The 72,089-nt window shown below is 37.6% G+C and overlaps 1 protein-coding gene across 1 annotated transcript; it reads right to left on the reverse strand.

Annotated features, from left to right (window-relative positions):
• Positions 1–35,653: 35,653 nt before the first annotated feature.
• On the reverse strand, positions 35,654–44,242 carry LOC149234251 (formate dehydrogenase 1, mitochondrial-like). The gene is made up of 3 exons (XM_089461134.1): positions 44,172–44,242; positions 37,623–37,832; positions 35,654–36,031 (listed from the first exon to the last, which is right to left on the reverse strand). Exons 2-3 carry the CDS (start codon positions 37,788–37,790, stop codon positions 35,834–35,836), a joined length of 366 nt encoding a protein of 121 aa, XP_089317260.1. The 5' UTR covers positions 37,791–37,832; positions 44,172–44,242; the 3' UTR covers positions 35,654–35,833.
• Between the last annotated feature and the right edge of the window lie 27,847 nt (positions 44,243–72,089).

Genomic DNA, 72,089 nt, shown 5'->3' on the forward strand with positions numbered 1-72,089 from the left:
CAGTCAAAGACCCATGATATTGATCGATGTTGAGTACAAGGTCACCTATAGATGATGGAAATAGGGCTAGGGTGTGACTGTAGACCTACTCTCAGAGAAATTTGTCGAGGTCGATAAGAGAAGATCCGCTAGTAAGAAGTCAATGGACACCTTCTTAACTAGCACAAGAAAAGGACCACATAGCTGATATTATACTGAACATAACTCTGACAGATCGGGTATGGACAACTGAAAATGAGTCAAGAGACAACAGAGAAAGGCTGACTCAGGTTTAATTCCCTTGAACAAATGCATGACTCAAATGTGACTCTATGGCAGCATATGATAACCTTGTATAAGTTTTTCATTCAGGAGGCATAAGGAAACTGTCCATATGATTAGAAGAGATAACCACCTAGAGGATTATTGACTCAATGACAAGTTTATGGCTCTCTTACATCAAACTAAAACCCATACCAATGGAGGAAAGACTTGCTTTGAGTGATTTGTTTAAGCACGACACAACTGAATCTTGCTGCCATCAATTATGGAAGTAAAGTCTCGTTATCGCACTTTTTTGCAATATATATATATTTGTTTGTCAAACTTAAAAATATTGGAAAAGAATAAAAGAATTCCTATGGTACAATGGAAAGAAAAAGTGTCTAAATATACATGTGCTAGTTCTTGGGAGTGGAACATTCGTATGCTCAATGCAAGGTGACGAAATTGGTCAATGACACTCAAAGGAATATTCTTTCCACGGGCATAAGGTGTCAAGTTGGAGAGGCTAAGTGATTGCAAGGTTGATTTTTCAGAAAGACATGGTCAAAAAGTGGCTTATACACAAGTCCAAGTGAAGCCGACTTAAGTCCAAAAGGTACAAATAGTCAACATGCAATGTAGTAGTAAAACTCAACATTTGGGAGCCTCTAGGGTATAAATCCAAAAAGATGGAGAAGAATAAGGAGAATGAAGCTTCATCACAAAAGGTCATGGTGGGACTAAAGAGGACTCCCAAGCATACTCAACCTTTGTAGCATGGGCAACATATGCTAGCAAGGATCTAACTAGGAAGCTCATGTAAAGGATGGCTCTACCATCATTTCATGATTTTATAAGTCAGCAAGTGAAAATGGTTTAACAATAATAACACAATGGGGTCAACCATATGGCAACATATCTCAATACGGAGGCTAGAATCCATAATGCAATGGAAAAAGTGATCTTCCCTAACCTATATGCCAGTGACAAAAATGATACCTGCCATGATTGGTCAACGATTATGGAATCGAAGTGGTAAAAAATGTCTCAAAGTCTCCAATTTAACCTAAAAAATAACTTATCCCAACACTCAAAGCCAAAAGGTCACAAGGTTTATAAAATAAGTCATAAGCTTTGGAAAAGTGGGTTTTTTAAAGTTTTTGAAATTACTACTTATAAATAGACCTTTTGATTTACCAAGCCTCATTTGTATTTTAGACAATTGAGTGCAAGAGCTTTGGAGAAAAACCTGACAATCACAATCCACCAAATTTCTCAGCTAGAACATCTAATCTTCTAGGTAGTCTCATAATTCGATTTCTCAATGAAATTTTGTGTAGTTCAATTATTTTTCAATAATTTACCGTAAGAAATTTATTTTTGGATTTTTTCTCTACGCGTATGCGGGTTGGGTATATTGAAGTCACATATTTGGAATCAGTATATGTGATTGTGTATGAACTGAAACCACGTGCGTGCAGTCAAAGATTTTCAATCACAGATTTTAATGGATGAAAATGCTTGAAACTGCAGGATGACAATTACTTGGAAGGAAAGAGAGAATAGTATAGTAGATAATGAATTTATGAATGATCAATTAGCACTCAATGAGGATGGATTGTCGAAGTTTTTAAAAATTCCAAATATGAAAACCAATACAAGGTTGCTGGAAATGCTCGTCAACTACTAGGATCCAAAAGAAGATGCATTCATGATTGACCATATTCCCCTAGGTATCGAAGTAGAAGACATATACTTCATTACTAGACATTCCTGGAGAGGAGAGCCAGTGAATTTGCAAGGGAAGGCTCGAGGAAGCCTTAGTGTCGATGATTACATTCGTATTTATTGCCCCGAAAACCATGAGAAGGTAGGGACACAGATCCCAATCAATAATGTGGAAAGTCTACCCCTAAGGATTCTCCTTTTTACCATTGTGAGGGTAGCAAGATCAACCTCATTTCACCAAGCTTCTCGTGTTACAATGAGCTTAGCAGTAGATTTCCTTACCACATTTTTTGACTGGTGCATAACCCTTCTAACCAACATGAAAAAATAACTTACTTCCATCAAGAAGAGTAATACCAAACATTTTGGGTATGGTACTATTCTTTGTACTTTCTTCTTTGAGAGACTACCAGGACTTTGACCCAAAGTGATTTCCACCATCAGAAACCCAAGAATCCACGGATAAGTAGATGGGATGATTTAATGAAGAGACTATGGGGTGGTGAGGTCCCTAGAAGAACATTTGATGATGAGTTCTTCCTTTGGTGGGAAGAAAAGGTCATTTCCATCGAGGACTGCCCCTATGCAGGCATGGATTTTAGAGTGGATCTAGATTTAGTGCTTCCACCCGACACTACATGGGTTGCCATTGGTAAAATTGTTATTATGTTTTTAATGTTATTTGATCTTTTTGGATTTCAAAATTATGAATTGAAATTATTTTTCATGAGATAAAAATTCTTACAAAATTGTTTGATTATGATACGGAGGTGGGACTGGTAAGACCTGAGGGTCTACCTAGGCATAAGCAATGTGGAAGAGACACAAAGAGTGTCACAACTGGGACTGAAAGAGTTCTTCATGCCCTACAGAGGAACTTGGAGAGATTGACTCACCAGGTACTGATGGCAGCAATAGAGGATCTACCAGAGGAAATGCAGAGACATGTGGTAGGAGTACCACAAGATTGGGTGCAAATTTTACGACAGGTGCCTACCGCCGTCATCTTCTTCCGAGATTCATATCCAGGGTAGGGCCCACATATATAGATTAGAGATTTCTTGATCTTTCTGATAGACATGATTGGCATTAAGCTATAATTGTGTAGGATATTTTGTCCTGATTTTGAACATATAACTTCTATCTATAGACAAACGGTTTCATGATGTGACAACCATATATATATATATCTATATATATATATATATCTATATATATATATATATATATATATATATATATATATATATATATATATATCTATATATATATATATATATATATATATATATATATATATATATATATATATATATATATATATATATATATATCTATATATATGATTTTTTATTATTTTTATTTTAATGTGATGAATTATTAATATGCCAATCTAATGCTTGATTAGCTATGTAACAAGCAAATGAATTTTCTGATCGTGGAATATGAATAAATGTGATAAATTTAATGATATTTGTAATAAACACACTCTCAGAAATTGGCGATATAAATAAGGATCTCTCACACGATAGATGTTGTTTAACTGAGACACCACCATTTGTGAATCCAAGTATACTACTAACAAATCAATACCGAGAGATATTGCTTTAGATAGTAAGCTAACAACAACAGTATATTCGGCAACATTGTTTGAAGAAGGGACGATACATATGCCTCTTGAAACCAAAAACTGACTAAATGGATAGTAAATCAACCAAGCCAGTGAATCAAAATTTCGAGTATGTCGACTAACACCATCGGTGAACCCTAGATATACTGGATCATCCATCGATACCTACCAAAGCAGATCAAAAATATCGATATCACTATGAAACTTATAGAGAGATACGCACAAATATATACAATATCTACAAGACCAAGCAAATTCTAGGCAAAAGCCTAGGCATAATAATTTCTAATATAGAGCCCATTCCTTGGCTTCGCTAGCTCATTTCCATCAAAATCAACTAATTTGTAAGATCCTTTCCTCGAGACCTTTTTAATGATAAAATTACCGTACCACATGGGTTTGAACTTACCCACCTCTAAGGCGTCTTGATGCAGGAGCATCCGGACACCTCAATGAAAGAAAATTAGAGAAAGAGGATAGGTGGACAACCACATGGACAGCCAGGCCAACCACAACTGAATTCTGTTCAAGGAACTAATTTTAGTTAAAAAAATCAGTTAGGACTGAATGTATGTATAAAGAACTTCAAGATTCCTGAGTGAATCAAGAGGAAAAGAGGAGAGAAACCTATGCGTAAGAGAGCGGGCAAAAATGTAGTCGCGGGAGAGTTCTTGACTAACGCTGAGATGCGTTAGATTGTAATCTGAATTTGTTTATAATGAAAATGTGTCATGGTGAATCTCTGTTGGTGTATTTGTTTTTATTTTATTTGTCAAGATTTTTCCGGCAATGTTGTGATTGACAGCGAGGGCGCCGACATGAATTCCAACTAATAAACCAGAGGCAAACGCTAGCAATCCCCAATAATAATCTTGTGAATCTTCACTATCTTCCTACTGACCTTCAAAATCAATTTCGATGTGAGATCGCTGGTAGACTGTGAGCGAATGTCGGCACGAGCAAATCAAAACGAGAGGCGGAGGCGGAACCCGTCGAGAACAAGTTTCGCTGCAGGAGGAACGACGGGAAGCAATGGCGATGCCCTGCCCGTGTGATGCCCGGGCGTTGCCTCTGCCAGAAGCACCATTTGCAGCAGCTGTTGCGGGCACAGCAGGCGTTGGCGGGCACTAAGAGTTCTAAGAGTGTGGATGAGGGTTCCGAGAGCGACCCTGGCCAGAATTTCGGCTTTGATCCGTTACGGGATGAACATTCAAGCATCTGTCCAAACCATGATGAAGATTCTGGGATCAGCCCATGCCAGAATGAGGAACCGTGCCATGATGGGGGATTCCAGGTCGAAGAAGGAAAGTTTTTCACAAATGAAAAAGAAAGTTCCTTGAAGAATTCCGGAGTGAATCCCAGGGAAGTTCCAGTGCAGAGATTGAAGCCAAGGATCTTGAGGATGCTGATAAAGCTGAAGAACGATGACAATGTCATCAGGGGTTGTCACCTGGTCTTGGTTAAAATGAAGCAAGAGACATCAGAATGCAGTGGTGGAATGGCTTCGTGGGCCCATAACCCACAGGTCCCAGGATCGAGCTAGTAAAAATACTGAAAACGGAGACATCCCAGAATTCGTTTTCATCAAGTGGTATCAGAGCGGGAAAGATTTCTTGCGGAGAGGAGTTTTTTTTGGCATGCGAAGAAAGGAGGTACAAAGAAAAAGAGGTATAGTTTGTTGAAGATTTGTAAGCTTGTAGTTTTTTTTAATTTATTTTGTGAAGGTGAGGAGATTGCAGCAAACCTAGAGCAGGAGTGCTCAATGGGTTCGAGAGGAGAGAACCGCAGAGATGCCGAGAGGACTAAGCTCAGGAGCGAAGCTTGGTAGGGCATCTGGTAGCAAGGAAGACTTGCTATTGCAGAGGTTTGGTTGCAGCTCACAGAAGGCAGTTCCACTGACGAAGTGAAACAGTGGATAGAATTGCGAATTGTGAAGGAAACAGTGGATAGAATTGCGAATTGTGAAGGAAACGCATATGACCAGGAGGTCATAATTTTGTACCTCAGGAGCATATGACCAGGAGGTCATAATTTTTTGTACCTCGGGAGTCTGATGCAGGAGCATCCGGACACCTCAATGAAAGAAAATTAGAGAAAGAGGACAGGTGGACAACCACATGGACAGCCAGGCCAACCACAACTGAATTCTGTTCAAGGAACTAATTTTAGTTAAAAAAATCAGTTAGGACTGAATGTATGTATAAAGAACTTCAAGATTCCTGAGTGAATCAAGAGGAAAAGAGGAGAGAAACCTGTGCGTAAGAGAGAGGGCAAAAATGTAGTCGCGGGAGAGTTCTTGACTAACGCTGAGATGCGTTAGATTGTAATCCGAATTTGTTTATAATGAAAATGTGTCATGGTGAATCTCTGTTGGTGTATTTGTTTTTATTTTATTTGTCAAGATTTTTCCGGCAATGTTGTGATTGACAGCGAGGGCGCCGGCATGAATTCCAACTAATAAACCAGAGGCAAACGCTAGCGATCCCCAATAATAATCTTGTGAATCTTCACTATCTTCCTACTGACCTTCAAAATCAATTTCGATGTGAGATCGCTGGTAGACTGTGAGCGAATGTCGGCACGAGCAAATCAAAACGAGAGGTGGAGGCGGAACCCGTCGAGAACGAGTTTCGCTGCAGGAGGAACGACGGGAAGCAATGGTGATGCCCTGCCCGTGTGATGCCCGGGCGTTGCCTCTGCCAGAAGCACCATTTGCAGTAGCTGTTGCGGGCGCAGCAGGCGTTGGCGGGCACTAAGAGTTCTAAGAGTGTGGATGAGGGTTCCGAGAGCGACCCTGGCCAGAATTTCGGCTTTGATCCGTTACGGGATGAACATTCAAGCATCTGTCCAAACCATGATGAAGATTCTGGGATCAGCCCATGCCAGAATGAGGAACCGTGCCATGATGGGGGATTCCAGGTCGAAGAAGGAAAGTTTTTCACAAATGAAAAAGAAAGTGCCTTGAAGAATTCCGGAGTGAATCCCGGGGAAGTTCCAGTGCAGAGATTGAAGCCAAGGATCTTGAGGATGCTGATAAAGCTGAAGAACGATGACAATGTCATCAGGGGTTGTCACCTGGTCTTGGTTAAAATGAAGCAAGAGACATCAGAATGCAGTGGTGGAATGGCTTCGTGGGCCCATAACCCACAGGTCCCAAGATCGAGCGCGTAACAATTCTGAAAATGAAGATCACCAGACTTCGTTTTCATCACGTCTTTATCTTGGTCATAGACAAGGATAAGATCACCTTCAGAGAAAACCCTAGGACACACAAACTTATCATACTAGATGTTCACTCTCTTTTTATGAGCTTCGTTAATTATGGCTGAATCTTGACTCTTCTCGTCAAGACGTTCCAAATAAATGTGGTGTTCTTCAAGACTAGAAGTGTCTGGAAGAAGTTCTACAAATAATTTAAGAGAAGGAATTTCACATTCCACAGGGAAGAGGAATTTCACATTCCATAGGGAATATTGATTCCAAACCTTAAACTAGTTGAAAATGAGTGAAACCCATAGCGGTCTTAACCGACATCCGATATGCCCAAAGTGCACGATATAACATGATATGCCAATTGGATTGAGATTTATTAACTGTCCTTTGCAGGATAACTTTGAGGGAATTATTCATGATTTCCACCTCACCATTGGCCTAAGCATAGTAAGGAGATGAGTGCTCCTGCCAGATACCCAACTTGACAGCCAATTAACCATCATCTTGTTCTATAAATGACTACCATGATCAGTGACAATCTCATTTGGAATACAAAAATGAGAAATGACTTGGTTCAATAAAAATAGGGTTGTTGTTTCACCATCATTCACAAAAGTAGGCATAACTTTGGCCCACTTGTAAAGTAGTCCACCTCTACAATAATATACTTATGACCCTTTGTTGAAGGCAGGTGACAAGTTGTAGAATCATTACCCCACTTTGTGATGGACCGACGATAATGACAGGAAAGAGTGTGGTTGGATGAGCGCGCATTTTTCAAGTATAAACCTGACAAGGATGGCATTTTTTGACAGCTTCAACATAATCTTTGAAAATCAAAAGCCAAAAATAACCTGCATGCAAATTTTTTTGGGTTGTATCAAGCCCATATAGATGACCACCACAAGCTCCATTGTGGCAATAATTCAACATTGGCTCAACTTCTTCTAAGGTTAATAAGCGTCTAAGAATTGAATCAACCCCGCAATGATATAAAGTGTTGCTGATAATAACATAACCTTTAGCTAAGTGATGCAATTTTCTTCGCTCATCCTTTGAAAAAGTGAGAGGAAAATTTGAAGTCTGAAGATATATTATAATATCTCCATACCAAGGATATTGTGAAGAAATAAGGAAAAGATGTTCATTAGGGAATGATTCCTCATAAACCATTTGTTCTTCACAAGGCAACTATGAGATCAATTCTGCAAATACTAAAGATTTCTTAGATTTGGATGACAAGAGCTTGAGTTTGAATTCTTGTAAAATAACAATCCATTTGTTATATTTGTCTCCAATCACTCGCCTACTGAGAACAAACTGAAATGTGTTGACAGCAGCTAAGAAAAGAGCTTTTCTAAGAAGAATATAGTGTCAAAGTCACTAGACATCATGAACATCTACCAAAGCTAATTTCACTTCTAGAGAGTATCGTAATTCAAGACCTACCAAGCCTCAACTCAGATAATAAATCACATGCTCATTGGAGAGAGTCGTCTTCCTGAACCATAACCATACTGATGGTTGATTCTGCCGCAATGACATATAAGAGGAAATCCCTGCAATAATTGGGTGGACTTACCAAAGGAACATAGGTCAATGCTTTTTTCAAAGAATCGAATAAGCATTGAGAAAAATTGTCCCATGGAAATGAAACTCCTTTTTTCAGCAATCTCTTAAATCCCTTTGTGATCTCAGCATAATTGATGATAAATCTCCTCAGGAAATTGGCTTTTCCTTAGAGACTTTGAAGTTGACGAATGGTAGATGAGGGAGGTAACTGAGTATTGCCTCAAAATTTTAAAGCATCTACACGAATCCCTTCATTAGACACTATGAATTCCAATAACCGATAGGATGTGACAACGAAAACACATTTATTCAGATTCAACTAGATTTTATAATGATGACATCGCTCAAATTGAAGATGATGAGGAATATCCATTCTCTTTCGAGAAGGAGTAGCTAGGTCATCCAAATAAGCTTTCATGATATGTTTGATTTCATGGAAAGTGTAGGACATGGCCTGTTGAAAAGTTGCTCCAACATTTTTAAGGCCAAAAGACATATTTTTGTATGCAAAGGTAGCCCAGGAGTAGATAAATATGTCTTATGCTAATCTTCAAGACAAATATTAATTTGATTATAACCTAAGAAACCATCCCTGAATTATAAAATCTCATTTTCTGCATATTCATTGACAATCTAATCAATAAAAGGTGTGGGGAAATTACCTTTTGGACAAGCCTTATTTAAATCCCTAAAGTCTATGCATACGTGGATCGTTCCTTGATTTTTATCAATCGGGACTAGATTTGAGACCCACTCAATCAACGGAATGGGGTATATGAACCCTGCCTTAAGAATCTTCTCAACCTCAGCTTTGATCATTGCCACTTTCCTAGGGTTTACCAGCCGAATATTTTTCCACATAAGCTTTGCATTCACGTAAGTCATGATCTCATGTTGGACTATTGATGGATCAATTCCATGCATTTCCTCATAAGACTAAGCAAACACATCAAAAACATATTTGAAAAGATCAATATAAATTTGAATTTCTTTAGGGGATCACTCGGATCCGACAAAAACATTCTCTATTATATTGGGATTCCTTGGGATGTTCACCAGAACTATTTCTGAAATGATAGACATGTTAGCTTCGGAAAACATTTGTGTTAGAGCCAAAGGGTTTAAAATTGTGTGAACACCAAGAATTGATGAAAGGCTAGACAAACTTGATTCTAGTTCATGCAAGTCTGGGAGAAAATAAGACCGATGATGAAAACCATCACACAATATTTTTATACCCATCATTGATTCTAGGATTTCTTCCTCAGATGGTAGAACAGTACCAAGGAATTCCATAGAAGAAGTAGAGTCAAGAGTCAAAGCCAAAGCCACATCTCCATCCAAATCCTCTGGTGAAAGAGGAGTAGGATTGGAATCTATAGTATTATCTATAAATTGATAAGAAATTTCAGCTGCAGACATGGAATATGTCATTCCACCCACTTTCCCTTCCTCTAATGTGGTGGTAAAGAGGGCAAGGGCCAAGGATCCAAAAAATAATGAGTTTTGAATAACTCTCTTTGAGAAGGGGCCTTATATGATGAAATGGCATTTATTCAAGCAATAGGAGAAGGAAGATCAAAAATACCCATCAATGAGGAATATATTCTGACTCCTAAATTCTCAACAGGTTGCTCGGCATTCTTCAACAAGGGAATGGTAGAATCAGATGATGCATTAGATTCCTTCAAATAATAATCCATCTAATTAGCAATAATAATTCTCCCTTCATGGGGAAAGCATATGATGCGAAATAATGATGATACAATGGCATCCATTTCATAAATCCATTTTCGTCAAAATATAAGATTATAATCCAATTTGCATCGACTATTTCCACCTCGATATTGACCACCTTGCCCCCAACACAGACGGGAAAGGGTAGAATAATTCCATGCAACCTATGAGAATTACCATCAAATGCAGTCAAGAGAGTAAGTGAAGGAATAAATTAAGGATATCTTATAGCTTTCCAACATGCAATTGACATGACACATGTGGAAGCTCCCTCATCAACTACAGTTCGAAAGATATTGGTCTTTCGATATGTAGATTTAATCTGGAAAGCCATGTGATGAGGTAGTCTCTTCTTAATATTTGACATGTCAAATGTAATAATAAGAGAGTTTTTTGGATCTATTGCCTCCATTGTAGTGAGAAGCAGACTCCTTTGTGATGGACATGACTGGAGTACCTCTAACTCAAACATTGCACAAGGACTTTGAGACAGATCTTCAATAATGGAGTAGTTTTGGGTAGCCTTGGCATTGGGGTTGATCGTCGAATGTTTTGGAGAGCCTTTTGGCATCTGAGGTATAGGCTCAACTGTGGGCCTCTCAATATGGAGTGGCTCTGGAACATCGGGAGTGGCCTTAGCCTTAGAGGATTTTGGTTCACCATAATCATGTGATCTTGTAGCAACATCAACATGAGAACTCATCATGTATACATTCGATGGATTTCCCCTTCCTTGTTATCCCTTATAGGGGTTTCAATATTAGCATTCGCACCAACAAAAATTTGTTGCCATTAGGGAAAAGGGTTAGTTATAACAACCTGGGAGATAGAAGAACCTTGTTGCACTAACAAGCGTTGAGCATCCTGAATCTTAGGGAAAAGATGAGTTAAATGGTCTTCATTGCACAATTTTCAAGGAAACTTAACTTTCTTTTTGGACTCCTTTTTACCCTCCCCAGTATTATTACTGGGTTTGTTTGCATTACCCTTCCCATCCTTATCTTTCTTCTTACCACGTCCCTTTTTCTTCCGACCGGATTTTTTATTTTCTTTGGGTTAGAAGTTTGGATAATGTTAATAGTTGATGATTCATAAGGCATAGTCACTAACGACGATGCTTGAATTGAAGAATCTATTTGTAAAGAAAATTGTTGTAATTGACTTAATAGGTTAGCCGTGCTATTATCAATCGATCTGACTATCCCATCGGCATGGGGACCTAGCATTGGTTTGGTTAAATCTATCTTTGATCGAGGAGAATCAAGCAAAATCTTTTCAAGAATCCCACACTTAAAATATATAAGTTCTAATTGTTGGGCTGTAAAGATAGCCTGTTCTTCGGTGAATACCCTGGAGAGTGATACATCCTTAGAAATTTATGGTTGTAGATATTTTAAAAACCATTCGATAAGGAATTCATTAGGAATGTAATCTTTGATGAACCTCCTCCTTCTTCGTCATTCCTGAATATGGTCAGAAATGTGAGTTTCCTTATCTTATTGGAAACTAGCCAATACATTAGAGGATTTTTGAGGTCTAAAATGGGCCTCCTACGGAAATTATAAAATAATAGTAGAAATAATAAAATAATATTAGATTACATCATCAAACTGAGGGAAAAAATTAAAAAACTATTTTTCAACTCGTATTTTTAACTTATCTCCTTATGGATTTATTCAAAGTTTGAGCAGGAACACTCGTTGGATGAAAAATATGATTCCTCATCCAAGGAGTACCCTTGTTGAATACTTTTGATGGACCCTACTATACGAAAAATGAGAAATACATGAATGAGCTCCTCGTGTAGCAGGGTCCATCGAAAGTATCCAACATGGGTACTCCTTGGGTGAGGAATTAAATTTTGCATCCAGCGAGTACTCTCACATGAAATTTGAGTAAAACTTTAGGGAGATAAGTTGAAAATACAAGTTGAAAAAGTAGTTTTATTATTTTATTATTTTTTAATCTTTTTACTTTTTTACTCCAAAAATTGTGAATCATCCCCGATGGTTGACAACATCATCTTGAATCCTATTGGTTCTTATAAGGTTTATTTTTATTGTACATTTTTCTTAGGAGGCCCATTTTAGACCTCAAAATTCCTCTAATGGCTCAGTTCCAACATCATATTGAACGGGAAACTAAAAATGGTCCAAAAAAATAGTAACCAATTCACCAAATGAGGCAAAGGTACCCCCACTAAGCTCTATACCACTTAGTAGCATTTCCAGTTAAGGTGTGTTAGAACAATCTCAACCATATTGAATCATCAATTAGGGATTTATATGAACACCATAAATGGAATGTTGTTATATGGTCAGCTGAATACTCCCCAGACTTTCCTTTGAATTTTGGAATATCCGATGGAAGTTTGGAGGGAATTATAGTCCAAGCCAAATTATATCGGATCAGATTATTTTTCAATTTTGAGAGATCTCATAAATTTAGGGTTGCCAGGAATGGTAGGTGCAGAGGAGCTTGAGAACTCTACCCACCACGAGTAGGATTCCCAACATTTTGAAAAGAATATCCTGGATTTGTAGAGGCATGATGTTGCTAAAGATTGTTCATAGAAGAAACCAAACCATAAGGAAAACTTTATGGTCCAGAAAAATTCAGAGTTTGACCACATCCTGTCGAAAGGTTACCATAACTAAGAAAATTTCCCACAAGCGAAGTATTAAAAGAAGAGGAGAGCCCTTGGTAAGGGTTCCATGCATTGGTGAAGGGAGAATAAAACTAAAAGGTACTTACGGAGGAGTAAGACATGTTCCATGTTGAACAAAAGAAAACCGATTCTCCACTCCTAAACCACTAAAAGAAGGGTTAGTTCATCCTTGAAAAGGATTACAACCTTGACTTTGAGCGGAGAAATGGATTGATCCTAAAAGAAGGGTTAGAATGAGGTATATGATCACTTCCAAAAGGAAAACCATGGAAATATATTGAACCACTAGCCATAGAAATCATAGTTGTGGGAACAACAGATGAGACGGTTAGAGGAAATGAGGGAATTGCACTAGAAGGCATCCCAAAGGGCAAGGAACCCATGTGGGAAGCAAAATCTTGGGTGCCCCCACTCAAGATGTAATGGAGGCAGAGACAAATATTTCAGTAGTAGGAGTGATATTAGATATAGAAATATTACCTCCTCCTCAAACTAAAAGAGAAGTATGCACACTAGTAGCACTCATATCCGAATTTGTGCTCCCATCAGTGGCCTTCAATGGAAAAGGACAATAAATACTAGGGCTTTCCAGCCTATGATTCGAGGTCCCAATGTATAATAGAATGTATGGATAATTGGGAGGAAGAGGTGAAGGAGTCATAGGGGACCTAGGAATCTCTTCAACCTCAACTTCATCTTCCAAATGGAAGAGAACCCTAGAAGGGAATGGAGTGTTCCTCTCCAAATCATGACTTACACTAGGTCCACCCTGTGAACTATAGCCTGAAGTGGAGGATCAATCTTCGATGCATTCATTGATACTGATTGAAAATTACCCACTGAATTTCTCCTACACCTTCTAGAAGAAGGCTCGACACTTGTAGGTGAGAGCCCACGAAGCATCCTGGACCGATGAACTGGTCGATCACCCACTTTTAATTATTAAGAGAACTTATAAAGACTCAAAAAAATATAAATCTATGGCAATCTAAGAGAAAAGATCACTTACTGAAGTGTCACTGAAGATACAATCAATCAAGAAGCTTCCAAGTATTTCTACTTCAGGTGATTAGGACTGGACACCAAAATATAAGAAAGCAGACTAAAGGACCTTTCAAAGATAGTTTGGGACTATTACAGCCCAAGCCTACCAGCAAAGGTAACAAAAATAGTTAAACTGACCCCCAGACAAAAGCCTTTTCCAGTGCAAGTACCCAAGCTTCACAAGGGCACCCTCCAGAAGTACTATTGAGAGTGATACAACATCTGCCTTAGGTACCATGGTTATTCCCCTCTGCAGTCACCGATGTGGTCCCTAGGAATGGAAAATATGGTCACTAGTTCTATCAAAAGCTAGGCAAAATAGTCTTTGGTTGGGATCTAACAAGTAGGAGAGGGGGTATCCCTCTTCCCTCCTTTCACTGGTCCTCGTGCTTAACTCCTACAAGAGAAGAGCTTTCCCAGACAACTTAACGACACTAGATTTCACTTTTTTAATAAAATTCTATGTTCAAATTTAGAGTGGCCTTGGAGAGTTAGCTCTCCACACACCTATTCCAAGGACCTAAATGACCTAGGCTAGTTGATGTAACTATGACAAATTAAAAAAAATAGTTCATTTTAATTTTAGCTCTTTATTTTAATGGATATTCTTAAGTCAAGGGAAAAATGGAAGTGCAACTTATGATGTTATTGACGCAAAAATAAATCAATAGAAAACCTAGCTACATGCATATGCAACTCTTTTTTCTTTGATGAAAGAGATTTCTACAAGGTTCTACGAACAAACTACGAAAGAAAAAATTATCTTTTCTTTTTCAAAACACATGCTCACACACTCAAAATCTACAAAAAGGCTAAAAATTATTACAATGAAACTATCCTAATGCAAATTAAAGATGCTTAATGCAAGATTCTAAGGATTGCTCGCAAATGTGTTTCTCAAAGAGATCAAGAGGCCAAAACTTGACAAAAAGGAGGAACAAATTCAATCACAATTTTTTTCCAAAGTCAAGAAAATTCAACCTAATGAAGGCACTTCACACTTGCTCTAATATAACAAGAAGACAAAAAACAAAACCAAAAAGAGAAAGAAAGGATAGAAAAAGATGTTTCTATCCTTTTTTTTTTAAGGGCACAAAGATTTCTTGAGAAAACAAAAACTACTAAAGACTTCAAGATCAAAATTCAAGCACAAAGAACCTCAAATTTCATAAGACATACGAATCATTAACATGATAAGACTTAAAGTGAAAGGAGGTTGAAAACTCAAACAAACTGATCTGAACAACACCATAAAAACTCCAACAAACAAGAAATATTCCAAGAAGACCAAGAAAAACTTTTCAAGATTTCAAGGACTTTCTCAAAAACCAAGAAAAAACTAAATACGTCAACTTTCAAGAAATCAAGGCAAAGCAGTGTAAAGGATGAATTATAAGTGAATTGAGACCAACTCCCTATTCCAAAATCTCAGAACAGCCAAGAACTTCTCTAAGAAGCCTTGAACCTGTTGTGGCCATCAACAACCCCCCTTTTTATTGAGTGTTATTCCTAATACTAAATAAGAGGGGACCCTTAGGTAAAATCTAAAAATTAAAAATAGTGTTTAAATTTCCTTTTTGAATAAAATTACCATCATAAGCTTAGGAAAGCCTCTTAAAAAATCCAAAAAAGTTAAGTTTTATGATAAGGTAAGATAAAATCTTTCCTTAGGAAATATCGCATCGCATAAGATAGCAGGACGCCACGATACAAGCAATTCCAACATTTGCGAGATCGCAATATGCGATAATAAACAAATATCGCATCGCATTCAGCACAATTTACATGAAACACTTTAAAATTTGCCGATATGTAATGACGCCGATCGCAAGATCGCGTATCACAGAAAATAGGTTAACAAAGATTGTCACCATAACGTTTCTGCGATTTGTGATATTGCGACGTTGCGATATTGCGATTTCGCGATGCAGCAATAATCCTATAATGCGATGTCATGTGCGAGTTGTGATTTTGCAATGTTGCGATTTGCGATGTTGCGATTTTGCGATGTTGCGATCTACGATTTTGTGAAGCAAATCGCAAAATCGTGTCATCGCCAATCTTTCAGGCGTGTTATTCAAGAAAAGTATTTTCCCTAAGCTGACACAGAATTATGTGCTTTAATGCTAATAAATGAGGTAGTTTCCAGTTTTAATGGATTATGGGTGCGTGTTGATCGAAACAATGATTTCACGTAAGGTGGTATGCTTGATTTGTCTTTGGCATTTAAAACTTTTCCCATCACCCTTCCTTGTCATTCATTTTCACTTGTGAATTGTAGGAACAGAGAACAGAGGCCGATACAAAGCATTATGCAGGTTGAAATGGGAAAGAAAGGAAAAGCCTTGAGCTCAGAAGAAAATGAAATGGTGCCCTTATATACAGACACGGCCTGTTACAGAGATGCCGGAATAGCTATGTGGGAAGGCATGTATAATCTGCTTGAAGAGGAAAATCCTAGGGTAATGGAAGTAGTTGCTAGCACGGGCTCAAATGGTTCTTCTGAAGCATCCCTTTCAGAGCTAGCCTGCTCATTCTTACATCAGATAGTGTCACACGGAATCTGTCAAGGGTGCGGACACGACTGACCTTCCTAGAAGTCTAAGACATTCTAATGACAAACAAGACAAAATGGAGTGATCTTTCTCTAAATACACCTTTTACAACATGAAAACTACAAGTGTTTAGGCTTACCTTATTCCAAAACGCTGTTGTTGAAGTCCGTTCTTGACGATCCGGATGAGCTCCTCCTTCAAGTCAATTCCTGCAACCACAAACAATCAAACAATTACCAAGCACTTGCATTTCATATAATAAAACATATATTCAACATGCAGACCAAGGAACACATGAAATAACTCATTAACACAAGCTATTGAGAAAAATAAACCAGTTTGTATTAATAACGAAACAAAGAAACTCTTACAACCTGGCCTTCGTGTTGTGCAAGTTCCTCCCAGGGTCCATCAAGGGTTTTCCTCTACTTTGACAAAACTCACCCTCTCCCAAGTAGAATCAAGTGAAGACAATCTCTCCTCACAAAGGCTCTAATGGAAGACCTAAATCCTGCAGCATTTACCCAAAGAAAATGTATAGCTCCAACCTCCCCTCCTTCTGGCTCAATGCCTTTATTTATAGTGCTGTAAAGAGGTTATTCAGGTCCACCATCAATGGGATAATCCCCCTCTTTGGGTGGGATAGCTCCCTTATTGATGGGATAAGTTCCCCCTTAATAGAGATACATGAACCAACTGGAGGCGCATCCATTTCATCAAACCAACCTCTAGAAAGTTCTAGAAGTAACCACAAGTAACTTTTTTAAGATGAAACTTGCGCATTTTGCCTTTTACAGAAGGACGCACCTGTCCTTTGACATACAGAGCGTCCAAAGACGCAGACTTTGTGAACATTGTGAGCGTCCCCGCAGGTAAGGCTCGAGAGAACCTGCGACCCCAGAGATAAACACATTTTTTACAAGACTTTCTCTCTTCTTTGAGTTTGAGATGGATAGCAGAGGCATAAGACTTGCCTAAAAAGGGTAGTATGACTGTTGATTTGAGCCATACTAACTGTAAGTAGTCATGGTGACATTTTTTAGTGTAACAGATTGCCCCCTAAAGTGTGAAGCCTGGAATAGATTAGGGTTTTGTAATATCTAGGAAGGGTGAAGCGCTTTATCATTTCAAGGATTGTCTTGTGGATGACCTGGTTGGAACCTGCAATTTTCAACACAAAATACATGGATAAGATTATATCATCACTGAGGTAGGCATTCCCATACTCAGATTTAAAACTTTAACTAATGGACTAACTATTCTGATACAGGAATGATCTTGCAGTACATCATTTTTATAGACTTTTGTAGACACAGTATGGACGTAGCCATCTGTTTATGATTAGTCTACATAGATAATGAATACAAAACTCCTCGCAGCCTGGATGGTAGAAACTAGATCCAGGGTCTTCACTTCTACTTCCCGAATTGGTACGATTCTAGCCATGTGATTAAATGATTTGATGTCGAACATGTTAGAAACCACTTGATTACCAGTCGATGATGTAAACTGTTAACAAGTGTGAGAGAGACCACCAGTAATGTCAATGGTTCTCAAAGTACCAAGCACAACCCGTGAAATGTGAATAGATGTTTTGATGTCGAACACTTCACGGAATCCTTTGATCGAAAGTCAATGATGTAAACTGACGTCAAAGGCGAGAAACCTGCCATTGATGCATGCAGACTTCAAGGTACTGTCGATTCCTAAGTCATCTTTCTAGATAATGTGTCGATGTCGATAGAAAGCGACCCGTTGCAGGCAAGCCCGCAACACGAAATCATTGTTCAAGTTGAAGAAATGTTGCTGTAAAGACTGACTCAGGGATGGTCAAATGGATGACAAGTATTTTGCAGATGAAAGTTTTGCTTGCAGACCTCTTGAACACATAACGACATGACAGATGGCTTGGTGACGAATAACTCAAAGTTAATCCCTGGAACCCGGTTAAAGACTTTCAAAGTGGTTTGATCAACTGTGAGGTAAAAGATTTCCCAACCCAGGTGAATGAAAAAGTGTCGTAAAAAGCGATCAAGGACACGTCGTTTTATTTCCAGTATCGAGTTTGAAACGACAAAAACCCGGCAATCTTTTCCTGTTTTTACGGTCAGAAAAGGGCTATAAGGGGACCGTCTTTTAATTCCGTTTTAACGAGTGTAAAAGAAACGCTCGGCAATCTTTTCATGTTTTAAGAGTCTGAAAAGGGCTTAAAAGAGAACTCCAAGGTTTCACTTTTTCGTAAGTTTTAACGAGTTCGAAAAAGGGATAAAAATGTACTCATGGTTTTCACTTTTTCGTAAGTTTTAATGAGTTCGAAAAAGAGATAAAAATGCACTCATATGGCCGACTTTCAATTTAATTTACGAGCAGGAAAAGACGGAAAGAACTCGGCATTTTCATTTGTTTCACGAGAATGAAAGATAGCAAAATAATCTCGGTATTTTCATGAGTTTAACGAGTCTTGAAAATAACTGAAATTGACTCGAGATAGGTTTCATTTTTACAAAAGCTTGAAACAGAGAAAAACTATGCTTCAAAGTAGTTTCATTTTTTCACAAGCTCGAAACAGAGAGAAAACTGTGCTTGATGCCCCCTAAGCATGATTGCTAGAGCGCATGCCCCCCCAGCTTCATTTCATTCAACCAGTTGGATGAAATGAAGGTTCATGAACGAGATCATTTGAAAGACTCGACCTAAAACTGTAAGAAAATTATGCAAAAACTGAAATAACTAACCTAAACATACAACCTAACATCTATGAGGTCTAGTCAAACTCTCGACTCAATTAGAGGAGGATTTGTTTCATTTTTTAACGAGCTTGACACAGGAAAAGAACTATGCTCGGATTCGGTTTCATGTTTACACAAGCTTGAAACGAAAAACTATGCTTGTTACAAGTTCACATGCCCCCGGCATAATGATGCAAATCAAGGTACATGCCCCCCAAGCTTCATTGCATTCAATGAGGTGGATGGAATGAAGCTTTACTTTCAAAATCTTGGAAAGACTCGTGGGAGTTGTTTCATTTTTTAGTGAGCTTGACACAAGACGAGGAACTATGCTCATAACTACTTTCTACAATCTACCTAACAAAAACTATACTCTAAAAAACCTTGATTCATTTTTTAATGAGCTTGACACAAGACAAGGAACTGTGCTCTAAAAACCTTGATTCATTTTTTAACGAGCTTGACACAAGACAAAGAACTATGCTCATGACTACTCTCTACAATCTACCTACTTAACCTACCCTTGTTTCATTTTTTAACGAGCTTGACACAAGACAAGGAACTATGCTCAAAAAGTTCGCATGCCCCCAGCATAATGATGCGAAATGAGGTACATGCCCCCCAGGCTGCATTGCATTCAACCGGCTGGATGAAATGAAGGTTTATTTTCAATATTTAACTTGAAAAGGGAGTTGTTTCATTTTTAAAGAGGTTGACACAAGAAAAGAACTATCCTCATACCTGATTCATTTTTTAACGAGGTTGACTCAGTAACAGGAACTATCCTCAAACCTGATTCATTTTTTAATGAGGTTGACTCAGTAACAGGAACTGTCCTCAAACCTGACTTTCTACAATCTACCTACATATCCTAAAATCTAGCTGATTCATTTTTTAATGAGGTTGACTCAGTAAAAGAACTGTCCTCATGCTAGCCTATTTCATTTTTTAACGAGGTTGATACAGGAAAAAACTATCCTCGTAACTCCTTGTTTCATTTTTTAATGAGCTTGACACAAGACAAGGAACTATGCTCATGACTTCCAGTTTCATTTTTTAACGAGGTTGAGACTAGAAGAAACTATCCTCACAACGTCTAGTTTCATTTTTTAACGAGGTTGAGACGGAAAAAACTATCCTCGCACTAGCCTGTTTCATTTTTTAACGAGGTTGATACAGGAAAAAACTATCCTCGTACTCACTGATTCATTTTTTAACGAGGTTGACACAGTAAAAGGAACTTTCCTCGTACACACTGAGCATGGCTTCTAACTGGAAGAAAGACATGTCAATGGACACACCTTGATCATGGCTTCCAAGAGATCTTCATCAGAAGGAAGAACAGTTCTTTGGAAGGAACACATGTCAAGGGACTCAAAAGGGATAAGAACATCGTGTTCAAGTAATCCCATAGAGTTTTCCATGTCAATTACCGGATTTAAATCAACAGTGAGAGGCTCACTTACATTGGTAACTGAAAACATGGGATCAGTTGCCACATAATTAACCCGTGGCAGGGTAGATACCACTTTAGAATCAGGAATAGTTAGGGGTGTCATATTATTGGTAGTTGAAACAAGACTAGGGAACGAAAGCTGGTCTACAGTCACAATACTGCCATTGTGAGGGAAAGACATCACGCGAAAGAGTGTCGATACGACAGCTTTCATTGCATAAACATAGTCCCGCCCAAGGAGTAAATTGAAATCCAAGGGACCTCGAACTACCATGAGATCAATACAGACAGTTTTACCTTCCAAGGTAATAGAAAACTTAGGAAGGATCCCTAAAGGTTCACTAATGGTTCTGTTAAAAGCTTTCAGATTCTGCGTAATAGGTGCAAGCTGAGGGGAACCCAAAGCTTTCCAAACAGTTGAGGATAAAATACTAACAGAAGCACCTTCATCTACTTGAGTACGATGTATGTCCCTACCACCCGCCTTGACAATGATTTGGAAGGGGATGGAGGAAGGAAGACGAGGTTCTGTCAGTCTATTCCAATCAAAGGAAAAGACCTCAGTGCTTGGAGGGGGTTCTGTAGAAACAGGTGAAATGCCCCCCGGCATAGAAGAATCTGATGTAACAAGAAGAACATCAGCGGTATGAAATTTACTCTCGAAAGGGAGAGTGTGATCGACCGAATGTGAAATTGAATCGACCACTTGATCAACTAATGGATCATCAACCTGAGTGACATGAGTTTCACTCTCCAATGGGAGAGTGTGACCGACTGTATTTGAATTTGAATCAATCACTCCGTCAGTTGACGGTAGGTTGGGAGAAAGTTTACGGTAACCAGTTGGAAATTCTTGCTGTGGAACAGTAAGGTTTTCCAATAATGTTGAGGCTTCATCCATGTGAGGGCAAATGTGAGTTTGATGACTCCCTTTGCATAACTTACAAGGAAACCTAACTTTACCTTTTTTCCCAGGAACCTGACTATCACTGGTTGATGGATCAACGGAAAGTTGATGGGATTTTTCTGACCATACTTCCAAGACCTTTGGAATTCCAGGACAATTGACAAGGAAGTGGTCACCCTTACAAAGCCTGCAAGGGTATTTGGGTTTACGGTGCATGTCGGAATTTTCCTCAACACAACTAACACTTACAGCCATGGTTGGTTGGTTGACTTCTTTCTTATCTTGCTTCTTCTTCTTTTTCTTCTTCTTCTTAGCCTCCTGGTTACTAGCATCAAGGCTTTTACCAGGCGAAGAGGAAGAAATGGAGGAAGAAAAATTAGGCGAAGAAGGTAAAGGGTCAACAGAAGGTTGGTCATGTTGAGATGGTGAACTCTTTTGAGGTGAAGCATCCGGTTGAGGTGGAACAATTGGAGTACTTTGGGCCAACGAAGTTGAAAATAACCATATTGGTAAACCTATTGTAAATCCAGGTAATGACAAAGTAGCCATATAAGGAGGACCAACATTTCCAAAGTAAGGGAAAGTACTAGGATTCTCATTAGGAGGGGTCCCTAGGTTGATAAATTCCGGAACATTTGCCATTATATTCAACTTCAGTGAATTTTATTAACAATTTAAAACTAAAATTAACAATTCACAATTCACACTTAACAACTAAAATTCACAATTCACACCTATGGTCTCTAAAAGTAAAAACAAACAAATTAACACGCGCTATCAAATCTAAGAGTCAAACCACACACAAACAGTAACTTTCCGGACCGAAAACACTAGTTGGTGATGAAATCCAACATCGCAGAATTCAGTACAGAAATGGCGGGTGGAACAGTTACCCCGGCAACCTGCTTAATGAATAGACCGGACCAAGTTCCTCCACTTTAACCGTCTCGAAGTGAAGTGAACCCCCCGGAAAATCCAAGTGAGTATAACCGACGTCTGCTCCAGGTACAGTGGGACCTTCCCTCCACCGTCACCTCGGTAGAACCCTAAAGATTATGGTCACTAAGGTCACCAACAGTGACAAATACACCTGGGGGAACAGTCTAAACTCCGACAGCACGCAAGGGCAGAGTAGCAAGCTCAATCCCCTTACCGGCTCCTTGACAACAATCCAAGGTTTACCGATAAGTGACCCCTGGCTCCTCGACAATGGTTAATCCGAGGTTTACCGTTTGTAATACGTACTGTCTGGCGTCGTTCCCAACGAGGGGGGAATGATCCCCTCACTGGTTCGGACACGAGCTCGTGCTTCTCCTTTAAGAGGAGCTTTCCCAGAGTGCAATTGAAACAATTGGATTTATTCTACTCAAGATAAACTATCTGTTTGGTTTTGTAGTCTTGGAGAGTTAAGTACTCACCTACTCCAAGACCCTAGCCTAAGCTATGTTGGTGTTTCAGAGCCCTAGAAATGTAAAAATTACTAGATGAATTTTAATTAAGCGCTGTGTTATTAAGGCTGTTATTACTCAAATGGGTAAATGGAGATGAAACCAATGGTGTTATGACCCGACTCAACTGAATGCAATCGAATATGATAATGCAATCCTTTCAATTCGATGAATCCTAACTAGAGTAAGGAGAGAGTTTCCATTCACTTCCAACAATGCAAAAAATTGATCATTAAGAGAAAATTTAACAAATTCTCTAATGCACTAATTTCATCAAGAAAAACTAATGCAAATCAATTCCAAACCAACTTTTATTTTTATTTTTGTGTAAATTCAAATCAAAGAAAGCTGATCTAAATCTACGATCGATTTTTCAGAATGTAAACTATGCAATGGTAATCGAAGCACAATTCACTTGAAAAGTATGCAAATGTAATCTATGCACATTTTTCATTCATATTCTGAAAGGGAGAATTCTAATTATGCAAATGTGATCTATGCAAGAGAATTCTCAAACACAAGATGATTCTAATGTAATCTAAGAACCAATCAAGTGCAAGTCGAGAAAATTGGGTGAGAGTTCCAAAGATCAAAACATAAAAACACTCAAAGGCGATTAACACTCATACACAATTTAGCCCCCCCCGGCGAATGAGGGGGAAATTTTTTTGCAAAAACAAAAGCAAAAAGATGCAAAATTGTGAAAAGACTGAGAGAAACCTCCAAGTAATGACCAAAGGAAATCAAATTAAGAATTTCTCAAAAAAGAGACTCAAAACACCCAATTGATGAAAGCTAAGAGCAGGAACAAGCTTAGGTGAAGATTCTGGACAAGGGACTAATGAATCTGGGCAGAAAAAACTAAGAAAAAACAAAATCTAAGAGCAAAAAAGGCAAAAAATGGAATTTTCTCAAATTTTGGCAGGGGACGCAGGCAACCCGTTAGCACAGGTGCGGGCCCGCTCTGTGCACACAGCAAAAGTGCGTCCAGGGACGCACTGTGCAGCACTCAGAGGGTGCGTCCTACTGAAAAACTCAAGAAAACCCAAAATAAAACTAATCCTAAGCTAACCCACCCAGAGACAAGGTCACAGAGCCAAAACCAGAAAAATAAACCAATTTTCTCAAAGCAAAGTTCATACAAAAGAAAAGACTCTTCTCATTAATGGATTCCCCAGCGGAGTCGCCAATTTGTCACACGGAATCTGTCAAGGGTGCGGACACGACTGACCTTCCTAGAAGTCTAAGACGTTCTAATGACAAACAAGACAAAATGGAGTGATCTTTCTCTAAATACACCTTTTACAACATGAAAACTACAAGTGTTTAGGCTTACCTTATTCCAAAACGCTGTTGTTGAAGTCCGTTCTTGACGATCCGGATGAGCTCCTCCTTCAAGTCAATTCCTGCAACCACAAACAATCAAACAATTACCAAGCACTTGCATTTCATATAATAAAACATATATTCAACATGCAGACCAAGGAACACATGAAATAACTCATTAACACAAGCTATTGAGAAAAATAAACCAGTTTGTATTAATAACGAAACAAAGAAACTCTTACAACCTGGCCTTGGTGTTGTGCAAGTTCCTCCCAGGGTCCATCAAGGGTTTTCCTCTACTTTGACAAAGCTCACCCTCTCCCAAGTAGAATCTAGTGAAGACAATCTCTCCTCACAAAGGCTCTAATGGAAGACCTAAATCCTGCAGCATTTACCCAAAGAAAATGTATAGCTCCAACCTCCCCTCCTTCTGGCTCAATGCCTTTATTTATAGTGCTGTAAAGAGGTTATTCAGGTCCACCATCAATGGGATAATCCCCCTCTTTGGGTGGGATAGCTCCCTTATTGATGGGATAAGTTCCCCCTTAATAGAGATACATGAACCAACTGGAGGCGCATCCATTTCATCAAACCAACCTCTAGAAAGTTCTAGAAGTAACCACAAGTAACTTTTTTAAGATGAAACTTGCGCATTTTGCCTTTTACAGAAGGACGCACCTGTCCTTTGACATACAGAGCGTCCAAAGACGCAGACTTTGTGAACATTGTGAGCGTCCCCGCAGGTAAGGCTCGAGAGAACCTGCGACCCCAGAGATAAACACATTTTTTACAAGACTTTCTCTCTTCTTTGAGTTTGAGATGGATAGCAAAGGCATAAGACTTGCCTAAAAAGGGTAGTATGACTGTTGATTTGAGCCATACTAACTGTAAGTAGTCATGGTGACATTTTTTAGTGTAACAGATAGCAGCAAGGCCAAAAATCCTCCCATACATGGACATGGTCAAATGGATATTAGACAGCACAGAAATCAAAAATAGACAGTTCAAAGTTCAGGGTCAAGGACTCATCGGTTCATTCGTTGCACAGGATTTAAAGCTCATGTATCATCTGCTTGAGCCACAGGAAACTTATAACAAGCAGTTTATGGAGAAATTTGTAAGGGAAAATCGGGACCTGGCAGAAACCACCAAAGATTGGTCTAGGAGGGACGAACCGTTGAAGAAAGATAAACACGGTATGTACAGTATTGGTTCTCTTACCTCCCCATATTGCTTTGTTGCTACCATGCTCTATAGATTGTTCGGAATGCCAGATATCAACAAATTTTCATCAGAATGGCTACCTTTATTAGATGCCACCACAAATGCCACTATTGTAGATTGGGCCAAAATCTTGTCTGATAACCTAGTCACGGCCATTGTCAGTTACAAGTCTAAAAGAGTTGTGGCTCAGAGAATTTATCCTCCTTTTTACCTATCTGCATATGTAATGGATGCGATATGTTTTGTTTCTAAATTTCCTATTATGGGTTGGAAGTGGACAACTCAAGACCCCTTACCCATCCACGTCTATCATAAAGAATTGTGGGGTTCTCAGTTCACTCCATACTTCTACTAGATTTGTCATGGAATTATGCTACCCTTGTACAGAATGTTATATGATAAAGACCCTCCGAGATGCTCGCCTGAAGCAGAAGTAGACATCCTCACTGTCACAAGATGGTTTGGAGATGAATTGTTTACTTATGTCAGGGTATTTGGAAGTACTGCTCCCCCTCATGTCCTACCTTTGTATATCCCTGATAAACTCTTGGCTTGAGAGATTGCCTATCAAACTTGTGGGGAAGGTGGTCTAACCAAAGATTTAAAGGACAAAAAGAAGGCTATATGGCCACAGTTTCCTGTAACCTGTGGGGCCTTTTTGCTTTTTGATGTAGGTCACACATTCACATAAGTAAATAATATAATGTGTCTACAATTATTCAAATTTTCAAGAAGACCATTTGACCCTAATGAGGTTGCCCAGAATTTCACCACTGCAGTCAAGATAAAGGTGTTCTCTGCAGAAAAGGATTCATTCGATGATATATTCCAGCAGAAGAGCACGCTTGAAGAAATTATGCATGCAACCCAATTGCAATTCTCTCCAGAAGAATTTCAAAAGTTCAAAATATACAGGGAGAGAAGGTTAGCCAGTATTCCTTTAGAAAAACTACGCATAAAACCCGCAAGAGAACCAACTCCAAGTGTTAGTCTTAGTGGGAGTTCAAGCACTAATGGATCTAAATCCAAGTCAGAAAAAGAAATGTTTGAACATTCTAAAAGATCCAGAAATGAACAGGATAAGAGCGAAGGGTCAGTAAAGGATATTGCCCAGTGAATGGAACTTCTACACCAACAGGTTATTGCCTCCCCGCAAAGAGATCCTCCCCCTCTCATCATTCATGCACCGCCAGTCATAATTGAGCTAGACAAAAAATGGGAAACCTTCAATGACTTCATCAATCTTGAAGGACAAACCATAAAAATATCTATGAGCAACGCACATGTATCAAAAGAAGTAGTCACAACAACAGTCAGCATGTCTCAGATATGGAGCATATTCTTATTGCCCCATCCTCTCAGCTTATACTGAAAATAGAAGAAATTCCTCCCCTTGATTTTTTTTATAGCCCACAGCACAAAGTAGTAGTAAGAAGATAGAGGAAGAAATGGAAATTGGAAAATGTACTTCCTCAAGACGCAGAACAATTAGATGTCTTGTGGCAAGATCCCACTAGCAATCCTACCGAGATTCTCACCAAACTATCTCAGATCGCAGGAGCATATGCCTCTGCGACTATTGATAAAGCATCTGAGGTACAACAATTGCTAAAAGAAAGGGAAGACCAAATACAAGTGTTACGGCAACAATTGCAACAAGCTAACGCCAACAATGAAGCACAAAAACAACTTGAGAGGTTGCAGCAGGACTTCCAGCAAATGCAGATAGGATATCAGAAAAGTTTGGATGAGAAAGGAAAGCAGTTATAGGATCTACAGGAGATGCACAAGGACAATCCTAAACTTACAGAATTTATCACGGAGGCCGTTTCCTTGAATGAACAACTACTACAGTAGCAAGAAGCGTTGGGCAAAAAGATATCACCGTGGAGCTATTATTGTGAAATCAGTGATAAAACCACTAATCAAGTGGTAGATTTACAAAGTGGCTATGATCTAATTGATAAACGGGTGAATGAATATTTGGCTTGGCAAGAAAAAGACGAGGGAAAAAGGGCAGGTGCACCAAGGATCAATGAAAACCACAAAGAAATGCTCTTTAACAAATGGGACGAGCAAATCAGGGAGGCGGAGCAAGCACAGAAGGAGCAGCCATGGCAGCAAGCAGTATTATTGATTGTGTAAATGAAAATTTACACAGGGCAAATTTGATCGCAGAGACCACTCCAGGATATTTACCTAATGCACAGAAACTATAGGCAGATTGGAAACAGAGAGCTCAAGAAAAGGCACAAGCAATCCAAGGGTTAACCAGGTTGAACTGGGATTATTACTGGGCTTACTTGGTTAAGCCACATAGCCAATGGATGACTGCTAAGTGTATCATCAATTCGGCCGAAAATATGGCGCCAGCATTTGTCGATTATGTTTACTTAGCTCAGTTAAAAGCGGAAGTCAGCCAGCCGACTCTGCTCAAACAGATGTTGCATGCGTGCGATTTCAAGGACCAAATACAGAAGTAGTTTAATGTTAGATTTAATTTTAGCTTTAATTTTGTTTTATTTTCCTGAAAAGAGGACGGTCATTTAAACCGCATCCTATATTTTTGTAATAATTTTTTTTTACAATTATTTTAGTAGTATTTAAACCCCTCTCATGCATTTAGAGAGGGGTCCTTAAATTTATCAAAAACTTATCCCCAGAACATGCACTTCTGTACCCTCTGACGAGGTTTTAATGAATGAAGGGAACAAGATTTATTAATGTTTGTATTTGATATCTGCTACTAATGTTGCACTTTTGTACTCTTAGTGGATATTTGATCAAGGAGAGATAAATCGTTATCACTTGAAGCTCATGAGTAGCACTAGTTATAAATGGTATTTCTATCTCTTAACTATTTCTGCCTTGTATTAGAGTGATTTCCAGTTCAGTTATTTATATATTAATGTATGAATGCCCGAGTTATCATTTGGCACTTTTGTACAGTGATAGCTATTTATTTATGCTTAGTGTATGAACAGCTCATTATGCGATATGTTTTGCACAATTGTTTCATCTAACTTTTTATACAAACTAGTTCATCTGTACTGAATTCTTTTCTTATAACAGCTGAATGATCTTTATTACCAGTTGTTGTTTGAAATCATTTTAGATCGCATAGAAGAAATATCACACCCTGGGTTAGTGTAGATTTACATATTTATGTCATTAGAATATAGTTTCTTTATTATTAGATTAGAATTAGATTAAAAATTATTCCATTTAGAAATTGTTAGAAACATAAATATTCATTTTTCTCACACACACACTGAAATTGGGAAACTGGTCCCACATCCCCAGTCGGACCCGCCATACCAAACGGAAAAGGAGCTACCAACCAAGGTCCGGACCGGGCAGGTATCCCCCTTGTTGTAGACCTGATTTTCGGGGCTTCAACATATTTGGCGCTAGAAGGAGGGCCTCGAACTGTGAATGGCAAGCAAATCCAAATCTAAATACCATTCTGAGAGTAAATTGCCCTCACCGTCTCCTCCATATTCTCCATTGCATTCAGAAACCTTAAATCCAGAGTTAGAAGTCGCTGGATCAACAACTGCTGCTACAAACCCTGACATTTCAGAACAATCTACTATTAAACCTCCTAAAGTTGAATCTTTGATTCACAAACTTCAGCGATTTTCTATATCTCCTTAGAAATCTAATAAATCTCAATGCAGTGTGACTTCGCAATACAACCCTGCTCGCCCTCTCACCAGATTAAAGAGCGAAAAGTTTAGTATTTAGCCAACCGAGTTACCTCTACCTTCTAGAAAGAGAGCAAGAAAGTCTCCTAAAGGATCCGATAGTGAGACTCTTTCATCATCATCATCCATCTCAACCTCTTCACCGTGAAGTCAACCATCCACTCCTCCACTTCAGGTCATCGTCCATCAGCCTATTGCAACTTCCTCAAACCCTTCTCAAACATCTAGAGTTATAATATCCTCATCTTCTCAACCGCAAGGATCATCTTCTGCACTTTCCTCTGTTAGTAGTTCAACAATGGCCCAATCCCCATGGAATAACCTAGGGGCAGTCTTAATGGCTGCACCCTTAAGTCAGATACCGGCCCATCCGGAGAAATGGCTACCTACGTTTAACCCTGAGGTAGGCATGCTAGGAGAAGAACATATAAATAACTTTATGTTGTCCATAAATCTAAATGGAGTTACTAATGAGGATGTTGTTGTTCGACTTTTCCCTTATACTTTGCAAGGAACAGCCAGATCATGGTAATTTTCGTTACCATCTGGATCTATTACTAGTTGGGACATCCTCCAAGAACAATTCTTGACCAATTTTGGTGATGACAGGTCTACAGCAACATTGATAAATGACTTGTCTAATCTTAGAGCTGAGTCAAGAGAACTTATCAAAGATTTCAATTTACGTTTGAATAAAATCCTAAACAAAATACCCACTACTTCTCAGCCTAGTGAAGAAGTGCGATGTGAATGGTATATCACTGCCTTACCATCAAACTTAGCACTCTTTGTTGATAGGGCTAACAAAACAACCTTAGTTGAAAATATGAAAGAAGCAATAACAGTAGAGAAACGTATTACGGCCTTAGAAAAGAAAAATGCGATGGAAGAACGGAAATCTAAGAAGATCTCTTTCAAAGAAGATCCCAAGAAAAAAAAAAACGAAAGATCCATTCAATTTAGAAGGATTACAAAAAGTTTTGAAGACCATGTCTAACGAAATGGTCGACATTAAGAAACAAGTGGCAGAAACTTCTTCTAAAAAACCATACAGGCCTTTTAAAAGAAATCCTTCAACTGATTCCAAACCCCCTAATGCTATTTCAAATGCTGAATCAGAAGAAGAAGAAGAGGAAAACGCTACTGAAGAGAATATTGATGAAGAAGAAGTTGTAGAATTACAAGGTATGTGGGATTTCATCCTCCCAAATGAAGAAGATCAAGAAGTATTCCCGGTTAGTACCCGTAGCAGAAATCAACTTGATCCTCCTCAGCTTACACCTAAGCCAAAGAGCGCAAGCTCGATGACTAAGGATAAAGTCACAGCCAAGAAAACATCACCTAAAGTGATGCAAACCAGCCCAGTCCAAACAGACACATCTACTCCATCTAAAACGCTAATCGTTTCGGATGAAATGGAGTATAATATTGTTGAAGATATGAAAAATACTAGGGCAAATATTACTCTTTTTGAATTGAGCAAGTTAAAACACCAGCAAAAAGTACTTTTGAAAGAATTACATGTGCCAGTTGTACTTTTACCTGCTGCTGTAATCTCTCAAGCTTCCCATGACATGGGAAGACCTCCAACTAATACGACAAATAAAGTTGACCCAAACGATATCGCATTAATTGGAGGAAGATCGAGGTTGAATACTCCCCCATTTCTCCTTATGAAATTTTCAATAAAAATGTGCATAATTGTTTAGTGGATTTTGGAGCCTCATCAAATATTTTGCCAAGATCAATTTGTGCAAAATTAAATGTTCAACCACAGAAATCCGTTTTGCGCATAGCTCAGCTAGATCGATTGCAAGTTGAAGTGATTGGCGAGTTAAATCAGGTTACCATAAGGTTGTCATCCAACCCAAAGGTATGTCAAGTAATCGACATTTTAGTTGTTGATATTCCTGAATTTTATGGCTTAATTCTTAGCAGAGATTGGTCAAAAAAACTTCATGGATACTTTGCAACTGACTGGTCACATATGTGGCTCCCTTATAATGGGAAACCAAACCAAATAAAAGTTGAACGTGAACGACATCAGAAATACATAGTAACATAACTCGAGGGAGAAAATGAACCAGTAGCATATAATTCTAACATAATTGGCAATTATTCAGTAGATTCTTTCTTAGGAAATTTTAATGCTCATACTTCACCTTACTTAGAACATTTTGTTTTGTCTCAAGTAGAAATTTTTTCTCAAACAGATAGTTCTAAATGCATTAATTTTATAGATTGTCCTGTAAATAAATCTGTATTTTGGAAATTATTTTTTGATGGTTCTAAGTCTAACAAAGGAGCAGGAGCAGGATGTGTGTTAGTAAGCCCAGAGGGAGATAAAACCATGTTAAGTTGTAGACTCGAATTCGAGTGCACCAACAATACCACAGAATACGAAGCTCTAGTCCAAGGCTTGTACAAGGCAATCGGATTAGGCGTCAAATACCTGCAAGTTTTCGGAGATTCTGAAAAAATAATCAGACAGGTACGTAATACTATACACTGTTTATCAGGTCATTTAAAGCATTACCAATCTTTAGTTCAAGATCTGACTGAACATTTTATAGCATTTAATATCTCGTCAATTCCCAGGCTCCAGAATGCTAGTGCAGACCTCTTAGCCAACGTAGCTTCCAAGCTCATTCCTTTAGAAGATTTTAGCCCTAACCGGTTTTCAATTGAATTGATTTTTAGACCATCTATCCCTGATAACATCACCAATTGGAGAATTTTCAATGATGATCCTGATATCGTGAGCTTTCTCACATCTAAAGGATCCTACACCAATCAAATAATTGACGAAGACCAGCATGACCAACAATTGCAACAGGATAGTACTAACAATGCTATACCTAAATCGGTAGTCAAATTAGAAGACCTTTATGATTTAAAAGATCTACCAATTCAAAACTCCAAAGTTCAACTTTGAATTATGAATTGGTAAATCTAGGAACCGATGCTAAACCACAGAACATCAACCTAGGCCTTGGCCTAGCCCCTGAAGAGAAATTAGCATATATCCATCTCTTGAAACAATACAAAGGTGTCTTTGCGTGGAATTACGATGAACTCAAAACATACGACACCTCCATCATCCAACATACTATCCCAATGATTGATAATGAAAAACCTGTCCAACAGGAGTTGAGAAAGATCCATCCAAATTTAGAAAATCGGATTAAAACTGAACTCAACAAGTTATTGAAAGCCAAGATAATCTTTCCCGTTAGACATTCTAAATGGGTCTCCAATATGGTACCTGCTAGGAAGACAAATGGAGATATCAGAATCTGCATTGACTTACGAAACCTTAACAAGGCCTACCAAAATGATAATTTTCCTTTACCTCCCATGGAAAAAATACTGCAGGCAATTGCGGTCTCAGAATTAATGTCATTCTTGGATGGGTTCTCAGGATACAACCAAGTCCTGGTACATCCCGACGATCAATTGAAAACTACATTCAGAACTAAATGGGGCACGTACGCATATCAAAAGATGCCATTTGGTTTGATTAACGCAGGTGCCACATTTCAAAGAGCCATGGACATCGCATTCAAAGGGTTAGTTAATAAGTCAGTAGTAATCTATTTTGATGATATTACTGTTTATTCCAAGAAATGAAACAACCATCTTAGGGATTTAAAACAAATCTTCCAACTTTGTTTAAGGTATGGAATTTCACTTAACCCGAAAAAGTCCTTTTTCACATTAAGTGAAGGAAAGCTTCTAGGATTCATAGTGTCAAAATCTGGAATTCACATTGATCCTGACAGAATCAAAGAAATTTCCGTAGTTCCCTTACCTCACAACAAGAAAGCCATGCAATCTTTCCTTGTCCAGATCAACTTTGTAAAGAGATTAGTTCCAGATTTTTCTAGAATTGTGTCTCCTTTACAAGCCATGATTAAAAAGAACGCAAACTTTAAATGGGGCCAAGATGAACATGAGGCTTTCCATCTGATCAAACAAGCCATTATCAATGCTCCATCATTAGCAACTCCAAATTTTTCCGATCCTTTTATTTTCTATACTTTTGCCTCAGATAAATCATATGCTGCGATACTCACTCAAGCAAATCAAGAGAAGGCGGAAGCCCCAATTGCTTTTTTCAGTTCCAATTTACAAGGTGTTGAACTGAATTATTCAGATGTGGAAAAACAAGCCTATCCTGTTTTTAAAGCAATTAAATATTTCAAACCTTTCTTACTCAAGACACATACCAAGATCATAGTACCATTTCCAACAGTAAGAAATCTTCTAGTACAGAAGGATGTGTGTGAGAAAAGGGAAAATTGGGTTACTACCTTACAAGAATACGACGTAGAGATCAAACCAACAAGAATTATAAAAGGTCAAGGCTTTTGCAAACTACTGGCAGGAGCATCGCTAATGCCCGAAAATCCATCTGAAGAGGTACAAGTATATGAGGTAAGACTAAACGATGCTGAGTCATTATATGTTGATATTATTTATTATTTAAAGAATGGATATGCTCATCCAAACCTTGATCACACCAAGAAAAGTGCCCTGAGGATAAAAGCCAAACAATATCAACTTGTAAATGATATTCTTTTCAGAATAAATTATGATTCTGTTCTACTTAGATGTCTTGAGAAAACTGAAGCTGAAAAGTCACTACAACAAAACCAGCGATTTGCGCCAGATTTAGCGCCAGATTTTAGTGCATCTTTTTTGTAACTTTGATGAGCAACCTGGCGCTAAATCTGGCTCTATTGTACAATTTTTAAAGCATCCTTTTTTGCACCTGATTTTGCATCCTTTTTCACGCTAGATTTTGCATCATTTTTTAGACCAAACTATGCATCATTTTTTGCGTCAAATTTTGAACCAAGATTTGCATCTTATTTTATGACAGGTTTTGCTTCTAGTTTTGTGTCATTTTTTGCATCCATTTTTCATTCTCTTTTGCTTCCTATTTTGTGTCATTCTTTGCTTCCATTTTTGCACCATCATTTGCATCAAGTTTACACTGTATTTTGAATCCAATTTAACGTCTTTTTATGCATCCATTTTGTGTCAGTTTTTGCATCTAGTCTTACGCCAGGTTTTGTATCTAGTCTTACACTAGTTTTTGCTTCTATTTTTGCACCAGCTTTGGTGCCTATCTTTGCACCATGTGTTGAATTTAATTTAGCACCAAATTTTTCATCCATTTTTGTGCCCATTTTTGCATCTTTTTTTGGACCATTTTTTACATCCACATTTACGTTTGATTTGTATCCATTTTTCCCATCTCATTTTGCACCATATTTTGCGTCATTTGTTTCATCCAATTTTGCATCATTTTTAACACCATCTCTTGCATCTAATGTTACATCATTTTGAGCATCCAAATTTGCATTTATATTTGCATCTTATGTTGAGTCATGTGTTGTGTCCACCTTTGCATCTTATTTTGTGTCTAATGGTACATTCAATTTAGAGCCATTTTTTACGTCTACTTTTGTATTTGTTTTTGCACCAAGTTTTGCATCCAATTTTAAGCTATTTTATGCCCCTTTTTGCACCATTTTTTTGTGTCTACTTGTGTCCAATGTTGCACCATTATTTACACCGACTTTTTCATCCAATTTTGCATTTTTTTGGTGTCTAGTTGTACATCGTTTTCACCATCCAAATTTGCATCTTTTTTTGCCTCATTTTGTGTCCACATTTGCATATAATTTTGTGTCTGAGTTCGAGCCTAAATTTGCATGTGATTAGGAATCATTTTTTACATCCAATATGGCATCCTTGGTTTCACCTTTTTTCAGCCCCATTTTGCATCTTGTTTTATGTCTTTTCTTACATCTTTTTTTTTTTCCTTTTTTGCACCCAAGTTTGCATCCCAAATTTACACCATTATTTGCATCATCATTTGGCATATTAATTTGTAACGTTTTTTGCTTCTTTTTAACGCTCAACTTTGCATCTTATTTTACATCTAGTTGTTGTCTTTTTTTGCATCTAATTTGGTGCCCATTTATGTGTCCTTGTTTTTGCGCAATTTGATATCCTTTTGTATGCCATGTTTTGTTCCCTTCTTTGTGTCAACTATTGCACAATTTTTCACTTCCAATTTAAAACACTTTGTATGTCAATTGTTTGCATTTTGTATTAATTCCTAGTTTAACATCCAATTTTACTTTCAATTTTGCATCCATGGTTACATCCGCATTTGACTTCTTATATAGAGTATATTTTTCTTTACATATATGACCCCCTTTATAGATTCATAGTGAAATATATGATAGTTTCTAAATATCATTAAAGCAGATATCACAATTCAAAATCATTTGTAAAGAAATTTAAGAGAAATTGACAACATCCATCCAAAAAAATAACAATGTGTCATTAACAATTTTCAAAACATGTATAAAATAGCAAACATAATACTAATAAAATAAGTATTATTTTTAATCAAAACAAGTAAAATTCAAATATTATTAACAAATCAAAATATTTCATGAATATCGTTATTCTACGATAAATTAACAACATACATAAATCAAACTCATCGTATGATTACAAAATCAAAATGTCTCATTGATATAGGGTAAATTCACAACACCCATCTAAACATAACAATGTCATTCTACACAATAATTTCTTCATAAAAAACAATGCATGTGCATGCCTAGCTACCACCACCAAGATCATCCTCATGATCATCTTGACCATCCTCATTACTCTGATCCACATCATCACCAACACCGCAACTATCATCATCATCTCCTCCTTCACCACCATCATCCTCATCCTCATCCTCATCATCTCCTGATATATGTTGAACATAATTTGGATCATCGTCTTGGCAATCATTACCTATAGCATTCTGACAAAAAAAATCAATATTACATGTTAGTATTAATTACATAACACAACGCATGTTTTTGTTATACAATGTTAACCATAAAATGAGGTAAGATATACTAGCATTTGCACCAGATGTTGCAAAGGAAACGCCGTAAGGCATAAATTGAAAAATACAAATACAACAAAAGAATACTTTGATAAAGAATAAAAATATATTGAATGCTCAAATCAATGCCCCATTAACTGGAAGCATTTAGTAGACATATCTATCAACATTAGGATTATACACAATGATCAAGAAATTTTCCATATACAAACAACAACTTCCACAACAACCCTTTGTCACATCCACATTTTAAGAAATGCCTTGGAACGTGATCGGAATCTTCCATATTGCCTTTTTCATTATGCAGATAAATCTTCCATATTGCTATTTTCATCATGAATATTGTTAGTTCATTGTTGTAAAGTGTTAGTGTGTTAAATTCAATACTATAAGTTCGACAAGTGAAAAACATTCCTCAATTAGCATAATATACATTTTTCTCTCACCGTGTATTTTTCAGTCAAAGAGCACAAGTAACATATTAACATGTATTTTCCCTTCATTATTTTCATCATAGAGCCAAGAAATCTACGCCTTATCTATAAAGTAACAAAAACATTTTGAAATAAGTTTAATATTTCAAGCCAGTGTCTAACCTATAAAGTAACAAAAACTTTTTGAAATAAATTTAATATTTTAAGCAATTGACTAACCTACTTTAATAATTGAAAAATTCTCAAAGATGAATTATACTCCATAATAAGAGAGCCAACATTGGAGCCCATACTTTCACTAAAACCAAAAGAAACACAACCACTTGTTAAGAAGAAATTCAAGTAATAATAATAAAACAAAAATAATAAACATTAAAGTATAAAATGGTATTTCCAACACACAAGTATAAATATACATGCTCTATGTCCATTGTTAGATTAAATGGGTGTGGAGAAAATTAGTATAGAACCCAAAATTGTATTTCTAATTAGGATGGGTGGAGAAATGCTTTAAATGCGGGTTTTTGTCATTCTAATGAAACCCTTTGCAAAGGGGATGTTAAGATTCTGAGAGAAAAGCTAGGCTTGGTAGAGAACACCTTCCTTGTTAAACATTCCCCTACTGTAACGAAAAGGAAAGGGCAAGAGAAACAATAATTAGGTTTTTGTTCACAAGTTGTACAAAATATATAGGTGCTATTGATGTTTGAGTGAATAATGGGAGAGATTATTTATGAAATTGTGATAAGGCGCACCTAGTTTTGTCAGAAAGAGGCATATTAATGACAAGTACATCACATTTAGGTAGCATTTCGTCAAGATTTGTCTCCAATGTTGCTCCAGTTTCCTTTTCCAATTCGGGTCCAATAGAAATACGGTCATGGTAAAGAAGCTTACAATTGAAGGGCTGTACAAAGGAACACAATTCAATTCAACATCATGTAATGTTTATTATTATTAGATTGAAATTTTGAAACAAACAGCATGCATGCGTAAGAATTATGGAGCACTGATTTTTGAAAAGAAGTTTGCAACATCATGAAGTAGTACTAGATCCTAAGAATGAATACCTTCAAACGCTTAAGTAGTTCTTTGCCAATACGCCCTGCACCAATAGAACCAATAGTTTTCCCTTCTAGATCATATGACCTGTAAGAAATTGCTGCCACTTTCCAATCACCCTCGACAATTTTCTTATATCCAGGCACAAAGTTTCGCATCAATATGAGAATGCGCATTAGCTCATCTTCTGCCACGGACACCACATTACTTTCGCTGATCTTCAACCAATGATGATACAAACAAATCAATGGAATTAAAAAATATATCCAATATAAATAAAATGCGTTTTTTTAAAAGTAACTCCTAAAGTGAGAAAAATAAAGTTAAAAAATATAACAATGACAATTGTGTAGTTAAAGTGTAACCAAAACAAAAATATATATACAACAATAGAATAAATAAAATGCGTTGTTTTAAAAGTAACTCCTAAAGTGAGAAAAAATAAAGTTAAAAAAATATAACAATGACAATTGTGTAGTTTAAGTGTAACCAAAACAAAAATATATATATATATCAATAGAATAAACCTATCAAGTGTGGATCAAGCAGTTTGTGTCAGATTTAGCCCATAAAATGTCATTTTCAAATTTAACAATAGAATAAACCTATCTAGTGTGGATCAAGTAGTTTGTGTTGGATTTAACTCATGAAATGTCATGTTCAAATTTAATGGAGAGGGGTCGATTTAATGGAGAGGGGTTGAGAGTGGGCGCCACTTGTGAAGGGTAAAAATTATTCCGTAAGGCACTTAGTGAGACAGAGCCTTGCACAAACCTATTGACAACATCCTACAATTAGACAAATCATTCTTCCATCAACCATTGGAGCTGATCTCAACCTAAACACAGTTTAACTGATTATATATCTATATATATATATATATATATATATATATATAATGCACTGGAAATCTAAAAGTAGCATAAACATAGAGATACAATTGGAGAGTCTATACTGGTAATCTGGAAAGCTTGGTGCTAAGCAAAAGAGAGTGATGGGATGATGTCAATGTCCTCTAACCCTGATGAGGAGGGGTGGGGGGGGCAAGCTATTGGCTCATTGTTGGAATTGTCAAGCTCATGAAAGGATCCAATTGTATGATATACTATGTGAGGCACCCGAATGAGGATGCTCTGCTTTCTTATCTAATGAACTTTTGATAATATCATCTCCACTCTGCTGAATGTGGGGGCAAAAGTCAATTGCGAGATCAAGCATATTTTTGCAAGCATATTTTGGAAAACAATCATTACAGACGGATTAAACAAAGAAGAGCGCTTTGAGATCTTCCGCAAATCTTTTAGGAATGTAATAAGAGAAAAATAAAACCCATGGGTAAGTACAGCCAAAAGGATAATGAATCAATCTAGTCACAGTAAATATCAATATGATAATCCAGGTAAGATGTATTGTCACTTTTCCTGATTTCAGCCGTCTCGGCACCGATAGGTTACCTATATCCTTGGGATAGAGATAAGGTGGTTCCTGTAGAAAGGAGACAGCGGACAACAAAATATTCAATTTAATCAATTGGATTATGGTTCGAGCCCCATTTGAGAGTAGTGGGGCTTGGCAATAAGAGATCCAATGATATCTAACCAAGCCATGGAAGGCAAACTGTTGTTGAAATATTTGTCTGACAAAGTGGCCTGGTGGAAAGATGGACTTCGCCATAACTATTTCAAACAAAGTCGGTGATAAAAGGATCCCCTGTCTCGCCATTCTGCGAGTCCTTGGCCCGTTTCATTTGGAAACACCTATCATGTATCCCACGCAATGGCAAGTGCATTAAGCTTGGGAAGACAGTATGGACCATCCACCTATTTCTCAAGATGTGTCTCTCTAAGACGTGAAACCCTGGATGCTGGATCAAGGTATAACAACCCTTTTCCTTGATGGCACCTTTAAAAGAAACCTGGAATGGCAGGGGCAGGGAGCCTTCATTGACTTCAGATGAAATCAAGAGAGTCGATATTACGGCAGGTTGGTATTTTCGTGAACAAACAAGTGAAGGCTCAAGCCCTCTTCAAAGGCCTCCAGCTTCCTGAAGCTCAAGGGGCCTGCTAGGCAACAGTGGTGGGTGATTCAATGATTATTCTAAGAGCTACTGTGCACGTCTCTTCCAAACAGTGATACACAACCCATTGGCACAAAAGAATTATTAAAAAATGTGGAGCTTCAGCCTTCAACAAGATCAAATTCCTTCATGTCTCAAGGCATCAAAACGATCAAATTTCTTGAATCTTCACGTCTCAAGGCATCAAAACGGGAAAAAAAAACATCAAACTATCTAATAGTAGCATAAATGTAGGGATACAACAGAGTGACTGCACTAAAAGTCTGGAGAGAGGGATGGGATGATGTCAATGGTGGTGGGAACCAGGCTATTGGATCACTGTTGGAATTGCCAAAAGCTTAAGAAAGGATCCAGTTGTGTGATCCTACGGGAGACATAGGAATGATGATGCTCGGCTCTCCTATCATCTAATGTCCAAGAAAGGAAACTCTTGAAAATATTATCTCTGCTCTGCTGAATGTAGGGCTAGTCTAATAGGTGGAAGATGCCATACTCTGGATCAGTCTGGAGCTGGTTTACCCCTAATGGGTGGAAGGTGCCATAATCTGGATTAGTCTGGAGCTGGTTTACCCCTAATGGGTGGAAGGTGCCATACTCTGGATCAGTCTGGAGCTGGTTTACCCCTAATGGGTGGAAGGTGCCATACTCTGGATCTGTCTGGCGCTGGTTTACCCCTAATGGGTGGAAGGTGCCATACTTTGGATCTGCAAAGTATCTGTCTGGAGCTGGTCCATAACTCGCTTTGATTATGTATGGCCTAGTCTAATAGGTGGAAGGTGTCATACTCTGGATCAGTCTGGAGCTGATTTACCCCTAATGGGTGGAAGGCGCCATACTCTGGATCTGTCTGGAGCTGGTCCATAACTCGGTCTGATTATGTATGATCTGTAACCTAATATGGCACAACCCCGAACAGGCGTCAAAGATGTTGATTGACCACCAAGGCAGAAGGTTGAGGTGAGATCCCATCTAAAGTTGGAAGGAAAGAAACTATGGATAAAATCCTGGCTGCTCCTCTGAATCCGGGGTAGAATAACAGTTAGGAGGTACCCTGCTCTGGTTTCCTCTTCAGCTAGTCCACATGTCACTCTGATCATGTGTGGTTTGTAACATGATTTGGTTGGAACCTATGAACAGACCTCAAAGATGTCGGTAGACTACCAAGGGTAAGATTACGGGGAAACCCGAGAGACCTCAACTCTATCATGTAGTAAAAACTACATGAGAACATTAAAATATGAGTAGTTCAACTATATTATTATATTTAGTCATACATCAACAGACACAGAAGACAGTTAAAAAAAAAAGAGAACATATAAATTATCTTGGTACTCTGAGAAGTGTGGCAGGGGATTGTAAACTGAATCGTATAAAGCTGCCAAAAGAATTGCTAACTTGTTTTCAAGACAATTGTTGCTTGAGAGAGTGAGACTGAAATATAGCAGAAATTTCAAGCAAATCAAATACTTCCCAGACCTTCAGAGTCGATACAACTGAGATAGGTACAATTTTTAGGAGACACCATTATACCAAATACAACGCAACGTAGGTCACCACGGTTAAAGAGAGGACATCATAATGAAACAACGAATTAAACATGGAACCGTCATTTCTAAAGGAAATAATGGTACCTAAAGCTGTTCGAAACGTTCGAAGGAAGGAGAAAAATGTTATTTATAAGAAAATAGTAAACTTCATCCACAACAACGCTACTTAGGGTGGAAATTGTTGGGAAAACCACCACAAGAAAGGAACAAAAAATGGGAAGGCTAGAAATGCAATTATCTTTGCCCTTGAAATGTCTGCTAAAAGGAGAGGAGAGTTCGAAGGAAATTAAAGAACTCAAAAGGCAGTCCTTGGAGTCATCATTGCCCGATTTGAGAGAGCTTCCATTTTTTGAAAGAGTTGTTTTACTTGCACCTCCCCTCTCCATTTTGTTAAAGAGTTGTTTCACTTGTTATGCTAGAGTTGTTCGGTTGTTATGGAGGAAAGGCATTCAACAATTTTACAGGTGTGAAGGAAAATGAAATTTACAGGTTTGTGGTTGAAATTTATTGGTGTATCTATACGTGTGGCCCCAAATCATTTGTAGGTATCATACCTGTAATTATGGGTAAGGCCATATTTAATTTGATTTATTTGAAACTAGGTTTGTGGTTAATTCCAACCTAGGAAAACTTGATATATAGGTTCAATAACCTTCTTGTGTTGTATGCCCTCATTGTGTAGGCTCAATAACCCTCTTGCTGTGTGTGCCTTTGTTATGTGGGCCAATAACCCCTCTTGAGAGGATGCCTCATTCGAGTTCAACACAGTGAACATAATTGCTTGTGAGGGAGAAGAAAGGATTGAGAGGTATGAAGTTACAGGAAAATGGAGAGCTAGAGTGACTATGGCAGGATTTAGTGTATATCATCTCAGTGCTAATGTTAAGGACACGGTTAAATCTTTGCTCTGTTAATCATATTGCAATAGCTATAATACTAAGGAAGAAGGAGGAGCTATGTATTTACTATTTTGGATGGTTGGACAAAATTCTCATTGCAACATCTGCTTGGCATTGAGAGGCAACGACTATAAGAATGTTCTTGTACAAGAATTTGTTATAATTTATCAATACCATTGTTGAAACTGCATGTGACTTTCATGTGTGTCAGGGAAGAGTTCAGAAACCTGACACAATAACTTATTATAGGGGTAAAAGATGAAACTAATTTAAGGAAACAATGGTTTTTACATGTCCTGTTCAACCAGGGATAAGATAGTTATTCGTTTGTATTTTTCTTCCTTATCCAGGTAGACAGGAAAATGCTAAGGCTTGCTAAAATCAATGATATGCCTGCCTACACAGTGGGTAATTGGATAGAGATAGTTACTATTTAACTTTCAGGAACTTATACTTCACTAGCTAAAAAGTTTTGGATTTTTTTTTCTTATGACCTTGAGTACAGAGTCTCATAATCAACTAGAAGAAAAATCAAGTCTATCTTTCAATTGATTGAACCAGGACTATATCACGGATATTGCAGCAATAAAAGAAATAATTCCAGTCTATAGAAAGGTAGCATAGTAATAACATACTTGAGTTTTCAGGGTGCTTCAAACAATCTCGTCCTAAAGATAGGATTCCAGGTTGTTTGCAGATTTTAATTGGTGAGGTTGGCTCTAATTTTGGAACTTTGTTGGCTCTACTGCAGGTATCATTTTGCCCCAAATCTTCGCCAAGCCTTTTTCATGGACTCACTAAAGGACTCTCATTTTCTGCATCCTTCATATGAGTAAACCTTCGACCCAGCACTGGTTTTCAATACAAACTTTCAAAGAGAGAAACTGGCAGTTTGGAGCAAGTTACAAGACCTCCTTCTATAATGAACAGAGATGACCCCGGAATGTGGCAAAAGTTCTCCCCTTCAGCCGGTGCTAAAGAAAACAAAGAGCTTCTCTCTGAAATCTCTAACAGCGTGCTTGGATGGCCTAATCTGACCAAAACTACAAAAATGTACCATGAGTTTTCCTCTACGTTGTTATATTGTGAAGGATAGTGTTTCCCTCAATTACTAACCATTCCAATAGCCCCTGCTTCCTGATCCATTAGTTTTGACTTCTCCAGACACTAAAGAGCATTAACGATTCTATTCCATTACACAAAGATGAGCTGGAAGGGAAAACCCTTCGGAGCATAGTATTTCATGTTGAGGTATCAAATTCTTGGTTCCATGGAAATAGAAACCGCATGAAGATATCTACGAACCACTTGAACATCAAAAATGTTCAGTCTCAAAACTCTGAAGTAAATTTGTAAAGAATGTAGCATTAGCTTTCTTGGCCTAGTGAAATCCCTAATTTTCTATCCTATTTGCCTGTCTTAAAAATCTCACGAAAACCTGTAAAGATTGTGCCATTGTGTATGCTTAGCCTCTAAAAGCCCTAGCTTTCTATCTTCTTCTGTGTAATTTGAATAGAACACCATCAAATACCAGAATTATCAATTCCCATTCTCCAAAACTTTTAAATGTGCGGAACTGAGACAGAAATCATTCAATCAAACCACTCGAAATGCATCTGAATGCTGATCCATTAACTTAAAGAACTTCTTCCCAAACTCTGCCATTTTTTAAACAAAATTTTGAGCACAACCTTGTCTAGTCCATTTATAGAGAGCGTTAGTTTATGAAATCTTGCCTGTAAGCCAAAATAGAGTCAAAATTTTCCATTGAAAGCTCAGAATAACTGAACCAGAAATAACCCTTGTGAAATTTGCTGCTTAAAACATTGTTTTGAGCACGGCCTCTTTCTTCAGATTTATTTTAGATAATACGGTAGTTTATTTAATGAACTATTTCCAGAAAGTTGAAATATGGAAAATTTTTCCAATCAAGAACTCTAAATAATTTCATTAGGACAAGGCGTAGAGGATTCATGACGGCGACAAGAAAATAATGGCGCTTTGCAATTTTAGCACTCTCTTGCAGAAAAATACCTTTTCTGAAATCGTTTTGACCACGAAGAAACGCAGATGAACTGTTGGAAGTCGTGCAGAGAGAGATCTGGTGGCTCATGGATTGATTCTGGGGCAATGTTTATGCGATTGCAAACCATGATTGTTCATATGCGAGCTACTGAGCTCGTTGAGAGGGATACGCGCAATGGCGCCAAACTACCAAGAGGATTTGAATTTAAAGGCGGGATAGAATATCTACCATCCGATCATGTCATCGACGGCCATATATTTGTGTTTCAGTAAAACGGATTTTCAAAGAATTTGAAATATTATACATTTTATAGAATTTGAAATATTATACATTCTATTATTTAAGCTGAATAATAGTTTTACTTTGGAAAAATAATTGGGCACATCAAATAAAATATTGATGCGACAGACATAGAACTCCGAAACAATAATGCACCCTTCTCTTACTCCAAAACAATAATGCACCCTTCTCTAGCTGATGTGTCAATGCTTTCTTTGAAGTGGAACTTAAAGAATTAAGTAATTATTCATTATTAAATTGGGATTTTATATAAATTAATTGATTATTTATTAATGTTAATTTCATTTTATAATTTTATAGTAATTTTTAATAGATTTTTGTTAAAGATAATTATTTGAGCTATTATTGTATCAAGATTTTTGTTGTGTCTTTTATTATTATATTTTAATCCACTTTAAACATGCTCAAAATATGTTTTCATCTTCATTTGTGGAGATTATCTACTTGCATATTCAAAAAGTTTTGATGTAGTTTTTGCCTTGAAAAATGATTATTGTGATTGTAATGGTGAGAAATTATTCTATAAACAGTGTTAAGTGTTATTTAGAATAAATGAGAAATTCTTTTTGAATATATAAGACTAATCTTTGAGAGAATAGATATATATTCCCTAATTATCACATAAACAAGGGGTTAATCTTGCATTTAGTGCTTTATCTCTGTAGAATTTCGCTAAACAAAGGGAATACCTCCTCCTGCGTGACTTCGATTGTCCCTCCCTCTTACAGGATTGCAAAGCATTAAGAATTGAATCTTCTTTATTTTAAAGATGTAGTCTTGTCGAATATACCAAAAACATAGTAGGATTCTTTCATTATTGACAAAATCAAGCACATGTGCAAGGGAAGTATTCATCTATGGATGGTTAACAAGTTCATTAATAACTACAAGCAAACGCTTCAAACTAGTCATCATCTAAAGAGTTCAAGAATCAAATCAATTCCAACCTAAGTTCTAAGTATATGGTAAACCTCTACTCTAGAGGTTCTATTATTGTAAAATTTCACAACTATGGAAGTTGTGGCAAGGTCTCAAAGGAGGGACTTTCTTTTTGGGGCAAAACTAACCTTTTTTCAAAAGATAGTTTCTATAATTGAATCCATCTTCAATATCCATTTCTTCAACCCCACTCTGCCGGATTTGAATATTGAATCCCCCCTACTTATTTTGGGATGAGATGATATTTCAAAAGCCAACATAAATACATTGGGGACTTACAACAATATACAAACTAAGCAAGGAAGGGTATACACACATGTGTTAGAATTTGAATTGAAGTTGACTTGAGCAAAGGTATAACAATGCATATTTAATTAAATATTGGTGATTTTAACAACCACGTCCATTAGATTAAAATAATGATACTTTATGTGTATCTATATGCAAAGACAAAATACTTGAAAGGCACCTTCCCAACAACAAAGGTCATTATAAGAAAAATGGAAAAATAACAAGTTGATGGGTGGTATGATTGAATGAAGAATCAAAGGGCAAGAAAGAAGAGACATCCAAGTTTAGTCCTAATAAAAGATTTTATGGCCCCTTCCAAGGAGTGCGTTATTAAGAGGGACACAAACATGATCATGGAGTCTGTGCTAAAGTCTTATGGGAGAAATAGGAAGCATGTGAATGAGATATTATGGATTTCAAAAGAGAAATCATGTTATTCGATCCAATAGAAGCAAGGGGATTGGTGCTACTTGAGACTCCATAAGCTCTAAATAAATTGGTGAAAGCAAGAAGTCTAAAAGATAAATGCAAAGAAAGGAATATCCATCTATGTACAAATCTACAATAAATAAATTCAAAATTATACAGTGTTTCCATATAGACAATGTTAGGTCCCTATAACACTAGTGATTCCCCCATTACTAGTGTCATTGTGGCCCTTACTATTATTGTTGTGCCCTTATTGTCCCCATATTGTTATTATTGTGCCCCATAGAAGCCCACTATTGTTATTTTTGTGCCCTTATATTATTATTGTTATGTTGACTTTGATTATATTGTGACCCCTTAGACTCCTATATATAGAAATGAGGCTTTGTCATTTGTATCATCCAATAATTGTTCTTTTTTGTAATGTAAAGGAGGTTGCCCCCTCGAAGAGGCTGATTTCTAAGTTGTTGATCTATCTTTTCTATCTTTTTGTGAGTTGGTTTCATAACAGACAACCTAGGTTCGAACCCTAAAAAGTGTAGGGTCTTTGTGAGTGTTTGTGAGGGAATGTGTTTGACATCACATAATTGGATTCCCTTCATCATCAAAGAGACATGTGTCCCAAAAGTCAATTTGGTTTAAGTGGATGTTAATATGATACATTGTATATTTTCTGAGGGTAGTAGCACAATTGGAAAAAAGCATGTTGGCAAGCCCTTGTGTATCCAAGTGATCGAAAGTTCAATCCCCCAGACATATCTCACCAATTGAACTTAAAAAAAATATGATACATTGTATATTGCAAAGCCATTAAGTTAAGTAATGACCTTGGCTAACCCAAATATTTAATTAGAATTTAAGCTCAAACACAACATTAGAAATGAAACCTTCACTCTAGATCTAAGGATATAGGGGTCAACATTGGATATTGGATACAAGACAAGGTGATCAAATGTATCTCTTGGACTAGCATCTTTTACAAAGGAATACAAATTTTAATGCTTATATTAACATGTATGTATAATATAATAATGAAATAGTCACTCTTTAGTTCATGGATAAAAGTGTTGGTGTGGAAGGAAATCTCGAGGGATGTGTCACTATAGTCATAAAAATTGCATTTATTGTGGCACATGGAGAAATTATTAATTGGGTGTAGCTTTAAAAATGGATAGGAGTGTTATCCTCCCCACCTAACTGCAATTCCTACAAATGACATATTTAGTGATTAATGAGTATATTCTTGTAATAATTTTGAACCCTGTGTTAAGAAATCCCTATGCAATCCAATTTAACTTAGGTACCATCCTCAAAATGGGGAGAAGTCATTTGTGGGTTTCCTTAGAATGTGTATTTCAAGGAAGAATGTGTACTTTGTCGATATGTTGAAAGGTTTTACGGTCTTTGTGTTTTAGTGTACCATGTCATGTTTGGCATTGAGCGTTGGGTGTGTTGGAAGCCAACTCTTGGTAAACTCAAATACACTTGTCCTAAGGAGGGAGTTGGGGTTTTAAGGTTCTCTGGTTGTAAAAGCTTTCAAAGTCAATGTTTTTCATCCTCTTCTTGCATATTGCAGCCTCAAGGCCATTCGATGAGTTGGTGGTCATGCTTAAGGTTTTCATCCTATTCTTGCATTGTGCTTAAGGTTGATTGGTACCTTGTTCCATGAATTATGATCAACTTTGGGTCCTCTTTCAGTAGACACCTCCTAGCCACAGTATTAAAGGCAACATATTGGTTTCCTTTACTAATTTTAGCTTGTAATAAATTTAGATGTAATGGTTGTCACACGCGTTCATATACAACTACCTCATAACAAAGCTAACACAAGCACTTCTACCCATGCCTACATCACATCATAGAGGAGGAATCAATCAATATTATTCAATATCCTGCATTCGAGTATCCCTCCTTTGAGGATTCAATCCAACATTTATGGAGATCAGGTCATCCATTTACAATAACTAGCTTTGCCATATAGCATGTTCATATTCCTATTGTCATGGCCGAAAGTACCACCGACATATATCTTATGCAATACGAATAAATAATTAGAACACCTCAATGGATGCAATTCATCCTATAATGCATAATGCATATATTATATAACCCGAACCATAGGCTCTACCGTTTCAAAACAAAATCATTTATCATACATAATCAATAATCCGTCTGCCACAGTTGCATGACACGTTAACATGTGTATCTTAGGGATTATGCACAATTAATCAGAAGCACAACATTGGATGCATAGCACAAATAACTTGTACCATAGTTTATACAGTCGAGCCTTAACCACAGTTAACAAATTTGCATAGCGGCTCAAGCACGACTATTCACTATCTTAACAAAAGACAGGTTAACACCAATTCTACATAAGATCCACATACTGTGACTGTAATTAGAATTTCATTTATGTGCATCCATAAAATCATCTCATTAATGCCACATGCAGTGCATTTAAAACTCAAGAAAATTCTCTCATATGCTAAGGAATTTATAACATAGAGGGTAAGAAACCAACATACAGAACAATCCACGCAAGTGAGTCAAACTAGATCAAAAGAGAGAACGACACTTGGAAAACAGAGCACCGCTACCCAACCTAGAAATGACTCTTCAGTTCACCACCCAGTCGAGGTTCTTGCCATGGATCAACCGCCTCTAATTGATCTATGCAATGGGTATTTAATACCTTCTTTCATGATATGGTTTCCATTAGCGGTGTCTCACTTTTATGGATCTTTTTATCCATTTGCGTACGCTTATCTCATAAAAGCTCACCTTTCTCTCCCATGAGGATTTTCCTCATAGAAGATTGCCTTTCTCTCCCGCACAACTTTTATGTTTTTCTCAATGGATATTTATCTCCAATCCATCCAACTTATCTAGAATTAAATCGAGAAGCTTTACCATGAAAGAATTATCCTTTCCCATTCACCAATGTGATTTGGCAAGAATCTCATCTCTTGGTGTCTCGCTTTTCCAAGTGATTAATTTATTAATAATGTATTTACTTTTTATATTACACATCATACCTAGATTTTCTCAGCTTAGGTTTGCAAAGTTTGACACACAAGGGAGGGGTGTTACATTTTGGATCCCTCTCTTTCCTTAAGATCCCTCCAACTGCAGCTAGAGTTCTTAGATGACTGTAAGGAGGAAGCCCCTATTGGAAAGGGACAGACAGTTTGAAGGTGTCTATCTTGTTGGTAATTCCTATATCGAAAAGTTGTATTTTCATAGTCCAGGGGTTGGGAACACACAATTCCCATCCACTTGAGCTCAATTTTATCTCGCAAAACTTCATTGGGATCTACCTAAACACATATGCAAACATAGGTGAGAATGCCTTTCAAAAGTCTTTCCCTGTCTACTTTGACGAATCTTCCAATAAAATTGCCCACTTTTTCTAAGAGATCTAGATGGGTAAAGTGAATGGGAAAACTGGGAATCTTACCCATACTAGAGTAGTCATCGGCAACATAGTGAGAGGATTGAAGTTGGGAAACCATGGCTTCACTAGAAGACCAACTCATCCCCAAAACCATGGACCATGGTCAAGGATTTTTTTCTTATCCTCAAGACATTTGAAGATCACCACAAAAAAACATGGGTCTACATCCACCCAAACCGGCGTTCATCCAATCCTATCATAATCGAACAGAAAAACGCTACTTTTTCAATAGAAAATGGGGAATAAAAGTATCACCCAAGGATAATGACCATCGCATCAAGCGCTCAATCATAAGGGAGGAGCAATAATTTGACAATCACACGTCCTTGATTTCTGTTGATTTAACTCTGAACACTCACGTAATATTCTCTTGCTTGGTGAATTAAACACCACTGCATGGAATGGACGAGGATTGAGCCGAACCCTGGATGAAGCCCACTTCATTCTCATCTAAACACAAAACTATATATACGTCAAAGCTATTACAATAGATTCTGACTGTCAACACCTCGAGATTCTGTTTATATGTTGCTACCTTTTATGGTTACTATTGAATGTGTGATTGGCAATAGTAATGGAAACTTAGGGCTGCCAAATTTCCTTCGATTCCCTCACTACATCCTAACGCAAATAGTTGTTCAATGCCTTGGGTGTCTTTCAAAACTAGTAGGCAGCGTCTTCTTTGATATTTCTCGATGGTTTTAATTCCACTACAATCACAACTTTCATTTACATAAACTTTGTGTTTTCGCACGAGCGACGATTGTTCCAAGGTGAAATGTCACTTGGATGGTTTCAATGTTGTTGACCCATCATAACTAACTAACAGATATGCCCATTACAATTTTATACCACCCCATTATCAATGTCAATTATGCATGGGAACCAATTAAAGCAACTTTTCACATTAATTTTATATGAGCATGAGAACATGTGTTAACAAGCAGCCCATAAAGCCTCATTTTGAATGCCATAGTCACTTAGAAGGAATTCCTCTTGTAGTAGCATCCTCCCTACTAAACTTTGCTAGTGCTAACATTAGAACCACCATTACAACAAGATATCTTTCTAGTGTTGACAACACCATTATAGTAAGATACCTCAAGAGAGACAGAAAATTTAAAAAGTATGATAGTAATACGTATCCAGAAGATGGTATTGAAACTAGTAATTGTTCACGAATCCATAAGATTGTAAGGTCATTCTCATTATCATAATCATTGTCATCATCATCACCATCATCCTTGTCATTTTTATTGCCATCATTACATTATCATCATAATCACCATTCATGCCATCATCATCATCATTATGGACATTGTTTGCAATTGTTCATAATTGTAGATGTTGTAAGAAATATCATCAACCCAAAAAATGTGATCAGTGCTAGAAAAGGGTTGTTTAGGACACATTGATATACGTAAGAGAAATAACAACTCTATTTTTGACAAATGATCGATGATCATCATCATCACCACCATTATCATCGTCATCGTCATTTTTATCATCCCCATCATCATCATTAATGTAATTTCTATCAACATTGTTGTAATCATGCATCATCATCATTCATGCCATTATTGTTTTTGATGATGACCTAGATGAAAATGATGATCATGACACCAAAGATAATGCTTATGATTATGACAATGACAACATCTAAAATTGGGAAGATTCGCCAACGTCATTAGCATCGTCATCATCATAATCATTGCCATCATCATCATTGTCATTGTAACCACTATCGTCTTTATCATCATAATCACAATTCATGTCATCGCCATCATCTTCATTTTCATCATTGTCAATATTATTGACATTGTCATCAATTGTTCATAATTGTCAATGCCATAAGGAATATCATCAATGCAGAAAATATGATGAGTGTTGGAAAAGGGATGCAAAAGCGAACATAGAAATGGGGGCAACAATAGAAGTAAAATTGGATGAAAAGTGGATACAACATAAGTAGATGCACAACAACATGAAAAACCTGACACAAAAGTGGATGCAAAAGTAGATGCAATTGTCAATGCAAACTTGGATGCAAACATGAAGGCAAAAGTGGAAGCAAACATGGGTCCAATGGTAGGTGTAAAACTTCGCACAAATTGTGGTGAAACAAATGTGGATGCAACAACGGAAACAAAAGTATATGCAAAAATGGATAAACAAAAGTGGATGCAATAGGGGATGCAAACGTGGAAGCAAATATGGTTGCAATGGTAGGCGCAAGATATGGTGCAACAAAAGTGGATGTAACAATAGACAAAAAATATGCAAAATAAGATGCAAAAATGGATGTAAAAGTGGAAGCAAACATTGATGCAACAGGCAAAACAAAATTGGATGCAAAAAATGGATATAATGTAAGTAGATGCAAAAGTAGATACAAAACGAGATGCAAAACCCAATGCATAAACCTGACATAAAAGTGGATGCAAAAATAGATGCAATATTTGATGCAAAAGAGGATGTGAACATGGATGCAAAATTGGAAGCAAACGTGGATACAACAGTGAGTTCAAAACATGGTGCAAATTGTGGCATAACAAAAGTGGATGTAATGATAGATGCAAAAAAAGAATCAAAGTATGATGCAAATGAAGATGTAAAAAGGGATGCAAAAAGTGAAATTTAAAATGGGTGCAACAGTGGATGCAAAATTGTGTGCAAAAGTGGATGCAATAGAAGTCGATGCAAAAGTAGATGCAAAACGAGACACAAAACCCAATGCAAATCCCGGTCCAAAATTGGATACAAAAAGGGATGCAAAAATAGATGTAGTAGTTGACGAAAACCTAGATGCAAATGAGGATGCAAACGTGGATGCAAAATTATAATCAAAAGTGGGTGCAAAAGGAGGTGCCAAACTAGGCGGTAATTGTGGCACAAAAATATTAGATGCAATAGTGGGTACAATAATAGATGCAAAAGAGGATGTAAATGTGGATGCCAAACAAGAGGGAAAAGTGGATGCAACAAAAGTAGATGCAAAATTTTATGCAAAACTAGACACAAAACACGATGTAAAACTTGGCGCAAAAGGGATGCACAAATGGATGAAAAAATGGATGCAAAAAATGATTTAAAAAAGGATGCAAAAGTCGATGCAAAAGTTGATGCAAGTGTAGGTGCAAAAAGTGGATGCAAAAGTATGTGAAACAAAATTAGGTGCCAAACTTGATGCAAAACCTGGAACAAAACCTGGTGTAAAGGATGACACAAAACTTGGCATAAAATTTGGTGCAAAACGTGGTGCAAAACCTATTGCAATACCTAGTGCTAAACTTGGTGTAAGATTTGGTGCAAAACTTGATGCAAATTTTGTGTCAATTTTTGCACCATATTTGATAAATGGATGCAAATAGCACCAAAAATGGGCTCTAGATGCAAAAAAAGAAGTAAAAAGGGACGCTAATCGCTGGTTTTGTTGTAGTGAGTTTTGCAGGAACTCCATGGTGGTCCAGCAGGTGGACACTACGCTGGAGATGCAACTGCTCACAAGATCTTACGTGTAGGCTATTACTGGCCCACATTATTCAAAGATGCACATAACTACGTAAGAAAATGTCAAGTCTGTCAAACTGCTGCCGGAAGACAAAAGAAACCATCCTTGCCACTGCAACCAGTTACCATCGAACAGCCTTTCGATCAATGGGGATTGGACATAATAGGTGAGATCGTTCCTCACTCTTCTAAACAACATAGATACATCCTCACAGCGACAGATTACTTTACTAAATGGGTAGAAGCAGTTCCACTCAAGACGGCTAATGCTGAAAATATCATTGAATTCATAGATCAATTCATAATCACCAAGTTTGGATTGCCTTCCGCTTTAATGTTTGATAACGCATCATACTTTTCTGGTAATGCAATGACTGAGTTTGCACTCAAAAGAGGTTTCAAACTTAAATATTCTGCCAATTACTATCCACAAGGGAATGGTTTAGCCGAGTCCACAAATAAGAACTTAATTAGAATCATCAAGCGAACCATTGACCAAAATCATAAAAATTGGCATAAGTCTTTAACATATGCTTCATGGGCAGACCGAATAACACAGAAAACCTCTATCGGCACTTCTCCCTTTAATTTAGTTTATGGGAAAGAAGTGGTTCTTCCAACGCATCTGGCAATTCCCTCTTTAGCCTTAGTTCAGTACATTGATGAAGTACCAATTTCTTCTTTACAACTTAGGCAGCTAGAATTAATTAAATTAGAAGAACAACAAGAAAGGTCTAAGATTACTCACGCTCATCATCAAGCATTGGTGAAAGCCTCTTTTGATTCCAATATGGTATCCAGAAAATATTTTCAGATAGGAGATTTAGTTTTAAAGTGGGACAAGGCTCATGAGGAAAAGGGAAAACATACAAAATTTCAAAGAATGTGGCTTGGTCCTTTTCAAATTGTAGAAATCATAGGTCCATCAACCTTCATGTTACAAGATTTAGCAGAGAAGAAGGATTCTTTACCTGTTAATGGTCAAATTCTCAAGAAATATTTTCCATAGAATATCAGTCTTCTATTTTTGTAGAATAGTTGTTTTTCTTTTCATAATAAAACCAGTTGTGAATGGTTACTTTTTGAAGATTCACAAAAAAGCACACCAATTGTCTTTCAAATTTTGATCTTTCACTTGTATAAATATCAAATCTTTTGGAAAATTGATCTTTATTATTGAAAGATACAGTTAAAAATTCTAGCCTAAATATGATGCTAGTTTCAACTTCATAAAAGTTTGATGAACACAACCTCTAGTGAGAAATTGTTTTATATCAGTGCAACGAAAGGTATCAATAAAAAAATAAAGATTCTCTGTAGGACAGCTACTTCCAAAAACTCTACCATTATCGTCTAGAGCTATCTTAAGGAAACAATGACTTCCTCCCTACTAAGGAAATCACAACTTTCAGAGGAACAATCCAAGGATACACTTTATCTTAAAGACTGAGAGGTCTCATCACGAGCCAGCTTATCATAATCACAGATATTATAACTTGCTAACTTTGCCAATACTGCATACCCCAATAGGGCAAAGACTCAAAATTGTTGCAATCCAAAGACAAGGGGTCTCATCACCAGCCAGCTTGTTCAACAAAGTTATAAATCAATGAATAACTGTGTCATAAATTGGCCATCAAACCAAGACATTACTCTTTAAGAATAAAAATAAAATGAAAGTAGAAAGTGTGGATATGGATTCTTCTTTGAGAATTGTGGGTTTCATTAAGTAGGATACAGGATCATCGCTGGGTAACAAGTAACCCTGTCGAGGCATAAAATGTCTTCTAGCAGCAGAGGCTCTACCTACGACAAATGAGCATATTTAAAACTGGTTTACAAAGAAGACTTTGTTTTATCTTTACAAACTAAGTAATGACTGATGTAAATACAAGGACTAGCTTGAGGCAGCAAATAATCAAAGTTGAAAATAGTTGAAACAAAATGTAATTGATAGGTTAGAATATAATGTACTTTATCTTTCTATAATAAAGTTTAACTTTCTGGAAATGTTTTTTTTTTTGGAAGTTTTGAAAATTCAAAAAGCAGCAGAGATAACTGGTTCTTCCAAGTGAATTGCCAATTGTTGTGGCCATCAACAACCCCCCTTTTTATTGAGTGTTATTCCTAATACTAAATAAGAGGGGACCCTTAAGTAAAATCTAAACTATGCTACATTTCTCTGTTTGTATACTTTCAGTTCTTTTTCATTTTATGGGTCTGTCTGTCATGCGTCGTGGCAAGGTTTACTATGAGTTTTTTGTTGAAAGCCCCTGCGCGGGCCGTTTCATTACTGTCTGAGCTCAACACTGTGTCTTATGTTTTGGTATATCCTGGAGGTGCTGCCCCTGCGAGGGCGAATTCTGTGTCAAGCAATGCTATCCAAGGTGCCACAGTTGGCCCTGGACGGCCTGTCTTTTTGCATGTAATGTTTACCTGTATATAATATAATAGATTAGCTAGTTTTACCGAGAAAAAAAAAATCTAAAAATTAAAAATAGTGTTTAAATTTCCTTTTTGAATAAAATTACCATCATAAGCTTAGGAAACCCTCTTGAAAAAATCCAAAAAAGCTAAGTTTTATGATAAGGTAAGATAAAATCTTTCCTTAGGAAATATCGCATCGCATAAGATAGCAGGACGCCACCTTACAAGCAATTCCAACATTTGCGAGATCGCGATATGCGATAATAAACAAATATCGCATCGCATTCAGCACAATTTACATGAAACACTTTAAAATTTACCGATATGCGATGACGCCGATCGCAAGATCGCATAACGTAGAAAATAGGTTAACAAAGATTGTCACCATAACATTTCTGCGATTTGCGATATTGCGATGTTGCGATATTGTGATTTCGCGATGCAGCAATAATACTATAATGTGATGTCACGAGCGAGTTGCGATTTTGTGATGTTGCGAAGCAAATTGCAAAATCGTGTCATCGCAGATCTTTCGGGCGTGTTATTCAAGAAAAGTATTTTCCTTAAGTTGACACCTACTTATGCGCTTTAATGTTAATAAATGAGGTAGTTGCCAGTTTTAATGGATTATGGGTGTGTTCTTATCGAAAGAATCATTTCACGTAAGGTGGTATGCCTGATATGTCTGCGGCATTTAAAACTTTTCCCATCTCCCTTCCTTGTCATTCATTTTCACTTGTGAATTGCAGGAATGGAGAACAGAGGCCGATACAAAGCATTACGTAGGTTGAAATGGGAAAGAAAGGCAAAGCCCCGAGCTCAGAAGAAAAGAAAATGGCACCCTTATATACAGACACGGCCTGTAACAGAGACGCGGGAATAGCTACGTGGGAAGGCATGTATAATATGCTCGAAGAGGAAAATCCCAGGGTAATAGAAGTAGTTGCTAGCGTGGGCTCAAATGGTTCTTCTGAAGCATCCCTTTCAGAGCTAGCCTGCTCATTCTTACACCGGATAGCAGCAAGGCCAAAAATCCTCCCATACATGGACATGGTCAAATGGATATTAGACAACGCAAAAATCAGAAATAGATAGTTCGAAGTTCAGGGTCAAGGACTCATCGGTTCATTTGCTGCATAGGATTTAAAGCTCATGTATCATCTGCTTGAGCCACAGGCAACTTATAACAAGCAGTTTATGGAGAAATTTGTAAAGGAAAATCAGGACCTGGCAGAAACCACCAAAGATTGGTCTAGGAGGGATGAACTGTTGAAGAAAGATAAACACGGTATGTACAGTACTGGTTCTCTTACCTCCCCATATTACTTTGTTGCTGCCATGCTCTATAGATTGTTCGGAATGCCATATATCAACAAATTTTCATAAGAATGGCTACCTTTATTATATGTCACCACAAATGCCACTATTGTAGATTGGGCCAAAATCTTGTCTGATAACCTAGTCACGGCCATTGTCAGTTACAGGTCTAAAAGAGCTACGGCTCAGAGAATTTATCCTCCTTTTTACCTATCTGCATATGTAATGGATGCGATATGTTTTGTTTCTAAATTTCCTGTTATGGGTTGGAAATGGAAAACTCAAGACCCCTTACCCATCCACGTCTATCATAAAGAATTGTTGGATTCTTAGTTCACTCCATACTTCTACTAGATTTTTCATGGAATTATGCTACCCTTGTACAGAATGTTATATGATAACGACCCTCTGAGATGCTCGCCTGAAGCAGAAGTAAGCATCCTCACTTTTGCAAGATGATTTGGAGAGGAATTGTTTACTTATGTCAGGGTATTTGGAAGTACTGCTCCCCCTCATGCCCTACCTTTGTATATCCCTGATAAACTCTTGGCTCGAGAGATTGCCTATCAAACCTGTGGGTAAGGTGGTCTAACCAAAGATTTAAAGGACAAAAAGAAGGCTATATGGCCACAGTTTCCTGTAGCCTGTGGGGCCTTTTCGCTTTTTGATCTAGGTCACGCATTCACAGAAGTAAATAATATAACGTGTCTACAGTTATTCAAATTTTCAAGAAGACCATTTGACCCTAATGAGGTTGCCCAGAATTTCACCACTGCAGTCAAGATAAAGGTGTTCTCTGGAGAAAAGGATTCATTCGATGATATATTCCAGCAGAAGAGCACGCTTGAAGAAATTCTGCATGCAGCCCAATTGCAATTCTCTCCAGAAGAATTTCAAAAGTTCAAAATATACAGGGAGAGAAGGTTAGCCAGTATTCCTTTAGAGAAACTACACATAAAACCTGCAAGAGAACCAACTCCAAGTGTTAGTCTTAGTGGGAGTTCAAGCACTAACGGATCTAAATCCAAGTCAGAAAAAGAAATGTCTGAACATTCTAAAAGATCCAGAAATGAATAGGATAAGAGCGAAGGGTCAGTAAAGGATACTGCCCAGTCAATGGAACTTCTACACCAACAGGTTATTGCCTCCCCGCAAAGAGATCCTCCCCCTCTCATCATTCAAGCACCGCCAGTCATAACCAAGCTAGACAAAGAATGGGAAACCTTCAACGACTTGATCAATCTTGAAGGACAAACCATAAAAACACCTGTGAGCAATGCACAGGTATCAAAAGAAGTAGTCACAACAACAGTCAGCGATGTCTCAGATATGGAGCATATTCCTATTGCCCCATCCTCTGAACTTATACTGAAAATAGAAGAAATTCCTCCCCTTGATGTGTTTTATAGTCCACAGCACAAAGGAGTAGTAAGAAGACAGAGGAAGAAAAGGAAATTGGAAAATGTACTTCCTCAAGACGCTGAACAATTAGATGTCCTGTGGCAAGATCCCACTAGCAATCCTACCGAGAATCTCACCAAACCATCTTAGATCGCAGGAGCATACGCCTCTGCAACTATTGATAAAGCATCTGAGGTACAACAATTGCTAAAAGAAAGGGAAGGCCAGATACAAGTGTTGCAGCAACAGTTGCAACAAGCTAACACCAACAATGAAGCACAGAAACAACTTGAGAGGTTGCAGCAAGACTTCCAACAAATGCAGATAGGATATCAGAAGAGTTTGGATGAGAAAGGAAAGTAGTTACAGGATCTACAGGAGATGCACAAGGACAATCCTAAACTTACAGAATTTATCACGGAGGCCATTTCCTTGAATGAACAACTACTACAGCAGCAAGAAGCGTTGGGCCAAAAGATATCACAGTGGACCTATTATTTTGAAATCAGTGGTAAAACCACTAATTAAGTGGTAGATTTATGAAGTGACTATGATCTAATTGACAAACGGGTGACTGAATATTTGGAGTGGCAAGAAAAAGACGAGGGAAAAAGGGCAGGTGCACCAAGGATCAATGAAAACCACAAAGAAATGCTCTTTAACAAATGGGACGAGAAAATCATGGAGGCGGAGCAAGCAGCAGAAGGAGCAGCCACGGCAGCAAGCAGTATTATTGATTGTGTAAATGAAAATTTACATAGGGAAAATTTGATCGCAGAGACCACTCCAAGATATTTACCTAATGCATAGAAACTATAGGCAGATTGGAAACAGAGAGCTCAAGAAAAGGCACAAGCAATCCAAGGGTTAACCAGGTTGAATTGGGATTATTACTGGGCTTACTTGGTTAAGCCACATAGCCAATGGATGACTATTAAGTGTATCATCAATTCGGCCGAAAAGATGGCGCCAGTGCTTGTCGATTCTGTTTACTCAGCTCAGCTAAAAGTAGAAGTTAGCAAGCTGACTCTGCTCAAACAGATGCTGCATGCGTGCAATTTCAAGGACCAAATACAGAAGTAGTTTAATGTTAGATTTAATTTTATCTTTAATTTTGTTTTATTTTCCTGAAAATAGGACGGTCATTTAAACCGCATCCTATATTTTTGTAATAATTTATTTTTAGAATTAGTTTAGTAGTATTTAAACCCCTCTCATGCATTTAGAGAGGGGTCCTGAAATTTATCAAAAACTTATCCCCAGAACATGCACTTCTGTACCCTCTGAGGAGGTTTTGATGAATGAAGGGAACATGATTTATTAATATTTGTATTTGATATCTACTACTGATGTTGCACTTTTGTACTCTTCGTGGATATTTGATCAAGGAGAGATAAATCGTTATCACTTGAAGCTCATGAGTAGGACTAGTTATAAATGGTATTTCTATCTCTTAACTATTTCTGCCTTGTGTTACAGTAATTTCCATTTTAGTTATTTATATATTAATGTATGAATGCTTGAGTTATCATTTTGCACTTTTGCACGGTGATAGCTATTTATTTATGCTTAGTGCATGAACAACTCATTATGCGATATGTTTTTCACAACTGTTTCGTCTAACTTTTTATACGAAGTAGTTAATCTGTACTGAATTCTTTTCTTATAACAGCTGAATGATCTTTATTACCAGTTGTTGTTTGAAATCATTTTAGCTCGCATAGAAGAAAGATCACACCCCAGGTTAGTGTAGATTTACATATTTCTGTCATTAGAATATAGTTTCTTTATTATTAGATTAGAATTAGATTAAGAAGTATTCCATTTAGAAACTGTTAGAAATAGAAATATTCATCTTTCTCACACACACACTGAAATTGGGAAACTGGTCCCACATCCCCAGTCGAACCCGCTATATCAAACGGAAAAGGAGCTGCTAACCAAGGTCCGGACCGGGTGGGTATCCCCCTTGTTGTAGACCTGATTTTTGGGGCTTCACATATTTGGCGCTAGAAGGAGGGCCTCGAACTGTGAATGGCAAGAAAATCCAAATCTAAATACCATTCTAAGAGTAAATCGCCCTCACCGTCTCCTCCAACTTCCCCATTGCATTTAGAAACCTTAAATCCAGAGTTAGAAGTCGCTGGATCAACAGCCGCTGCTACAAACCCTGACATTTCAGAACAATCTACTATTGAACCTCCTGAAGTTGAATCTTTGATTCACAAACTTCAGCGATTTTCTATATCTCCTCAGAAATCTGATAAATCTCAAGGCAGCGTGACTTCGCAATACAACCCTGCTCATCCTCTCACCAGATTAAAGAGCGAAAAGTTTGGTATTCAGCCAACCGAATTACCTCTACCTTCTAGGAAGAGAGCAAGGAAGTCTCCTAAAGGATCTGATAGTGAGACTCTTTCATCATCATCATCCATCTCAACCTCTTCACCGCGAAGTCAACCATCCACTCCTCCACTTCAGGTCATTGTCCATCAGCCTATTGCAACTTCCTCAAACCCTTCTCAAACATCTGGAGTTATAATATCCTCATCTTCTCAACCACAAGGATCATCTTCTGCACTTTCCTCTATTAGTAGTTCAGCAATGGCCCAATCTCCATGGAATAACCCAGGGGCAGTCTTAATGCCTGCACCCTTAAGTCAGATACCGGCCCATCTGGAGAAATGGCTACCTAAGTCTAACCCTGAGGCAAGCATGCTAGCAGAAGAACATATAAATAACTTTATGTTGTCCATAAATCTCAATGGAGTTACTAATGAGGATGTTGTTGTTCGACTTTTCCCTTATACTTTGCAAGGAACAGTCGGATCATGGTATTTTTCATTACCATCTGGATCTATTACTAGTTGGGACATCTTCCAAGAATAATTCTTGACCAAGTTTGGTGATGACAGGTCTATAGCAACACTGATAAATGACTTGTCTAATCTTAGAGCCAAGTCAAGAGAACCTATCAAAGATTTCAATTTATATTTCAATAAAATCCTAAACAAAATACCTACTGCTTCTCAGCCTAGTGAAGAAGTGCGATGTGAATGGTATATTACTGCCTTACCATCAAACTTAGCACTCTTTGTTGATAGGGCTAAGAAAACAACCTTAGTTGAAAATATGAAAGAAGCAATAACATTAGAGAAACGTATTACGGACTTAGAAAATAAAAATGCGATGGAAGAACGGAAATCTAAGAAGGTCTCTTTCAAAGAAGATCCCAAGAAAAGACAACCGAAAGATCCATTCGATTTAGAAGGATTACAAAAAGTTTTGAAGACCATGTCTAACGAAATGGTCGACATTAAGAAACAAGTGGCAGAAACTTCTTCTAAAAAACCATACAGGCCTTTTAAAAGAAATCCTTCAACTGATTCCAAACCCCCTAACGTTATTTCAAATGCTGAATCAGAAGAAGAAGAAGAGGAAAACGCTACTGAAGAGCATACTGATGAAGAAGAAGTTGTAGAATTACAAGGTATGTGGGATTTCATCCTCCCAAATGAAGAAGATCAAGAAGTATTCCCGGTTAGTACCCGTAGCAGAAATCAACTTGATCCTCCTCAGCCTACACCTAAGCCAAAGAGCGCAAGCTCGATGACTAAGGATAAAGTCGCAGCCAAGAAAACACCACCTAAAGTGACGCAAACCAGCCCAGTCCAAACAGACACATCTACTCCATCTAAAATGCTAATCGTTTCGGATGAAATGGAGTATAATATTGTTGAAGATATGAAAAAGACTAGGGAAAATATTACTCTTTTTGAATTGAGCAAGTTAAAACACCAGCAGAAAGTACTTTTGAAAGAATTACATGCTGTGCCAGTTGTACCTTTACCTGCTGTTGTAATCTCTCAAGCTTCCCATGACATGGGAAGACCTCCAACTAATACAACAAATAAAGTTGATCCAAATGATATCGCATTAATTGGAGGAAGATCGAGGTCGAATACTCCCCCATTTCTCCTTACTTATGAAATTTTCAATAAAAATGTGCATAATTGTTTAGTGGATTCTAGAGCCTCATCAAATATTTTGCCAAGATCAATTTGTGCAAAATTAAATGTTCAACCAAAGAAATCCATTGTGCGCATAGTGTAGCTAGATCGATCACAAGTTGAAGTGATTGGCAAGTTAAATCAGGTTACCATAAGGTTGTCATCCAACCCAAAGGTATGTCAAGTAATCGGCATTTTAGTTGTTGATATTCCTGAATTTTATGGCTTAATTATTAGCATAGATTGGTCAGAAAAACTTCATGGATACTTTGCAACTGACTGGTCACATATGTGGCTTCCTTATTGTTAGCTCTACTACATAATCCAACATTTGAGGATCAAATATAGTCCTGATTGGGTTGTTTGCACACAGAAGGATGCTCAAAAATGGATACAAAGTGCCCCAAAAGCCTTCAAAATCCTCTTAAGGCCTCCACCGATCGAAATGGTTGCAAAGGAAAAGCCCTTGGGAGGGCGGAAATACATTATCGGGAGGCTAAAACACTCCAAAAACCATGCAAAATCAAAATTATACGCTTAAGGACTCGCATCCATCTCAGTCGTTGGATCTGGCCGATCAACGGTCCAGATCGCATTGGCATATCGCAAGTCGAGGGAGGCAACGGCAGCGACATGATACATCGCCGATGAGTGATCGCCGATATCGCTATCGGCGTATCGCAATGGAGGACTTACAAAAGGGGCTTTATTATTGTGTGATGAGCGATCGCCGATATCGCATCGGCGTATCGCTATCGGCGTTTCCAATGGAGCATGGCCTTTTGCATATATATGAGCGATCGTCGATGGGCCGGACCCGATGGCGTTATGAATTCTTTTTAATAGATGTTCGGGTCCGCGGCAATATCGCTATCGGCAATATCAAAGAAATCGGGGCTTTTATGTTTTGTGATTTGCGATCGCCGATATCGCTATCGGCGTATCACTATCGGTGATGTTAAAGGGGTGGGGCTTTTAACATAAGTCATGTTGTGATGCGATGGGCCGGACCCAACAGTTATACAGCACTATATTTCATAAAATTTCAAGTCCGCACCCGTCGTATTTTCAATGTTTTTTGTGTATTTTCAATGTATAAAGAAAATACAAAGGAAGCCTTGGTGGGTGCCGATTGCGATGGGTCTCGGATCCGAAAGGGTTCGGAAGTAAAATTATATATATTATTCAAATCCACCATAGCCATTTTTCGTGATTTTGCAGCAGTTTTATGAGTATTTTCAAATATAAAAGAAACAGAGGATTGGCCTGTTAAGACATGCATTGCGACCCGAAAGGCAACCCGATAGAGGAGTTATGCATGCATTGACTGTTGAAATTTAAAGTGTGGCAAAGTGGGTAAGATCTCTCAGCGGCACGGAATGTGCTAAGGCAGGCATGGAGTAGTACAACGTAGCAAGCAGCTGCATTCAATTAACAGAATGGCCAAGAAGAAAAGGACGAGCCTCGAGTAGTTAAATACATTTATCAGTGATGGGTTTCTTTCAGCCGACATTCCACCTGCTCATGAAGGACAACAGAATATCAGAGAAGATCAATTTTGTTTACTGACACAGTCACACTATAACAGAGAACCATTCCAAGCAGTTAGAGCGGGTGGTGATCCATTATGATCCCTCCACGCATAGGTTAGCAGAGATATTTTGTAATAAAGCACCATATATATACCCAGAACAGAGATGTAATGGGGGATGAGTGTTAGATGAAAGTTACCTTGCTGTAAGGTTCAACTTTTGGAGACTGTAACTACCTTGTAACCTGCAGCGTCTGGTCTTCATTTCCAGCTAATATAAGCTTCTTTTGTTGTTAATTGCTCACTTTCCACTTCTCTTTCTTGTTCCAGGCTATGCCTGTTTGCATTGATTCATGTTCTGTTAATGTTTAGTATTAGAGGGGCTGTCATCCCACCTCTGTGTTAGGATTTAGCTGTATCATTGAATGTGCATGCAGGTTTCTATTGTTTCAATACCAGAGCACTGTCATCCTATCTGGGTATTAGATAATAGATTTACAGACCTCCTAACTGGTTGTAGCTGGCCATCATAGGGTCCTGTGCATCTGCTGGTGTGGTCAGTTTTCTCCATTATCACCTTATCCTCAAACTGTGAGTAGTTGGTGGTTAAAAGCCTTGTAGTCTGGGGGTGTTCACCCATGTCTGGGGTCAATCATAGTAGAAATGGTTATCTGGCTTGAATATGCAGCATTTGTTTCATTCATCCACCATTTATCCAACTATTATGTTGAATTTGTAATGTTCCCGAGCATCACCGATATGCAACCTAGGTGAGTTTCTTGGGGTGATAACACTTATAATGGGAAACCAAACCAAATAAAAGTTGAACGTGAACGACATCAGAAATACATAGTAACAGAACTCGAGGGAGAAAATGAACCAGTAGCATATAATTCTAACATCATTGGAAATTATTCAGTAGATTCTTTCTTAGGAAATTTTAATGCTCATACTTCACCTTACTTAGAACATTTTGTTTTGTCTCAAGTAGAAATTTTTTCTCAAACAGATAGTTCTAAATGCATTAATTTTATAGATAGTCCTGTAAATAAATCTGTATTTTGGAAATTATTTTTTGATGGTTCTAAGTCTAACGAAGGAGCAGGAGCAGGATGTGTGTTAGTAAGCCCAGAGGGAGATAAAACCATGTTAATTTGTAGACTCGAATTCGCACCAACAATACCGTAGAATACGAAGCTCTAGTCCAAGGCTTGTACAAGGCAATTGGATTAGGCATCAAATACCTACAAGTTTTCGGAGATTCTGAAATAATAATCAGACAGGTACGTAATACTATACACTGTTTATCAGGTCATTTAAAGCATTACCAATATTTAGTTCAAGATCTGACTGAACATTTTATAGCATTTAATATCTCGTCAATTCCCAGGCTCCAGAATGCTAGCACATACCTCTTAGCCAACGTAGCTTCCAAGCTCATTCCTTCAGAAGATTTTAGCCCTGACCGATTTTCAATTGAATTGATTTTTAGACCATCTATCCCTAATAACATCACCAATTGGAGAATTTTCAATGATGATCCTGATATCGTGAGCTTTCTCACATCTGAAGGATCCTACACCAATCAAATAATTGACGAAGACCAGCATGACCAACAATTGCAACAGGATAGTACTACCAATGCTATACCTAAATCGGTAGTCAAATTAGAAGACTTTTATGATTTAAAAGATCGATTTAAAATATCTACCAATTCAAAACTCCAAAGTTCAACTTTGAATTATGAATTGGTAAATCTAGGAACCGATGCTAAACCACAGAACATCAACCTAGGCCTTGGCCTAGCCCCTGAAGAGAAATTAGCATATATCTGTCTCTTGAAACAATACAAAGGTGTCTTTGCGTTGAATTACGATGAACTCAAAACATATGACACCTCCATCATCCAACATACTATCCCAATGATTGATAATGAAAAACATGTCCAACAGAAGTTGAGAAAGATCCATCCAAATTTAGAAAATCGGATTAAAACTGAACTCAACAAGTTATTGAAAGCCAAGATAATCTTTCCTGTTAGACATTCTAAATGGGTCTCCAATATGGTACCTGTTAGGAAGAAAAATGGAGATATCAGAATCTGCATTGACTTTCGAAACCTTAACAAGCCCTGCCAAAAGGATAATTTTCCTTTACCTCCCATGGAACAAATACTGCAGGTAGTTGCAAGCTCAGAATTAATGTCATTCTTGGATGGGTTCTCAGGATACAACCAAGTGCTGGTACATCCCGATGATCAATTGAAAACTACATTCAGAACTAAATGGGGCACATACGCATATCAAAAGATGCCATTTGTTTTGATTAACGCGGGTGCCACATTTCAAACAGCCATGGACATCGCATTCAAAGGGTTAGTTAATAAGTCAGTAGTAATCTATTTGGATGATATTACTATTTATTCCAAGAAACGGAACGACCATCTTAGGGATTTAAAACAAATCTTCCAACGTTGTTTAAGGTATGGAATTTCACTTAACCCGAAAAAGTCCTTTTTCACATTAAGTGAAGGAAAGCTTCTAGGATTCATAGTGTCAAAATCTGTAATTCACATTGATCCTGATAGAATCAAAGAAATTTCCGCAGTTCCCTTACCTCACAACAAGAAAGCCATGTAATCTTTCCTTGGCCAGATCAACTTTGTAAAGAGAATCATTCCAGATTTTTCTAGAATCGTGTCTCCTTTACAAGCCATGATTAAAAAGAACACAAACTTTAAATGGGGCCAAGATGAACATGAGGCTTTCTATCTAATTAAACAAGCCATTATCAATGCTCCATCATTAGCAACTCCGAATTTTTCTGATCCTTTTATTTTGTATACTTTTGCCTCAGATAAATCATATGCTGCGATACTCACTCAAGCAAATCAAGAGAAGGCGGAAGCCCCAATTTCTTTTTTCAGTTCCAATTTACAAGGTGCTGAACTAAATTATTCAGATGTGGAAAAACAAGCCTATGCTATTTTTAAAGCAATTAAATATTTCAGACCTTTCTTACTCAAGACACATATCAAGATCATAGTACCATTTCCAGCGGTAAGAAATCTTCTAGTACAGAAGGATGTGGGTGAGAAAAGGGAAAATTGGGTCACTGCCTTACAAGAATACGACGTAGAAATCAAACCAGCAAACATTGTAAAAGGTCATGGGTTTTGCAAACTGCTGGCAGGAGCATCGCTAATGCCCGAAAATCCATCTGAAGAGGTACAAGTATATGAGGTAAGCCTAAACAATGCTGAGTCATTATATGCTGATATTATTTATTATTTAAAGAATGGATATGCTTCTCCAAACCTTGATCACACCAAGAAAAGGGCCCTAAGGATAAAAGCCAAACAATATCAACTTGTAAATGACATTCTTTTCAGAATAAATTATGATTCTGTTCTACTTAGATGTCTTGAGAAAACTGAAGCTGAAAAGTTTTGCAGGAACTCCATGATGGTCGAGCAGGTGGACACTACGCTGGAGATGCAACTGCTCACAAGATCTTACGCGTAGGCTATTACTGGCCCACATTATTCAAAGATGCACATAACTACGTAAGAGAATGTCAAGTCTGTCAAACTGCTACTGGAAGACAAAAGAAACCATCCTTGCCACTACAAATAGTTACCATCGAACAACCTTTCGATCAATGGGGATTGGACATAATAGGTGAGATCGTTCCTCACTCTTCTAAACAGCATAGATACATCCTCACAGCGATAGATTACTTTACTAAATGGGTAGAAGCAGTTCCACTCAAGACGGCGAATGCTGAAAATATCATTGAATTCATAGATTAGTTCATAATCACCAGGTTTGGATTGCCTTCCGCTTTAATGTTTGATAACACATCATACTTTTCTGGTAATGTAATGAATGAGTTTGCACTCAAAAGAGGTTTCAAACTTAAATATTCTGCCAATTACTATCCACAAGGGAATGGTTTAGCCGAGTCCACAAATAAGAACTTAATTAGAATCATCAAGCGAACCATTGACCAAAATCATAAAAATTGGTGTAAGTCTTTAACATATGCTTTATCGGTAGACTGAATAACACAGAAAGCCTCTATCGGCACTTCTTCCTTTAATATAGTTTATGGGAAAGAAGTGGTTCTTCCAATGCATCTGGCAATTCCCTCTTTAGCCTTAGTTCAGTACATTGATGAAGTACCAATTTCTTCTTTACAACTTAGGCAGCTGGAATTAATTAAATTAGAAGAAAAATGAGAAAGGGCTAAGATTACTCACGCTCATCATCAAGCATTGGTGAAAGCCTCTTTCAATTCCAATATGGTATCTAGAAAAGATTTTCAGATAGGAGATTTAGTTTTAAAGTGGGACAAGGCTCATGAGGAAAAGGGAAAACATACAAAATTTCAAAGAATATGGCTTGGTCCTTTTCAAATTGTAGAAATCATAGGTCCATCAACCTTCATGTTACAAGATTTAGCAGGGAAGAAGGATTCTTTACCTGTTAATGGTCAAATTCTCAAGAAATATTTTCCATAGAAGATCAGTCTTCTATTTTTGTAGAATAGTTGTTTTTCTTTTCATAATAAAACCAGTTGTGAATGGTTACTTTTGAAGATTCACGAAAAAGCACACCAATTGTCTTTCAAATTTTGATCTTTCACTTGTATAAATAGCAAATCTTTTGGAAAATTGATCTTTATTATTGGAAGATACAGTTAAAAACTCTAGCCTAGATATGATACTAGTTTCAACTTCATAAAAATTTGATGAACACAACCTCTAGTGAGAAATTGTTTTATATTAGTGCAACGAAAGGTATCAATAACAAAATAAAGATTCTTTGTAGGACAGCTACTTCCAACAACTCTACCATTGTCGTCCAGAGCTATCTTAAGGAAACAATGAATTCCTCCCTACTAAGGAAATCACAACTTTCAGAGGAACAATCCAAGGATACACTTTATCTTAAAGACTGAGAGGTCTCATCACGAGCCGACTTATCATAATCACAGATATTATAACTTGCTGACTTTGCCAATACTACATACCACAACAGGGCAAAGACTCAAAATTGTTGCAATCAAAAGACAAGGGGTCTCATCACCAGCCAGCTTGTTCAGTTAAGTTATAAATCAATGAATGACTGTGTCATAAATTGGCCATCAAACCAAGACATTGCTCTTTAAGAATAAAAAGAAAATGAAAGTAGAAAGTGTGGATATGGATTCTTCTTTGAGAATTGTGGGTTTCATTAAGTAGGATACAGGATCATTGCTGGGTAACAGGTAACCCTGTCGAGCCTATAAATCCCTGCTGGCAGCAGAGGCTCTACCTATGACAAATGAGCATATTTAAAACTGGTTTACAGAGAAGACTTTGTTTTATCTTTACAAACTAAGTAATGGCTGATGTAAATACAAGGACTAGCTTGAGGCAGCAAATAATCAAAGTTGAAAATAGTTGAAACAAAATATAATTGATAGGTTACAATATAATGTACTTTATCTTTCTATAATAAAGTTTAACTTTCTGGAAAATTTTCTGTTTTGGAAGTTTTGAAAATTCAAAAAACAATAGAGATAACTAGTTCTTCCAAGTGAATCGCCAATTGTTGTGGCCATCAACAACCCCCCCTTTTATTGAGTGTTATTCCTAATACTAAATAAGAGGGGACCCTTAAGTAAAATCTAAAAATTAAAAATAGTGTTTAAATTTCCTTTTTGAATAAAATTACCATCATAAGCTTAGGAAACCCTCTTGAAAAATCCAAAAAAGCTAAGTTTTATGATAAGATCTTTCCTTAGGAAATGTTGCATCGCATAAGATAGCAGGACGCCACCTTACAAGCAATTCCAACATTTGCGAGATCGCGATATGCGATAATAAACAAATATCGCATCGCATTCAGCACAATTTACTTGAAACACTTTAAAATTTGCCGATATGCGATGACGCCGATCACAAGATTGCATATCATAGAAAATAGGTTAACAAAGATTGTCACCATAACATTTCTGCGATTTGCGATATTGTGACGTTGCGATATTGCGATTTCGCGATGCAGCAATAATACTATAATGCGATGTCACGAGCGAGTTGCAATTTTGCGATGTTACGATTTGCGATGTTGCGATCTGCGATGTTGTGAAGCAAATTGCAAAATCAGGTCATCGCAGATCTTTTGGGCGCATTATTCAAGAAAAGTATTTTCCCTAAGCTAACACCTAATTATGCACTTTAATGCTAATAAACGAGGTAGTTGCCAGTTTTAATGGATTATGGGTGCGTGTTTATTGAAAGAATCATTTCACGTAAGGTGGTATGCTTGATATGTCTACGGCATTTAAAACTTTTCCCATCACCCTTCCTTCTCATTCATTTTCACTTGTGAATTGCAGGAACGGAGAACAGAGGCCGATACAAAGCATTACGCAGGTTGAAATGGGAAAGAAAGGCAAAGCCCTGAGCTCATAAGAAAAGGAAATGGTGCCCTTATATACAGACACGGCTTGTAACAGAGACGCGGGAATAGCTACGTGGGAAGGCATGTATAATCTGCTCGAAGAGGAAAATCCCAAGGTAATGGAAGTAGTTGCTAGCGCGGGCTCAAATGGTTCTTCTGAAGCGTCCCTTTTAGAGCTAGCCTGCTCATTCTTACACCGGATAGTAGCAAGGCCAAAAATTCTCCCATACACGGACATGGTCAAATGGATATTAGACAGCGCAGAAATCAGAAATAGACAGTTCAAAGTTCAGGGTCAAGGACTCATCGGTTCATTCGCTGCACAGGATTTAAAGCTCATGTATCATCTGCCTGAGCCACGGGCAACTTATAACAATCATTTTATGGCGAAATTTGTATAGGAAAATCAGGACCTGGCAAAAATCACCAAAGATTGGTCTAGGAGGGACGAATCGTTGAAGAAAGATAAACACGGTATGTACAGTACTAGTTCTCTTACCTCCCCATATTTCTTTGCTGCTGCCATCCTCTGTAGATTGTTCGAAATGCCAGATATCAACAAATTTTCATCAGAATGGCTACCTTTATTAGATGCCACCACAAATGCCACTATTGTAGATTGGGCCAAAATCTTGTCTGATAACCTAGTCACGGCCATTGTCAGTTACAGGTCTAAAAGAGCTGCAGCTCAGAGAATTTATCCTCCTTTTTACCTATCTGCATATGTAATGGATGCGATATGTTTTGTTTCTAAATTTCCTATTATGGGTTTGAAGTGGACAACTCAAGACCCCTTACCCATCCACGTCTATCATAAAGAATTGTGGGATTCTCAGTTCACTCCATACTTCTACCAGATTTGTCATGGAATTATGCTACCCTTGTACAGAATGTTATATGATAAAGACCCTCCAAGATGCTCGCTTAAAGTAGAAGTAGACATCCTCACTGTCGCAAGATGGTTTGGAGAGGAATTGTTTACTTATGTTAGGGTAATTGGAAGTACTGCTCCCCCTCATGTCCTACCTTTGTATATCCTTGATAAACTCTTGGCTCGAGAGATTGCCTATCAAACCTATGGGGAAGGTGGTCTAACCAAAGATTTAAAGGACAAAAAGAAGGCTATATGGCCACAGTTTCCTGTAGCCTATGGGGCCTTTTCACTTTTTGATGTAGGTCACGCATTCACAGAAGTAAATAATATAACGTGTCTATAGTTATTCAAATTTTCAAGAAGACCATTTGACCCTAATGAGGTTGCCCAGAATTTCACCACTGCAGTCAAGATAAAGGTGTTCTCTACAGAAAAGGATTCATTCGATGATATATTCGAGTAGAAGAGTAGGCTTGAAGAAATTCTACGTGAAGCCCAATTGAAATTCTCTCCAGAAGAATTTCAAAAGTTCAAAGTATACAGGGAGAGAAGGTTAGCCAGTATTCCTTTAGAGAAACTACGCATAAAACCCGCAAGAGAACCAACTCCAAGTGTTAGTCTTAGTGGGAGTTCAAGCACTAACGGATCTAAATCCAAGTCAGAAAAAGAAATGTTTGAGCATTCTAAAAGATCTGGAAATGAACAGGATAAGAGCGAAGGGTCAGTAAAGGATACTGCCCAATCAATGGAACTTCTACACCAACAGGTTATTGCCTCCCCGCAAAGAGATCCTCCCCCTCTCGTCATTCAAGCACTGCCAGTCATAACTGAGCTAGACAAAGAATGGGAAACCTTCAACGACTTGATCAATCTTGAAGGAAAAACCATAAAAACACCTGTGAGCAACTTACAGGTATCAAAAGAAGTAGTCACAACAATAGTCAGCGATGTCTCAGATATGGAGCATATTCCTATTGCCCCATCCTCTAAG

Source organism: Pinus tabuliformis, chromosome 8 (genome assembly GCF_031772625.1).
Source record: "Pinus tabuliformis cultivar Carrire ecotype Pingquan chromosome 8, CPIR1, whole genome shotgun sequence".
Lineage (NCBI taxonomy): Eukaryota > Viridiplantae > Streptophyta > Pinopsida > Pinales > Pinaceae > Pinus > Pinus tabuliformis.

Excerpts from the sequence above, each read along its gene's own strand:
- LOC149234251 (XM_089461134.1), bottom strand. The coding sequence starts at position 37,790 with ATGCGCATTCTCATATTGATGCGAAACTTTGTGCCTGGATATAAGAAA. Across the intron at positions 36,032-37,622 it reads AACTACTTAAGCGTTTGAAG|AATGCTATAGGTAATGATTG; the intron begins GTATTCATTCTT and ends TTTTTTTGTCAG.